Raw genomic sequence first — 72,089 nt, 5'->3', positions numbered from 1 at the left:
ATTGATATATCACGAATCATGGATTTTTTTTTATAACAGTCGTTGAACAGCTGACCCAATTTTGAGTTTATAATTACCAATGTTCAACTTCGTAGTCTTGTAATTTTGAACCCAATTCAGAAGACAAGGAATCTCCTGGACTAAGTATTAGGAGAAGTCTTCCATCGCGGAGTACTTTTTGATGGAACTAACCAGCATTTGCGTTACATGGTGAGGAAAAACACGAAAATCTCTCACGATTAGCCTTACGGCAAGGGAAATCTAACCTAGGGTTCGTCTACAACTGAGGATATTTTACGTCGGCACTGTGGTTGGAGTGAACGTGGTGCAGAATTTGTATTAACTAACCACTGCTTAGATTCGAACCTGGTTGATCTCATTGGGATGTGAACGCTCGATCATCTGAGCCACCATGACTCTTACCGAAACATATATTTTATGACCTTCGTTGAACAGCTGACCTAATTTAGGGTTTACGACTACTAATGTCAGGATTTAACGCGCTCTCACCATTTACTGCACAGGGAGTCTTTGGCAAGCTGGATTTGAACGTCAACGCCTCCTATAACCATTACGTCCTACACCAGAAAGCCTACACACAGTTTTTTTATAAGTAGTCTGCGCAGACTATTTAAAAGTGAACTAGTTGTGCGCATGAATCCAATTTCTTTTTTAAAAGTAATTGAGAGGTATGTAACGTATCTATTTGAGAATTGAATCTGTAGTGGTTAACAAGTAAATAAGACAAACCTATCATATTAAAAAATTAAACAAATTTTTAGACACATATTTTCTAATACTATCTTATTTTTACTACATTTTGTATTAAATGGTTCTTTCGTGAGCTTGTTTACCTTCATAGTGGTCTGATCGAACTATCTACAAAAAACCGTGTGAAGACTTTCAGTTATAGGAGGCGTTGCTATAACTAAAAGTCTCCACGCAGTCTTTTTTATAGGTAGTCCAATCTGACCATTATGAAGGTAAACCAATTTACGAAAGAGCCATTTAGCACGTTGAATGACACTCCAATTTTACATGGCTTGCTCGTCAGGCCACGCGGTAAATAACTACGAGCTAAATTTGCAAATATAGACAGACTTTGCTAGTTTATAAAAGGTTTAGCATGACATACGGGAAAAAAGTGTTGAATTATATATGCCTATAAATTGTTTAAAAATAGTGGTGGGTAAAAATCTACTAAATTGAATTGATTAAACCAAGAATCACAATAATTAAGCAATTTTTGAATAAATTTTCTGCAATTCCATAAAAGAGTGTAAATTTTATAGTTCTATATCATGTTATAAGCTCTCAACCAGCTGTTTTTCGCGGCGTATGTGAAAGGTCAGTGTCAGCCAGCGGTGGCAGACGTAGCCTAAATGTAATTTTAGTGTCAGCCACCGGTGGTTGACGCAGACTAAATGGAAAGCCCAGTGTCAGCTACCGATGGCTGACGCGGCGCTCAACGTGTTAAAATGGTTTTAAATTCATCATTACATTACAATAGTTCATTAGGCTACATTTTTTGTCATCCGTGGTTTTAAGTTAGCTGGCCCACGTCCTCAGAAAACTAAAAAAATTGACAGTAAAATTTCGATACAGATATTTGAAAACTAACGTCTTCACCTTTCCAATTCGATATTTTGAAAACAGAAACCCTTTGTAGAGATTTTCTAAAAAACTTTTTTAAACCCTTGCTAAAGCCGCGGTAAGTATACTTACCACCAATTTTTTTTTAAAGTCCATGTTAACTTTTCTTCCACTTTTAATTTAGGTCTCCATTTGTTAATGTCTTCAGCTTTCTTGAAGTGCGTTAGAATAAAATTGACAACCATTTTTTAGTAAAAGAAGACGTATAAAAGTCTTAAAATGCATAATCCTGCTGAAGTTTGTAGCATTTATGAAATTCATTTCATAAATAAAGAAAAATAAAAGTCAATAAGTTCCTAAAAGGTTGTGGTAAATATGCTTGCCACCAAAAAAAATGGCATTTAAATTTGAAGTAATTTTTATAAGTTCAATGCGTTTTTCTTCTCTTATACCTATTACCACTCTTATATCAATTTCAATGAATTTAAATTTTTTAATTTACCTTTACTAGAAATAAATGTCCCACTAAAGAGTTAACTAATTAAAAAGGTAAAGAGGTAAGTATTTGAATGTTTTTAGAAATTTTGCTACCAGTGTATTAGTTTTTTGAGGACGTTGATGAACTTAGTTTTAAAAGGTTGGTATATACATGAACCTTAACGGTTTTCATAAATTTGAACATTCTGGCGAAAAATAAGTTTACCAAAACTACCCTTTTGGAAAAAAAAAGTAAGAGTAGCTTTCGGAAGAAAGCTAATTTCAGATTTGAAATCATCTCAACAGATTTCGGCAAGATCAAGTGCTTGTATCAATGCTACAAAACATTATACTCAGTGCTATTAACCTTTTCGGAAAAGCAAACTTCAAACTTTGAATCAGACAGTACATTCTAATTGAAGCGACATGGGTCTTTGTTGTTTTAAAAATGCTGGATGCTGGATCTTTTAACTCGGCGTTTGGCGCGAAGCGCCACTGACCGATTCGTCTGCACTAGTATGAAATATGAGTACTGGATGCTGGATATTGGGGTTATCTCGGCGTTTGGCGCAAAGAGCCACTAACCGATTCATCGATTCTGTTTTGTCGTATTCTGGGAGGTCCTAAATATCTTTGAAGTTGTAGTATGTTGTAACGACAAATCAAGTCCTTAAAGAAGTAAATCTTTAATTTTGAGGTGAAAATCATCTTTGGAATGGGGAGATCCCCTTCAGTAGAGTTGTATGATAAAGTTAATAGTATTTTGATAGTATGCAGTCTGAGCATAAAAAGGCGGTAATTGGGCTGAAATTCGAATTATCACGGATTATATCAATATCGAACAACTTATTGAAATCTGATGTGGTGCATGTTTTTGCGTCGCTATAGAATTTTGTGGTCAATTTAGCTATAAAGCGATTGATATCATCAATGTTTAAGTCTTTTCTGATGAAATATGAGTTCGTTCGTTCGTTCGTTGTAGTGGAACTGGGTGTCTGAGGCCTTACGGCCCTTTGTCTTTTCTGATGAAATATGAGTAGGAAGTCATTATTAAAGTCATAAACTGGTTGTTTAAAAAATAGTGGTTTTTAAATGTTTAAAAGCAATTAGTTTTACATTTCTAGTGGTTTGTAAAACATTTGTTGAGTTAGTGTTCCCAGACTGGATACATTGTACCAGAAAGGGTTAATGCATATCTCAAAAGACGCTTTTGATTCGTATTTTTTCTATTAAACAATGATGAGACTATACGAACAACTATATAGGATTCATGCGCACACATAACTTGAGCTAATGTAAGGACAATTTGTGCCTCTGGAAAAAGAAAAAATTGGCAGTAAGACCAAACCTAATTTATTTCAAGGAGAAGTAAAATATTCCTGATTGCTAAGACTTGTATACAGGATTGCTTCTAAGTCAGTAAAACAGAAACAGGGGTAGATAGTCTAGACTCCTTCCACCCTAAATCAGTTATATCATTTAGCACGTTCACGCCGAGAAAAGTGAAAATACTGGTACGAGAAAAGAGAAAATACTGGTAGAAGAACTATTTCAATAATAGATAATATTCGGGAGGAGTTAATCTATTCTCAAAAATAGCAATTCACTGTAAGGAAATTTATCACGGCGAAGAAGCAATTCGATATAAAAATTGCATCTGTTAAAAACAATTGGTAGTTATGGATTTTTATTATTCCCGGAAGAAAAACTAAAAAATGAAATTTATTGTTACCAGTTTTTACTCCGGTGCGCTGCCAAGATGAGACAATCTAGCGTGACCCACCGGTGGGTCACCCCTGCGTAAACGTGCGTGAATTTTTCTCCCAAATAGTTGCTACATTTAGGTCGAAAATTTTGTCCCAAATTAGTTGCTACTTTCAAGTATGGGGAGTTATAAATAACTTCCGATGCAGTTTAGTAGATCGACACCAGTAAAATTATACTGTTAATGAATTCAAAATTCGTTAGGTAGAAGACAGTGCTATGTGATTGCTGGAGCAAGAGTCCTTACAAAATGAGACTTGGCTTAAACGCGCACATTTCTGAACTTTTAAAAACTAGTTAGTACTGATATAAGAAGGGATCTCATGGCATGTAAATATTGATCGAGAGAATAACACTCTGAAATTCTTAAAAATGTTGAAACAAAATCATAGAATCAACAGTATCAATAAATACAAAAGTATTAAAATGTAGCACTAATCTGGAACTGAGGGAGTAGTTAAAACTAAAAAAAAGTTTTCATTTTACTTTTTAAGAAATCTAAAAATTAAATAGTTTTACTACCAGTTTTTTCTTCTGGAAAAACCCTCTTAAAACCCTTTTTTTCCTGCGTGAAATATATTAAAGAGGAAAACGGTTTTTTTTTCCTTTCAGTAAAGCATTGGCAATAAATTGGTCTTTGCTTAGAATAACCAAATCTAAAAACTTCTCGGCTTATTACTGCAAAAAAACGCAATGAGAAATGATCGAGAGGATAAACGTATGACGCAAGAGTAAAAATTGCTCGCCGGTGTTGGTTTTCTTTTAGACGCCATGCAAAACCTTTACTGTTATCAGCTTTTATGCAAATAAAGTCATTCATTGGTAGTTTTTTTTGTTGTATTTTCTGAAGTTATTAGAAGATGGCTACTTAAATCATACGAGGGAAGGAGCTTCTTATCGACATTTAAAAATTAAGGAAGCTTGCGGGAAGAAATGCACTGCTTCATAGTGGATAAAGAGAATTCCCACTAGTCTTAATTGATTAAATTAACGTTAAAGCCGGAAATTCCTTTTTTTAAACCCATTCTACCACAGTGCAGACGTAAAATATTTTCAATGATTGACCGATCATAGGTTTTGTAACTTAGTATGAATAGGTTAAAAAAATGAATTGTGTAATCATAAACCGAGAAGTTTTCAGATTTGGTTATTATAAGCTAAGACCAATTCATGGCCAATGCTTTATTTAACGAAAATATTTTTAGATTGTAGCCACTTTTCCAGTAGGAAAAAAGGGTTTTAAAAGAATTTTTTCTAGAAGAAAAAACTGGTAGTGAAACTATTTAATTTTTAGATTTCTTAAAAAGAAAAATGAAAACTTTTTTTATTTTTAGCTACATCCTCTGTCCCAAATTAGTGCCACATTTTAATACTTTTGTATTTATTGATACTATTGATTCTATGATTTTGCTTCAACATTTTTTATGGATTTCAGAGTGTTATTCTCTCAATCAATATTTACATGCCATAAGATCGCTTCTTATATCAGTACCAAACCAGAGATGCCAACTTGCTCTGGACAGCAAATAAATATTTTCGACTGATAATTTATTAATGTGTGATTCTTGACATCACTATTTCTAAATAATTCGAAGGCTCATATAATTTGCCACTTTGTGACATTTAAGTCATGCTCTACCGTTTTTAAAGTAAGCAAAATAAGTCAAATGCATACCTGCCAACTCTTCCGGATTTTCCGGAAGATTTTATTTTCATATTTAAAGTGGTAGCAATATGAAGGTTATTCCAATTAACTTTTTGAATTATATAATGATAATTATATAATGATAATTATAAATGAGTTTGACCACCACTACGTATAAATAATTTCAATAAATATATGAAAGCATAATAATCCTTGAACAAGCGAATTTCAGCGGAATCAAAATATAAATATATTTTTGAGTCTGATTGTTTTTCGTTTATTGTTTTACATCCACTCTGAAAATCCATTCTCGGAAAGAGTGAAAGTTGGCAGGCATGCAAATGTTTGCAAATTTTAGTTTGAGTTGTTTACCGTTTTTCAAATTATTATGAAGCGTCCGGAGCAGTTGGTATCTCTGCTCACTGTGGTAGATGCGAGGCGGAAACATAATTCGTGCCAGGGAACGACCACTGGGATTCGAACTTGGAACCTGATTGGGAGGCAAATGTCTATCCATTGAGCCATCGCGGCTCCATTTTATTGTGGTATTATAACCGTCATTGAACAGCTGACCCAATTTTGTGTTTACTACTACCGATGTTCAACTTCGTAGCCTTGTAATTTTGAACTTAATCTAGAAAACAAAGGAAGTCCTGGATCAAGTATTAGGAGAAATTTGCCTTCGTGGAGGAATCTTTTTGAAGGAACCAACCTGGATTTGCGTTACATGGAGAGAAAAACCACGAAAAACTCCCATGGTTAACCTGATGGCAAGGGGACTCCAGCTTATGATCAGCCTACCTTTGAAGATATTTTAAGCCAGCACTGTTGTCGGGGCGAGTCGGGTGTGGTATTCGTGTCGATCAGCATTCCATGGGATTCGAGCCGGTTCACCTCATTGACAGACGAGCACTCTATCCCCCTAGCCATCACTGCTTTTTTATAATATGGTTGACAAAAATAATCTGTTTCTGCGAAATCCTCCCTGATAATAAAACACTTTGGCTACCATTTCATTCTTTTAAGATAAAAGAAGCCACTCTTTAAAAGAAATCTGGACAATGGGTTAAGACATTACTTCCTACATCAGGAAGCTTCCACACGGTTTTTTATAGGAAGTCTGCGCAGACCATTTAAAAAGTGAACCAGTTTTGCGCACGAATCCAAATTCTTTTTTAAAAGCAATTGAGAGAAATTTATCATATATATTTGAGAATTGAATCTGTAGTGGTAGACAAGTAAATAAGACAAACCAATCGTATTCAAAAATTTAAAAAATTTTTAGACATGTATTTGCTTCTATTATCGTATTTTTACTAGATTTTAATTAAATTTTGTAATATTGTTTACCTTCATAGTGGTCTGATCGGAGAACCTCTAAAAAACCGTGTGGAGACTTTCCGCTATATGAGGCCTTGGTTAAGGTGCCACTTTAACGTTTATAGGCCTGGTAAGGCACATTTCTAAGACTTATAGATTTTTCGATATTTATCAATACATTTCGTTTTTAATTCATATTATTACTGGTAAAAATATTTTTTTAGATAATATATAATGTTGGTCATAAGTGTGTTAGATGATCAAAGTTTCTTTCATTTTTATTTCGAAAACTTGTAAAAACTTGTAATAGCTGTACGAAGACTGATACTATACTTACATAGTTACCGATGTGAAAGCTGTAAATTTTTAAAATATTTCAAGTGGTAAAGCAATAACAATTAGGGTTAGCAAAGGTTTATTGTCCAAAATACAAACATTTCCCCACATTGGTTCCCTGTTCCCCATATAAGAAATACATGTCACATCCAGTGATGTCAACTTGCTCTGGACAGCGAATAAATATTATCGAATGGTAGCTTATTAATTGTGATTCTTTGTTTAGTAAATTCAATTTATTAGATTTTTACCTACCGCTATTTCTAAGTAATGCATAGGCTTCACCACTTTATTTTAGTAAGGTCATGTTAAACCTGTTAAACAGCAAGCAAAATTAGTCAAATATTTGCAAATTTTAATTTGTAGTTATTTACCGTTTTTAAAATTAATTTGGCGTGTCCTGAGCAGTTGACATCTCTGCACATATGGCGCAGAAATTTTTTAAGTGGTTTTGGTGGGAGATTATTCTTAGATATTGAAAGTGGTAGCAAAATTTATGTTTTTACCTTTAATATAATAGGACTTTGTCTATCATACTGAATTGATATTTCCCTACCACTGTGAATGTTGTCGTGAGCTGCAACTTCCAGATTGATTTCTACCAAGATAAAATACTCTCATAATTGTTTCATCACCACTTTAATTTTTTTTTTTTTTTTGCTAAAAGAAAAAAAAAAATTTACGTACGTTCCAGACCTCAAAATTCTTCTCCTCTCCGAATACATCAACAAATTAAATGCAGATTTCTACAAAAAAGTCGAAAAATGCCAAACAGCCAACTTCAACCAGATCCTATCCTATGAAAACTATGAAAAATATTGCCATCTCCGACCTATTGCAGCCTTCTATACATCTGATGCCTCATTTCATCATCAGCAACAGAAATAGAAGTAAACAGCCATAGACGAATGGATAAAGCACCCGCATACAACCACAAAGATCCCAGGTTCGACCCCAACTGATATCACTTTTTCTAAATATCATCAGAATCATCCATCCTTTCAGCATATCGTCAAATCATTAGAAACAGCATAGTGCACAGCATCATCGATCGTAGTAAAAATCATCAACTTTCCAATGCATCCGGAGCTACATCAATCTCATGTGTCATCTTGCAGTCTATTCTGAGCAGCTGAAAATAAAAATCAAAAACACAAACTCTGAACATATAACAGAACTTTAAAAAATCCATTATTATTAAAATCTAGAAACCTACTGTAAAAATTATTAAATAACATATTCCAATAGAACTGACAAATATGTAATCTACAAACAATGCCTGTAATTTCTGTTCTTTTTATATTTTCTTTTTTCTTATTTCCTGTCTTTTTAATCTTGCCACCACAATGTTGCATAATATAAAATGTTTTCAAACAATGTAAATTATTTCATGATGTATGGGTGAGGGGCCGCTGCTCGGCCCAGGCACCCAGTTTGATTTAAATAAAGACGTATGCTCCAGATAATAGTAATTTGCGATTGATATAGTTGTTGAAAATCAAATTTAACACGTTCACGCCGGGGTGACCCACCGGTGGGTCACCCCGGGTCAATCTGATTGGATTGTCTCAATCTGATTGGTGGGTCACCCCAATCAGATTGAGACAATCAGATTGAAAACTGACACTGAAATTACATTTAGGCCGAGTCAACCACCGGTGGTTGACACTGAAATTACATTTAGGCAGCTTCAACCACCGGTAGCTGACACTGAAATTACATTTAGGCTGCGTCAACCACCGGTGGCTGACACTGACCTTTCACATAGGCAGCGAAAAACAGCTGGCTGACAGCGAATAACATGGTATAGAACTACAAAATTTACACTCCTCTTTTATGGAATTGCAGAAAATTTATTCAAAATTTACTTAATTATTGTGATTCTTGGTTTAATAAATTCAATTTACTCGGTTTTCATCCACCACTATTTCTTAACAACTAGTAGGCTTATATAATTTAACACTTTTTTCAAATATGTCATGCTAAACCATTTAAAAACTAGCAAAATCCGTCTAATATTTGCAAATTTAGTTCGTAGTTATTTACCGTTGTGGCCTGACGGGCAAGACATGTAAAATTAGCGTGGCGCTCAACATGCTAAATTTTAATGTAGGAATAATTAATTGAGATATGTTGCAGAGCAAGAGGTGGCTTTCTCATAGAATTTGATATTTAATTTAGACATACGTTTGTCTATTGCATCTACTTTGAGGTCGTGGTGTATTGTATCGCTTCTTACGAGCCATTTGGCTTTTGCTATCCTTCCTAGCATTTTGTGAAAGGTTACTTTTGGCTTTTATTAACCAAAAACTGGGCACCTGGGCGCCCCTATCCCATACATCATGAAAATTAATTTAAACATTGGCAAAAGTGACACTATAAATACTTTATTTTAAAAAGTTCAGTTTTAACTTTAATTATTAAGAAAAACATATATCGACACTTTTTTATCTACATAATCTTTGATAACTATAAGTTGGGTTAAATTTAGAATCCTGATTTTAAAATATGCCGTTTATGGGCAATTTGTTCATACTTAGTCATTAGGAAACATCAACCTTAAACGCTAATTACTGAAATAAAATAATAATTTAGGTTCATAATGATATTTGAAATTTTACAATTGTTTATAGATATTTGCATTTAAGATAATACAATTTATAGATATTTAATTTTACGAGAATATAGTTCAAAAAAATCATAATTATATAGAATTACTACATTAAATAATATGTTATGAAATTCGGAGAATTTTAACTATATACTATATATTTTATTTATAATTTTTATTTACGCTTTAATTTTCTTTATTTATCCATTTTTAATTTTTTCGCCTGCCTTTCTTTTTGAATTAACGAGGCGATTCTATTTAGATGGTGAATTTTTATAAAGGTTCTTAACGATAGAATAAACGTATTGCTGTTTTATATTAACTGTGTCATTTCGTTTGCAATTCGTTGAATCCATTCTTTACACAGTTGCTCATTTACTTTAGGGAACACGTAGAAAATTATATATTTTTTTTCTTTTGTGTTTCTATAGGAATTTTTGCAAGTTGCAATCGCGCAAACTGGCATTTCATTAATAGTTTTTAATTTTTGTAAATTCGCGGAAATAAACTGAGGAAAATCATTTTATAAAACAACAAATGTTTTGGAATATGTCACACAAATGAATGCTCCAATATTAGTTAGACCGAACGCTTCGTTCTTGAAGTAAAAGTGCAAGCTTCGCTCCACAGTGACGTCACTGGAGAAAATTGGAGGTTTAGTACGGCGAGAGTTTCTTCAAACGAGTGAACCAGCCCTTCTATTCCCTTTAGCCCTGAGTAAATATAGTTAATTGTGTAATATAATTAATAACGGTCTAAAGCGTGGAGGTCGCGAGTTCGATTTCTGTTATAAACCTGGATGTATCTTTGTGATGTCATTCTCTAATTAGTCTCAGGGCTGCCAACTTTCTACGCTTTTTGTAAAAAAATTATTCCAGTGGTAGCTAAGTTACTGTTTTAATGCATTATTTTTTACCAACTTAAACTTATTTTCCACGTGACTATACATAAATGATTTAAAAGCTCATATGCAAAGTGATTTTGTTCCAGCTCGTTCATTGTAAGGCATTTAAAGTGTTGGAAAATTTCCAAAATTTTTAGATTTAGATTCTCAAAATTAGTAATTAAATGCCTACCACTTCACCACTACATATAAATAATTACAACAAAAATATAATAGTCTTTAAGATAGCAAATTTCAACCGACTCCGTTTTCCTTCTCAAACTTTATTTTTATCATGTATGCTTCTTAGTCTAATTTCAGGATGAATGGGCATACCTGCCAACTTTTAATCCTTTTTTTTAATGGCGGGCACTTGGGGGTTGTCCCATTAACCACAGAAATGCCAGAACTGTTACTCTCATCTCGTTACCCAGTGGGCACCTGTGGCGAAGCCACGACGGTGGAGTAGCGTCGCTCACGTCACACAACCACAAACCCGTTGATAGGGCGGGTCACATTCACACAATCACACACAAAGGAGAAAGGACATAGAACACAGAGAGAAAGAAACATCCATGCCCTGAGCAGGTTTCGAACCCGCGACCAGCGGCTCCGCAGTCAGGCTCGCTAACCACTCGGCCACCAGGTCGGCAACTTTTAATCCTTTCGAGGATGATTTTTCCCAGTGGAAGTAAAATGGAATTTAAATTACAATTTTAGGCAGAAGCATACGCTGTATTTTAGAGAAGCTTTTGCGGACAACTGAATCAGCAGAGATGCCAACTGCTCCGGGCACGCCAAAATAATTAAAAAAGCGGTAAAGAACTACAAAGTAAATTTTGCCAATACTTGACTATATTTGCTTGCTGTTATAAGGCATAGCATGACATAAGTACTATAAAGTGGTGAATTATATAAGCCCACTAATTATTTAGAAATAGTGGTGGATAAAATCTACTAAATTGAATTTATTAAACCAAGAATCGCAATTGATAAACTACCACTTTAAAATATATATTTGCTGTCCGGAGCAAGTTGGCATCTCTGAATCAGTATTACATATATTAATATATATGCTTAATTTTTTTAAAAATAGTGGTGGTCAAAAAGATTATAAATTAAGTTTATAAATGCAAAGAATCTCAGAGATTCCAACTTGCTCTGGACAGTAAATATATATTTTAAAGTGGTAGTTTATCAATTGCGATTCTTGGTTTAATAAGTTCAATTTAATAGATTTTTATCCACCATTATTTCTAAATAATTCGTAGGCTTAGATAATTCACCACTGTATAGTACTTATGGATATATCAAATTTGATGTCATCGTCATGCGGTCAGGAAAATTTCGAGGCAGAATATTAGATACTTCTTGATTGTTGGTCAACTGGCTTGTCTCCGAGAGCAATGAAGCCGTGCTCTCAGTCAAGGTAGTCACTTTGGAATCTTAACTTGCCAAACGGATGTCGCCCATTTGATGTTCCTGACGAAGAAAAATTTTGATGTTTTGAGTTATTGATGTTTAATCCTTTTGGTGAGTAGTTTTTAATAATTCTCTCGAAATTATGTCTGGACGTGGCAAAGTTTGAAGCTCGCAGTTTAAAGTAAAGTACAAAAATTAAGTTTATTCAATTCAATCTTTAAAGTACTGCAAAATGAGTCTTCGACGTTGCGGACGTGGTGGAAAGACAAGCACGCCTACCGGGCGTCAAAACCTCAGTGACTCTACGACGGATGAGGAATCCACAGAATTCGACATCAAAATCAAATCACGCAATATGGCTACATATCAAAATCATCCACGTGGCGGAAAATGGCAAACCGAAAAGACTTCACGAGAACCAACGGTAAATGTGGAAAGCTTGAGTCCAGGTGAACGAAAATTATATGAAGAATGGATGGAAATGATAAGGATGACCAACGAAGAAATTGAAACAACAGCGAAAGTGCTCCAAGATTGCTCGCAACTCAAAACTCAACTTATGGAAACTCAAGATGCAGGCCAAATGTTAGAACAGAAAAGCGAAATGACAACCGATACAGAAAATACAGCTAAAAATAATGCAGAGCCCCCAACGAAAAAGCGAAAAAGGAAGAAGAAAAAGCAAAACAAAGCCAAAAATATTGAGGATACGCAAATCATGATTACAGAAAGTACCTCTTTTTCACCAATAGATGCCGCCACCTCCTTGCCACTACCAGATGCAACAGTCAACTCCTACATAGCTTCACCCATAGAGGATGCGATTGAAGACGGAGCTCTGCCCACATCTTCAGAAACTGTTCAAACAGTCACGCACATAAAAGTTCTGGCACGTGGACTTCCAGAGGGTTTCCCTACAGATAATATTTACCTTGATTTGGACAAGAAAGGCATTAAATCACAGAAAGTTATCCAGTTCAAGAGAAAAGTGGGCGAGGCCTATCGGCTCCTCCCACTTTTTCTCATAATACTCATAGAATCCGAAAATAACCGACAAATCTACTCAATCACCAGCATATGCGATGTCCCGGTGAAAATAGAAAGGTTCCGTGGAGGGAACAGTCCAACTCAATGTTTCAAATGCCAAAACTTTGGTCACACTCAAAGAAATTGCTGTTCTCCTCCCAGATGTGTTAAATGTGCCGCGGGTCACCGATCCTATTTGTGCCATAAGGACATCAACATACCTCCAAAATGCTGTAACTGTGGGGAAGCACACACTGCTAACTACACGGGATGCAGCTTCCGTCCCCCTAGGAGGGGCCATCGTGTCACTCCAGCTATAGTTCCCACTTCAAAAGCAGGCAAAGCTCATAGACTGGTCTCAATTTTAAAAGAACTACAAGAACTATTAAAAGACAGAGAAGTTTTCCAACTACTGCAAACAATCATGTCCACTTCTGAACAATGTCTCCCTCTGACTTGTTTTCACTCAACATAGAACTCTATTCTACTGAACTTATGAACTGGTAAATTCAACACTAAATTTAATACTGCTTATTGCCTCGTTAGATAAGGAAACTAACTAGATAAGGAAGCTAGATAAGGAAACCACTAAGAAAATGCAAAACTTATGCTAAAACTTCATGATTTTGTTTCATTTCACATTTGTCTTACAAATCACGTAATTCTAACTCAATTCAATGCTAAAATATCAATTGTATTTGTATATAGCTTGATTCTATTCATATCTATATCACAACTTATGACTGAATCAAATTTAAACTCCATTCAATGCTAAAATTTCAATTGTACTTGTTTATATTTTAAATTAATTCACTTTTAAAACACAACTTATGATTGCATCAAATTTAATCCCATTCAATACTTCAATATCAATTGTGCTTTTTAAATTCATGAAAATTTCTGATTACTTTATAAATCATGACTCATATTAAATATCAATTCATGTTTAATTTATCAAGCAAATTTGCTTGATCTTCTGTTCTGCTACCTTAATGCTGCCTAATTCAAAATGTTTTTAATTCAACTTGTAAATACTTCATGATGGATGGGTTAGGGGCCGCTGCGCTGCCCAGGCACCCAATTTTGGATTAATAAAGTAAAGTAAAGTACTTATGTCATGCTATATCTTTTAAAATGCAAGTAAAAATAGTTAAATATTTGAAAAAATTACTTTGTAGTTATTTACCGTTTGTCTAATTATTTTGGCGTGTCCGGAGCAGTTGGCATCTCTGGAATCTATAGAAAGCATACATTTTACTACCATTTTAAATATAGAAATAAAACTGTACGCCAAATGCTTAAAAGTTGGCAGTTATGTGAATGGAAAAAGGGCCGTAAGGCCTCAGACTCCGAGTTCCACTACAACGACCGAAAGAACTAAATTTCAACCTAGTCAAAATATAAAATATATTTTTGTGTGAGAATGCTATTCGGTAATTATTTTACTACCAATTTTCAAAAAGAGTGAAAGTTGGTAGGTATGGAATTGTTAAAAGCTAATTTTATCTACAATTGCATTTCAATTATTCTTTCACTACTACTTGGGAAATACTTCCTCGCAAAGAGTAAAAGTTGCGTGTCTGGTATAGATAAGAGTCAAAGACGTAGTTTCGGCAAACTTTATTAGTCTCCAGCTGTCGGCGACAAATTAACTTGCAGAGGAATTAAAGCAATGCTAACTTTCATAATTTTCCCATTCAGTTTTACCTAGGATTCATAACCCAGGATCATTCTCAGAAAGAGTGAAAGTTGGAAGGAATGCAATAGTGAAAAGTTAATTTTATCTACAATTGCATTTCAATTAGTCTTTCACTACTACTTGAGAAATATTTCATCGGAAAGAGTAAAGAGTGTCTGGTATAGATAAGAGTTAAAGACGTAGTTTCGACAAACTTTATTAGTCTCCAGTTGTCGGGGCAAATAAACTAGTAGAGGAATTCTGGCAACGCTAAATTTCAAACTTTTCTCATTCAATTTAACCCAGGAATCGTACGGTAGTTAAAAAAAATTAAAAACTGGTGGTAAAATCAAGACAAAAAATTGTTTTTTATTATTTTCCCAGCGTGGTCAACTTTCTAAGCTTTTTGTAAAAATTTATGCTAGTGGTATCTAAGTTTATGTTTTAATGTATTATTGTTTATTCATTTAAACTTATTTTCCACAACAATTCATATAAATGATTTTAAAGTTCATATGCAAAGCCACTTTGTTTCAGCTTTCTCAGAATGAAGCTTTTATAATGTTGGCGAAATTACCAAAAATTCTGAAAGCTCTAGTTCTTAAATGTCTACCGCTCTATAAATATTTTACAAAAGAGGTAGAAGTTTTGCAGACCTGATTTTCGAAAACAGAACAATAATTTTATATTAAGTAATTATACCTAGATACGAAGTCTATGGATTTTAATTTTTTTGCATTAAATTGCAAGCTGAAACAGAGATTTGCAGCTTTTTACGAGGATAATTAATGCCAGTTTTTTTATTTTTTTAAGAAAAATGGGAACTCTGCATATTAGGCACCGAAGTTCTCATTTTAGCGATATGTTTTAATTTTCTAAAAAACAAAGATTGCTGAATTTTTCCTTCTGGTTTTCCAGGAAGATTTTATTTTTTATTCGTAAAACATTTATTTTGCATTTATATTTTATACTTCCAGTAAAATTTCGGCACTGATATTTAATTTTAGATTCAATAGATATGATTTGTAATTTTTTAACCCTCTATATATATATAAAATTTAAACATATATATCTAAGATCTATAAACTAATAATTGGAGCTTTAGGCACTGACAATTTAAAAAAAAGTTATTTTTAACAAGTACATACCTGCCAACTTAAAATACATGGAATAAATATTAAATAAGCATGAATTTTATAGCCAATTTACTATTAACCCTTTGACGCCGAATTTTTATTAAACAATCTTTTCATACTTTTTTTATTATTTTAATATCTGCCAACTTTCACTCTTTTCGAGAATGGATTTTCCAAGTGGTAGTTAAGCAATTACCGATAAACTTTCTTCCTCAAAAAAATATTTATATTTCAATTGGGTTGAAATTCGCTATCGTAAGGATTAATAAGCTTTTATATATTTGTTGTAATTATTTATATATAGTGGTGGTCAAACTGATGTAAAATTATTATTGTAATTCAAAACGTTTAGTGAAATAACATAAATTTCGCTAGCACTTTAAATATGAAAATAAAATCTTCCGGGAAAACCGGAAGAGTTGGCAGCTTTGTATTTTGTATTAATTTAGATCGGAATATGTGAAAAATATAATATTTATCTTTTTAGTATTTTACGTTTATGAGACACAGCACAGATGTTTTTTTTTTCGTGCTAAAAGAAAATCATCCAAACACGACTCATTTCCAAATAATAATTTTTCAAATTTGAATTTATCTGTAGTTATTTAGAACTAAAAAAAATAGTTATTCATCATTGAAATTTCTTAATTAATCATTGATTACTTTTGAGTACGAAGGAAAAAAAATTCAAATTACTTTTTTTGGATTTTATATTTTAGTACAAGTATGATTTGGATATTCTAAGAGATTTTTTTAGTAATCATTAGACTGTTTTGATTAAAAAATTACAAAACATGTTTTTGCTTGCAATTAGGGCAACAGAAAAAAAATATATAAAAGGGACACCGGTGGCCTATCAACGTAAAAAGGTTAACCTTTTGACGGAGAATAAAAAAAATTCAAAAAAGTGGCTTGAAGTTTTTTCTTTCTTCATTCATACTCAAAAATTCATCAATAATTGATTTTGTAAATTAAAGAAATTTCAATGATGAATTATTATTTCTCTTTGATCAAAATAACTGCAAATAAGTGCAAATTTAAAAAAAAATTTGTTTGGGAGTGAGCTGTGTGAGAAGATTATGCCTTTTACAAAAAAAAGAGACTTCAGTGTTTCTTGCTGTATTTCATAACCATAAACAATTAATTTGCAAAATATTATATTTTTCTCTAATTTTGACTTAAATTAATACAGAATAATTAAAAAAGTATGAAAAATATGATAGTTATAAATTCTGCGTCAAAGAGTTCGAGTTAAAATCTTCCAACATATCCGGTTGAATCTGCAGTTATGTATTTATCAGAGCTGTAAAACAAGAAAGAGAAAAAACTGGTAGTAAAACCATTTCATTTATAGCTATTTTTCGGGAGGAGTTAAACAAGCTATTACTAATTTTAGTTATAAACTATCCATTATGATTTACTTTCTCTTGGATTAAAAATAGTCCTATATGCATATTGTAACTGTTGTAAAAGTCTTGGTTGTAATGGTTATACATTCTTTCCAAAAGCAAGCTATAATGAAATGATTTTCTTACCATATTTTGCTCTCTTCCATCTTGATATCTGTAAAATTTCAACCCTCTCATTTATCCATTAAAAGCCATACTTTTGATATTAATTGATGGTATTGATTGATAGAATTAATAGTCGATCAATTAGCGATAACAATTTAACAGAAAAAAAAAGGAACAAAAGAATTTTTGCAGACTTTTTTTAAAAAAAGAAAAAAAAAGAGGCCATAGTACTCTCGTACTTAATAATACGCACACTTTAATACTTATTCGCGAAAAAAAACATTGATATGATACTTTGAAAAACTATTTTTAACTTTGAATAATTAAAGTAGATATAACTGTGATAAAATACATGTTTTGTTTCTGTTTCGCTAAGACAAACATTTACATAACTTTGTCATTGTTTTCCTTACATCTCAACACATTGCAACCTGTTCAATTTTCCATGAAATCAATACTCTGAGAATGCTGCAGAGTTTATTTACCAAAAGTCAGCAATATTTACCACAGACGTACATGATTCTTTCAATCTTTTCTGATCCCAGTCATTGATAATTCTTCGAAAAGATCAAATTTTGATATTTATTCTAAACGATGCTAAATTAGCAGAAATTTTAGCGACACTGTCGTCAGCATCCTGTATGATTGATTTTGTTTTGCAATCTACTTCTTTTCTGGAAGTACCTTACGTGAGCTATTCTAGGGGTTTAAATAGTGCCCTCTGAATGTTCGAAAACCAGATTCGATCAAGCTTCTCAGCAATCATGGGGCTGAGACTTCTAGCTTTAGCGTGCTTAGTGGGAGCTGCATTAGCTGGTAAGTTGTTAACATATTACCATTGGATTACGATCAAAAGGATTACTTTATCATTTCAAGGATATAAATTGAATTCATCATTTCTATCAACCGAATACAGTTGAATCAAAAGGATGATTAACTTTTAAATTATATCATTAAAATAAATTACTTATATTTAACAAAAAGTATTTCCTTAACTTTAAAATAAGTCAATATTAAATCAAAAGTATTACTTCATCATTTCACGCAAGTGAATGGAATCGGTTATTTCAGGCATTTAAATAAATTGAATCAAAAGGATGATTAACTTTTTATTTATATCATTAATATAATTTACTTATTTTTAACGAAGAGTATTTCCTTAAGGCTACAATAAGTCAATATTAAATCAAATGGATGATTATAAAATTTTAATTATATTGTTAAAATAAATTTTGTTCTCAGCAAAGAGTTTTTCCTTAATTTTAAAATAGGCCAATATTTAATCAAAAGGATTACTTTATCAATTCAAGCAATTGAATAGAATCGATTGTTTAGCAGTGGAATAAAATTAAATCAAAAGGATGATTAACTTTTTAATTATATCATTCATTAACTAATTCCTTTTATTTAAAAGCATAATTAAAGGCATAATTTTAATTCAAGCATTTATATATAATTTAATCGATTATTTTTCAATTATAAAATTAAATAATTAAATTTTTATCTAACTGTATTCCTTATGCTCTAAAATAAGGCAATGCAAATTAACATATAATTAAATATGCATTTAAAAATATATCAAGGACATTATAGGAATATATGTATAAGCTGTATTCTATAAGCTTCAAAGTAATATTTAAAAAAATGAATAGGAAGAAGAAACTTTTGGTCAATAAGTCGAAATATATAGTTTTAAATTTATCAAATTTTATTTAAAAATAAAACTAAGTCTTTGTAGGAATAGTTATATTCTAAATTGACAAATAACTCAACTTATTATCTAATGTTTCAGCTTTATAATTTAGGATATACTGAATTAGTTGTATATAGCATTTCTTCAATTTTATTAATTGTTTCACTATTATAATTGGATTTTTAATTAGATGATTAGATAGCAAGTTTCAACTACTTTTATTTATCGAAAAAACTAATAATAATTTATGTAAATAACAAATCAAAAAAATTATCACTTAATTATTTCATTACGCCATTAAATAGAAATATTAATTTTTTAAACTTAAGAAAGTCAAAGTGATTATTGTTTCTGAATTATGCATTCCCTTTATAATTGAATATATCATAACTTACATGCAAAAGATAATTGCTGAATATTTTAATCTTAATAATAAATAATTTGTAATATTAAATATACGCTCATTTAGATTAGTTATGTCAGCAATTTTAACTTGGGGTCTACAGAAAATTAAAATTTCCAAAAGCCAGGATAACTTTAGAGAAAATAGTCTTAAAATTATTCAGATTTTAGAAAAATTAGGTTACATTTTACAAAAATATTAGTCGCTACTCGGCTTTTTACTCACTTTGATGACACGCCACCTAGAATTTGTAGACCTTTGATTATAATACTGATTAAAAAACATGCTTAAAATGATACCAAGGATTATTAACTATATATAAAAACGTTATGTTTTCGATAAACTACAGATACATAATTTTTAATCTTTATGATTAATAATGTAAAATTATTTCTAAATAAATATGGACTGATGAAAAGTTCTTAATTCCTATATTTGTGAATATGTGAAAATTATTCTGCATGTGAATATGTGAAAATTATTCTGCATGTGAATACGTGATAATCATTTGTATGTGAATATGTGAAAATTATTATATATATGAATACATTTAAATTTTATTTGCAGGCCCACTCCCCCTTCAGGAGGGTCAGAGACAATGCGCTAAACAATGCTCACGAGGTAAGTATACTTTCTTACATAAATATGCAGTAATATGCATAACTTAAATATGCAGTACAATAAAAACAAAACAATTCACTTAAATCTTAAGTACAATGAAAAATATTCTTTTAAATCTAAAAGATTTTTATTGATGCTATATATTGGCCCAAACTTATATATAATAAAATAGAAATAATATAAAAATTTTTAAGAATTATTGCCCGAATGAATTTTTTATATAAAAATAAAAGATTTAAATTTTAGAGAAAATTAAGAGAGCAAATCAATTTCAATAATAAAAACTAAAAGCAAATAATAAAAATTAATGTTTCGAAATGATGATTAATGATTTGCTTCTTTTAAGTGATTAAAGAACATATGTTGGAAATAATAACTTTTCTTAAAAGTAAAAGTAATAATAATAAATAAGTAAATAAATAAACAAATAAATAAAATTAATGGGAAATTTGGCTTAAAACCAGGTATATATTTATTGAAAATTATTTGTTGCTAATAAATCCATCTTTTGAAATCTACCTAACATTACGAGATTCAGGTTTTATCTAAAACAAGTAACTATCCGCCATACTCCGTGCTTCTTCATATTTTTGTCATTATTTATATTAAGAATTTGTATATTAATTTGTGTATTGTAAACTTGTTATTCTTTCAGCATTAAACCAACCAAAATTCGGATATGAAATCGGCAAGACTTACACTTATGAATACCGAGGCGAAAATGTAGTATCTGCTACAGGAAAACCAAGGCAAAAGGCAACAATCGAAGGTTTAGCTGTTATTCACGTGGTAGACCAATGCGAGATGGTTCTCCAGGTACTTATAATTTTAACATTGTACTTATGATTTTAACATTGTACTTATAATTTTAACATTGTACTTTTAATTTCAATATTGTACTTATAATTTCAAGGTACTTATAATTTCAATAAAATTTTCATGTAAATAATAAATATAGAAACTTCATATATTTTCAAGTAACGACAAAGAATAATATTAAAAATTTATTTTATTCCTCATAAGTTAAAATTTGAAATATCTAATTTTCTTACATAAATATTATAGCTTATAACTTCATTACCATTTTGTTATTCAAATTAGGGCAATTTTAGTTTCATTGTTAGGTTATTGAATTATTTTTACTTAAAACTAAATATAATAGTAAATTATTTGTGCGCATTGCACCTTTTTAAACCTTTTTGCCCCTTTTATCATCTGTTTAATTTTTGCAATGAATACGGATCCAAATAAAGAGTTTTTTGGTTCAAAAAATTCTTATTAACAATAAGGATAAGTATTAATGCATAGCTGTAAAATTTAGAGCAAGTTACCTCATACTATTAGAAAAAATCAGAGAATAACATTTCATAAAATAACTTTTTTGGAATGTACAAAACTGCACTTACAAACAAATTTGAGATTTTGTATTATTACAATTTAATCATAAAATATAATTTCATGCTTTATTTGATCAGTCAATTAAAAAAAGAAATAATAAAATAGATAAGACATTAATGATTTAAATTTTTTAACTAGGGTACTATTTTGAATGAAATTTATATATTTTTTTTACCTACTTCATGATAATTTATATTCAAACATTTTCGATTAAATAAATTTTCCTTACCTAATAAAATACCTAATTTTGAAAAAAATTCTTTGATCATCATTGAAATCAATACCTGTAATTCCGATTACACATAGTTATGTTTAAATCCTTTGTTCCAAATTAATATCTTATTTTTAATTGCAGTTGAAAAACTTGAGAGTTTCGCAAAAACTATCACCTGAAGAAATTACTGAACTGACTCAAAAATTGGAGTTACCAGTACCATTTTCATTCAATGATGGTGCAGTTGAACAAGTATGTCCAAGCCAAGATGAAGATCTTCAATCTCTGAACATCAAAAAGGGATTGATTTCATCTTTCGTAAACACAATGTCAGAACTCAACAAACCCCAAGAAGTGAAAGAAGTGAGTTATCTTTACTTATACTTCACTTTACTTAACTGTAAATGTAAACTAGTGAGTTAAAATACTTATAAATATATAATTTTATTAATATATCTGTAAAAAATATTTTTTTAATATTCTTGTAAACAAAAATATACCCTACATAAGATGTATTCTATTCTACTAATATGCTTGCAAATATGTTCCAATCAATTAATAATCCTATAAATATATTTTTTAAAATTTAATCAGTTTTAAACCTTATTAAATTCCTCTAATATTTCTAAAACATATTTTATTTTGTTAATTTACCTATAAATATATTTTCTTTTGTTAGTTGTAACAAAGCTTGCATCGCTATACACAACGCAATAAGTAATTAGAAATTTAAACAAAATTAATAGTTTTATTCGTAGTTAATAGTTTAGTTTTATTTGTCTTTATTCATGACCTAAAATTAATACTTTACCTTCATTCCGAATTTGCTATATCAGTTTACTTGACAATTAAAAAACATAAAAAAATTAGCTTGATTTAAGATAATCTTTTTTTGATTTTAATCTTGATTTAAAGTTGCTATGATACAAAAAATAAAGTTTTTACGAACTAATTAAGTAAAATAAGTCTTTTTAAGAAATTTTGTAGCGTTTTTAAATACCTGGAAATAACATAATTACCAGATGAATTTTTTCCTTCATAATATTTTAAAAATTTGAACTCTTTAAAGACCACTAGAATATAGAATTCCATAAAAACTATAAGCAGGCATTCTATAGAATGTCATTAAAAACGGAGAAACAAAACAGACCTGATACATTGTTGGTAACATAGTATTACTAATATATAGTATTACTATACTTATAAAATTAATACTACGCTTATTATTTAACTATATAGAATATTTGTTTTTTATTTCAGTTCGACAGCTTAGGACACTGTATGACTAAATACACTGTTCAAGGATCAGAAATCCGAAAACAAAAGAGTTTGAAGTCATGTACTAACAGACATTCATCAGTCACCGCCATGATTACAAACCCATATGAAGCTTCTGACTCCGTAAGTTAGGACAATATTAACATGTTATTTAAAATTTAAACTTTAAATTAAACTCAATTAACATTAATTTAATTATTTGCTTTTTAGAAGATTCACACTCTTCCAGTATTCCCTGATGAGAAATTGGAGTGCACACAAATTGTTGAGAACAAAATTATCAAGAGTGTTCAATGCCAAGAGCATGCCCAAATCAAACCTCTGAGTCAAAAATCCAGTATCATTAAATTTGAAGGCCAAGTTGAACTTAATTTGTTAAGCACCAGTAATGACGACCAATTACGAACATGTAAGTTAAAAAAGTCATTTATTACTGTTATCATAATATGGTCATTTTAATTTTATTCATTTAGTTAAACTATTTCAGTTCTATCAGACAAACAAATTTAATGATCATTCAAAGTCAGACGAGAAAAAATTTCTTTTAATATAACTGCAAAATTGAGCAGAGCATTTAATCAAATAACAATTTCATAATAAGATAATTAAATTAAGATAATTAGATGCATTAAAAATCAATTACGCGTTAGTTTTTTTATTTTTTGTTTTTTCTTTACAGTCTGGCTTCTTTACAGAGATAATATTCAACGAAAAGAATATTTATACTGAGATTAAATGCTTACAATTATATCAAGATAGTATTTTTCATCAATTCAAGTATTGTTCCTGATTCTATACTTCAAATTAAATAAAACTTTAAGAATTAGTTTAATAATGAAATATTAGGAAACCTTTTGTTAGAAAAATGCTTTTTTTATATAAAATACTTTAAATCGAAATCAAATTTAATTTTTAATTTAATTTAAAAGTTTCTCTTGATCATTTTTAAGTTGATCAAGAGGATAAAAACTAATAAAGAATGTTGTAAAATTATTATTTTATATTCTTACATAATAAGTAAAATAAAATGCTGTTTTTTAAAAGATTAGAATGTAATTAAATTCTAACTTAAAACTATTTTCAGGGCACTCTAACTGGGCACAACAATCTCAGTCCGAATCTGAAGAAAGCCCAGAAGCTTCAAGCTCCAATTACCATGCTTCGGGGGCCAGACAATCCCAGCTCAACAATGCCCAAAACTCACAAGAATCAAGTAAAAAATGGCAACAATCAATTATGTTCAACTATGAGGAACCCAAAAGCGTCAAAAGCCAAGAAAGAGAAACTGAACAGTTATTGCGTCAAATGTGCTCCAAAAATGAACAATCAATGGACATCACCGTCAGCAAGGATTTCATCCAACTTGTCAGCCTTGTAAAGGATTTACCATACTCATCCTTGACACGAATCCACTCTTCATTGGAGTCTGGTCGATTGTGCTCATCAAGGAAAGTACAGTAAGTAAAATACCCTTAAAATTTGATCAACTTCATCGGATACAATTTCAATTGCTTAATACAATAAAGGACAATTAAGGAGCCTAAATTAAAAAAATACAAATGAAACCTTGATTATTAAAACCAACTTACTTACATTTTTAATGAATATATCTAAGTCATATAGAAGATTCCAACTTTCTTTGGTGCTAATGGTTAAGACCCACTTCTTCCAGTATAGATGAGATCGATTTATCGATGCCTGGATGAGTAGTATTCGTATATACTTAAAAAAAATAATTGCCATTGCCTAAATAAGGTGTGATTGACAGTGCCTCGATTAAATAAATTTTCCAATGTCTGGAACAGAAAAATTAAACATAATTGAATGTGAAAAGTTTGGCAGTTGGATGAAAGTTGTTATAACACATTTCGAAAAATTTGACTTCAAGAAAATTTTCTTAAGTATTTGAAAATAAAAGGTAAAGTAAATAAAATTTATTTTACAGTGACTTATTCGTGGACACCTTACCAATGGCTGGATCTGATGCTGCTATTAAACACATGGTAAAATTGTTGGAAAGCAAAGAGATAACTGGATTGAAAGCCAAGCTTTGGCCAGCATCTTTGGCTTTGATTCCAAATCCATCAAGGGAAGCTGTTTCTGAAGTTGTTGTAAGTATACTTTTGATTCAGTATGTTTTCAAACAAATCTGTATAAATGAATATTAAAAACAAATTCTCAAGGCATTTACTAAATAATAATTCAGATAATGCGAAAAACCAAAGATACACTTTTGATTAAATTTTTTATTACATTTTCAAAATTATAATAATTGGTTTAAGTTAGTTTAAATTTTTAAGAAAATATGAACTTTTCATTTTAGCCTTTGTTGCGAATGCAATCCTCAGAACAAGAATCAAGCCCACCATCTCCCGTTATATTGCTAGGAGTCTCCGCTATGGTCCACAGATTCTGTAGCGTGCATGATTGTGAAAAGGAAAGATCAGTTCAAGAAATCACTTCAATCTTAAACCAGCAAATGGGACGACAATGCTCCAACGAAAATGAAGCCCAGGTACTTAACAATTAATTATGAAATTTCAATGAAAGCTACATAATCGTTTTCAATTGTGCGATTCAATCTAATTATATAATTAAAAAGGAATATTCTCTTTTGTTATTATTTATAAGTTTTCTTTTCATTAGATTCTAGCTGCATTGAAAGCCTTTGGTAACATGGGACACCATGGAAATGCAGAACAAACCATTTTGGCATGTGCACAAGACAAGGACAAATCTGCTCGTTTGAGGTTGGCTGCCATTGATGCTTTCAGACGTATTACCCAGGTATATTTATTAGTTAATGTCAAAATAATTGTGTAAGCTTTTTGCTTTGATCTTTAAGATTCTAAACCAGTATTGTTCTTACAAATATGAAAATGCTAGGTAAATGAGGAGTAAGTTGATACTTGACAAATTTTCAACAATTTGAAATCTTCATATTTCAACGATAAGCAATATTTCTTGATTAAAACAACAATTGTTATTGTTCTATAGCTTAAAATTATTTAATTAATGACTATTGTAAAGTGAAATTTTTTAAAAAACACTTAAAATTATTAAAATTTTTCTTGTTATTGACAGAAACGACCTGAAAAGTTAGTTCAAATCTACAGAGATACTCAAGACAGTTCTGAAATCAGGATTGCTGCTTTCTCCAGTGTTATGAAGCAATGTGATGAACAGCAACTTAGAACCATCAAGCGAACTGTTGAACAAGAAAGGGATGTACAAGGTAATGTTTTAAATCCTAATTAAATTTGATACACTGTTCGAATAACTCGAACTTTTAACGAATTCAATAAAAATGAAATAACACAAAAACACTAATATTTCGAATTATTTTAGTATCTGCCTACGTTTCAAGCTACCTCAAGAACATGAAAACAACCTCATCTCCAATGAAGAAGAGTGTAAAACGGGCTTTGGAACAAGTTGAAATTAACCCACCGAAAGTCAGCTACTGGCAAAATTCCAAAAACATTGAATTCTCCTCCTTCAGTGAAACATTCAACATTGGAGGCTCTGTTGAAACTGACATTGTTCATTCACCAGAATCAAAGATTCCACAATCCGTAACCGCAAGGTTTGACGCTGATGTATTGAACAACAACATGAACATTTTTGAAGTAAGCATTGTCATGATATTGCTTGTTGAAGCAGCAAATTTATATTAGAGAACTTGCATTGAAGTTATGAACCATTTTTTTCTTTCAAGTGTAAAGCCTAATTTGAAAGGCTAATGCATGGCTTAAGCCATTAATAGTAAAAAAAAATTCCAAAAAATGAAATGTAAATAGCGAAAGCAACTTAACCATTTCAGTGGGGATCAGATATTTAACTTATTTGATAATAAGTAATATTATTAGATCAAAGACGTAATTTTCAAACTCATTCTCAAATGGGGACAAAGCCAGAATTAAATTAAACTGTAATTTTACCAATTTTCAAACCGTTAAAAACTTTTGGATAAAAACATGTTAAGCCACAATGCTTGAACAGTTAATAGTTTGTTGTAATCTAGATTGTGTGACACCATTTCTATTTTACCAGAAAAATGACACAATCATAATAATTACAACTTATGTATTGTTCATAAATCATTCGCATCTCTAATAAGATCCCGTGGGTCTGTGTCAAAAAGAGTTGTTTAAGTCATAACTTCAAGGCTTACTGAAAAATAATGAATTTTATAGGGTGATTTGCATACGTATTTGTTTTATACTATTATTATTTTAAATAAAATTATCTCGTTTTTTAACAGATTGGAGTCCGAGCTGAAGGTTTCGATGCCATCTTCAAGAACTTACTCGGGTTGAAGGATAAGATTCCAAAATCATCATCTCCTTGGGAACTCTTTAACTCAGAAAGCGTATGTTGAAATCATTTTGATGTAAATTTTCGTGCAAATTATTAGTTTATTATGACTAACAACTAAAATTTTAAATTTTATTTTAGGTTTTTGGAGGAGTTGAAGCTGAAGCATCTGCTTTCATCAGAACAATGAACACTGAAATCTTAGATATCTCTTCTTCTGATATGTCTGAAGTTGGAGAAATGATCAAAATTGCAGACCTAATGAACCAAGTAATAATTTGTTTCGTTTCAAGCTTTAATTTTGTTTATTACAGAACAAGTTACCTTTAATTCGTAAAAACCTTTCTGTAATCTAAAATCCAACTTCTAACATTTGAAAAGTTTTCTTTTTTTAACAATTTCCCATACTCAGTAAAATTCCATTTTATAATTTCTAGAAATATTTCAAAATGCATGAATTTGATAATTTTGTCTAAATTAGGTGATAAATTGAATATAAAAAATGAGCAAAATTGTAACCACAGGAAATTTCTTACATCAAAATAAGACTTTTTTTAATATTAAATATAGATTAGTTGTGAGCCATAATACTAGATAAATGCTTATTTTATTCCATCAATTATTGTAAAACAATTACAATTCTGTTCTAATATTTTCAGCTTGCTCAAGGCAAGAGTTCCGATTTCTCACAAAGCTTCCTTTTCCTGAATTCAAAGCTTATTATTCCCAGTGTAACAGGTAGATCATATTCTTTGGGAGTAACCGGAAGTGCTACTGTAGGACTTACAGCCACTACTAAATTAGATATCATGAGATTCCCACGAAACACTGATGCTCATGCACGTTTCCAACCAAGGTAAGTAATTAATCATGTGCTCCTAGTTCAACATAATATTTTCCTAAAAATGTACTCTACTTTCCATTATAACTGTTTATATAATTATTTAAATTTTAGCTTGAACGTTGAGCTGTCTACAACAGTTGGTATCCAGTCTAACCAGCATAGACCCGATATTAAATTGTCAACACGTATGCACTTGGAATCTAACTTGGAGGCTCAATTTAAAATTAGAGATGGACACTACGCTATTGCCAGTGTCACACTTCCAACTGAGAATGTTGTTCTAGCTAGAGTTAGGTAAGTTTCCACATAGAAATATCAATTTATAAAATAATTTTTGCGATATTAAGTTTTAAAAAGAAAACTGCGATGTCTCACTTACATTATGCAAGATCAATTTGCATTAGAATAGAAGCTAGCTGATCTTCCCAAAAATTATATATATTATAAACTTCATATTTATTAATAACAAAATGGCTTCTGAAATAAAAAAAACGACTCAATTTGGCAAACAAGACTGTCTATGAGCTGAGAAGATTTATTAAATCCATATGGAGAAATCTTCAGAAGAAGGCATTGGTCCACATTGGGCTGCCTGGGAAGATGTAATTTCACATTTTATGTTGCCGTTACTTTTAAAAATAGACATATCATCGATATATAATAAGGAAACACTGAATTTGCATTGTATATTAATGTCTTTTTGAGTAAAACTATTTGTTTCTTCAATAAGTGGTGAGTTTCAGTAGCATGTTGTATTTATTTCGCTTGGAGTTAATTTTTTATGAAATCTCTGTTCCAGCTCTGATATTGTTGAAGTTGATTCTCACCACCAAGAAAGACCAGTTTTTGAACAGATGCAGAAGAAGGTTGACTACTGCTTTGACAAACTGCAAAAACCATTGGGTGTTTCAATTTGCGGAATGTTGGAAGTTCCAAAACCTTTTGTGACCAGATCTTTCCCCTTTATTAACGCTGGTGTTGGAAGTATTGAATTTTCAATTAAGAAGACTGACCGTAATCTGAAATCATTTGAATTGAAATTGGAACGACCAAGACACGCCGTAAGTGCAAAATTTACAGATATAACATTTTATTTAGTTTTATAAAGATAAGCTTTTTTATTCAATAGTAATTGAGGACCATTTATTTCGAGTTCAAATAATTACATCATGTAATTCAGTACCTTTTACAAATATATATTTATAATTTAAAATATAGTAAATTTACATTGTATTATAATATTGAGAACTTTTAAAATTCGGAAGTCATTTACTTAAAAAAATATTGCCTTAAAAACTACGCAATATTAATGAACTTAAAATATGATTAGGCACCTGTTCAGAAGTTCAGAGCATCTTTTGACACTCCTGGATCCCAAGTTAATCGACGATTTGCTGCCGAGTTGGATGTAAAACGCCAAGGAGAAGATTACCAAGAATATTCTTTGCAATTGACATCTCCATTTAAGAACGCCGGTGGCTCAGGTACATTGATCTCGATTCATTTAATAACAAAAATGGTTTTAACTGAGTCAGTTGGTTAAAAAAAATGTTTGAATTTCGCAGGTTCACTCACTCTCAGACCAGAACTTCTTGATAGTGTTGTTGAAATTCACAGTGGATCATCACCATTGCTTTCATTCAAGGCTTCTTCTCAGATTTCTTCATCTCGTGCCAAGAAAGTGTTCAAGCCATCTGTACATCTCCAAATTGGAAGCAAATCACCTCTTCAAGTTGGTGGAGTCGTTTCTGTCACACACGGAAGAAAACAAGTAATTTCAATTGACATTCAAGCTAACAAGCCTAGTAGACGACCTATGTCTGTAAGAGGTACGTATTCAAGTTCAAACTAAGTAAAAGTTAATTATAACAAAATATATTTTGTAGTTAATAGAATTTCATAAAATTACTGATTTAACAAAGCACTTGATGTTCTTCAGTTAGTAATTAACTCCTTGGCACACTCAGTGACTTTTGAGGACGTTACCAAAAATGTATTTTAAAATCGTAGAAATTTGTTTATTTACATAAATTACTTTTGCATATTATTTTCTTCAAAATTTTATTTCCGTTTGTATGATATTGAAATCTTCATTATTTTCAAATTTGATTCTGCAATAGTTTATCAAAATGTCAAAAAAAAATTTTAAATTCGTTTAAATATTAGTTATTTAGTTTATTTGTTCCCAGTAATTATTTTAGTAAATAGAATTTTGATCCGCTTTTTAATCCTAATATATAAACTGGATTACTGAAAAAATTCGCACTATTCATCACTGAACTTATCAGAAACATAATAAACAATTGTGGATCATAGAAAAACTGGAATTTTAATCGAAATATCAAACTAAAAATACAAAATTATTAATTTTTTAGGTAGCATTACAAAAGAGGGAAGCATTGTTCTTTCTAAGAAATCCGAATGGAAAATAAGCTCTGATTTGTCTTTTGAAAGTAGCTTCTTTGAGAGTCAAGTCCGATCTATGCTTGAAAAACAATCAAAGCAAGCTGAAACCATATCTGCAAGCATTGAAACAGAATACAAGAGAGGATCTCAGAGGCATTCAATGTCATTTTCTGGTACTGCTCAACAGAGTTCATCTAAAATTAGTACAAACGCTCAATTCCAATCCACTCAATTCCCTTCTACAAGCTGGAGTTTGAAATGGGAAAGGCAAGGAAAACCACATCAGTCAATGAAAAATGATATTATTTTGAGGTATGGCCAAAACCAGGAACGCAGTTTCATTAGTGTTAAACAGAGTAGCCATGTTCCATCAAAAGGACAAGGAAAATGTAATGTTGTAGTTAAAGTGCCACAATTGAACATTGATAGTGAGCTGACAGTTACTCATGAATTATCATCATCAGAAAGTGCACACAAACTTCAATTGGAAGCAGATTTATGTTACAAAGAGGACAAACACATCAAGGGATTCTTACATTTTGACGCACCATCTGTTAAACCACTTAGAGCAAGCTCAGAAATCCAATTAGAATTGCCTTCTGGTAAACTGTCATATTCTAATGAAATTAGAGAAACAAGTTCTAGAAGATATGAAGGAAACACACAAATGCAATGGAAAGAAAGCAGACCAGTACAAGTTAAATACATCTATCAAGTTTTGAGTGACAGATCGAAATTGCATCATGAGCTTGACGCTTCACTTCAACTTCCTTCAAGGCAAAGTCCAATTCAAAGCAAATGCTCTTTAGAGGTTAGCAGACAGACTGTTAGGATTGATGGATCTTTGAGTTCCCGACGATCACCCGATTATACCATTCAGGCTGAACTTACTCCATCTGGAAGAAGTAGCTTGAGACTTCAAACACCAAAAGTTGATGGAGACTTGAAGATTCAAAATGAGCAACAGAAGAAAGCTTTTGATCTGGATCTTAGACTTAAGGGATCTCAATCAAGACGGGTAATTGCATCCACAAAAGTTCAGTTGGGACAGAAGAAATCTTTCGAAGTGGAAATGTCATGGGATGCTGATCGACAACCAGAAAAGAAAGTTTCTTTCACTTCAAAAGGAGAAGTTGCTAGCACCAGTTACTCTGTAAGTTCACAATTGCAAATAGCTGATTTACTAAGCTTATCTTTCACCGAATCTGGACAAAAATCTATTTTGGGTAACCACCAAGGCAGCGTAGAAGCCAGCATTAAAAACCATCAACCAATTCGTGTAGATTATAGCCATAAGTTATCCAACGGACAAAGTAAATGTCAGCTTAAATTCTCTAGGAATAATGTCGAAAAAGTTGAAGCAAAGTTGGAAATGAAGTCAATGAAATCTTCAAATGGACAAAACTTAGACATGAAAGCTTCCTTAACATCATTGGTTAATTCTTTCCAAACTAAAGAAATTGAAATTAGGCATTCGAGCCAAAAAAGTGGTTCATCAGTGGAAAGGCAAACTTCAATCCGTATCCAAAGATCTCCTAGTAAACAGTACAAAGCGGAATTAAGCTCCGAATCTCAACCCAAAGGAGTTCAAATTAGAGCACAGGTAAATACTCCTCATAAAATGTTTTCTCAACAAACTGCAGTTATGTCCTTCCAAAAATCAGACAGCTCTATTTCTTCAAGTTTAAGTATTGAGCTCCCAGAAAACAAATTGTTCTCCATCAGCTCTGAGATGCAAAAGCGAAGCCATGAAGCAAGCGCTACAGTAGTTGTCAAATCTCCATTTGAGTCAGCCCAAGAAATTAAAGTACATTTCGCAGTTGATAACCACAGAAGCATTAAAAGCTTTCTTTCTTATTTGGATGTGAACAGCGCTAGGTTAGCTGATGTGGAAGCAACCATGACCCAATCACCAAGTGAAACAAATCTGCGATGGCAACTGAAAGTTTCTCCATCTCCAAAGGTAAAATTCCAAGGATTGCGCATGTCTCTCAAGCAAACTAAATCGTCATTAGAACTTTCTGGAGAAGTTCAAATGCAAGGAGAAAAAACAATTACCATTTCTTCTCAAGTATCTAAGCAAAGATCTGGAATTTCTGCTTCTTTCAGCTTGAACACACCATTTAAAAGACTTCAAAGTATTAATACTTCTTTGATGCAATCTAAAAGTTCAGTACAGCTTGCAGGATCAGTTCGATACATGGAAGACAAAGAAATTTCAGTAAAATCTGAATTCGCAAAGGAAGCATCCAAACTTTCTGCAACATCAACTCTTTCAACTCCTTACAGTCTTAAAGATGCTAAAGCACATATTTCAATTGAAATGGAACCATCACAAAAAAGTCTCATTGCTTTCATTGATGCTAATGGACAACGAAAAGGAGATGTTGAAATCAGTTACTCTTCATCATTCAGTGGAATGGAACTGAAAAGCCGTATGAAAACAGCTCATTCTCAAGAGTTATCATCTCGCATCAAGTTGGAAAAAGATGAAAAATCATTCACCTTTCAAGCAAAGATGGTAAAAGGAGCATCGACTTTACTGTCATCCAGAAACAGACTACAATCAGAAAGCATGGAACAGACTCTATTAGATCTTCAAATCTCAAGACAACCCTCTTCCGACCCTAGAAGCAGCGATTTGTACAGCATGAGATTGTCTGGACCAGTAACACCCTTAACTCTAAGCATGTCAACATCTCGCATCCAGGGTAATGGACTATACATAGAGGCTAGTGCATGCCAAGAATCTCAAAGTAAATGTTATAAATTGAAAACAACACAAAAAACTCCAAAGAACTCTCAAAAATATCATCTTCATCAAGAACTGTCTGTAGAACTCGAAAAATTAACTGGCTCAAGAAGTGAAGTAGTTGGCACAGCCCACTTACTTGCAAGTGCAGAACAACGTGACTTCATATCAAAAATTACAGTTGAATTCCAAGGACAGACTCTTGGCTACGAAATCAGAGCTCACAAAAGAGTAAATGAAAATGACCACTGTACCATTGATGCCCACATCTTTAAACCAAGTGAAACATCTCGATTTAGAGCCAGTGTTTTGCACAGTCATGGCCGACTTTCCCTGGAAATTGAAGCTACTCCAGATTCTTCAGTTCCAAACAAAAAGTTTGCCCTGGAAATCCAAAGAGAACATAAAAACAAAAACGAATTGTCTGGATCCCTTAAATTGTCTTCCCCCAAAAGTGAAAAGGTACTTTTAAAGTTTTTCTCACTTTAAGAAAATATATATAAATTTAATAAATTTAAAAAAATATATAAATTTAAAATAAATAAAAACTGAAATAAAAAAAAATTCAACGCAGAAATAGCTGTACTTGAAATTAAAATACATAGCATTACTTCACTGAATTTAGAAAACTAATTCTTTCATACTTAATTATTCATTATCTGAAGGAAGTGTTATACGTTTTAAAAGTAACTTAATCCTCCAAATAATAGTTAATCAATCAATTAATGTCTTGAACAAATCAAAGATATTTACTATAATAATATCAAGTAATTAGTTATTGTAATATTAATTTGACAAATGTAAAAAAAGCATTAAGTATTTTATTGAAAACCTGGAATTACTTTATGCATCTTAAAATGATTAGAGATAATTGAACAGTTTCACTAATTTTTAAACTTAATTGTAGATCACAAAATCTTATGGGTTTAATAGAGTATGCAATTAAAAAATATTTTAACCTTTCAGCCAATCATTTTGACTGTCCAAATGCAGAAACAAGGTTTGATTCCAGTTCAAGGAAAATGGGTGCTCCAATACTCCTCTATCGAAGGATCAAGAACTCAACAAAAAGTTTGGACTTTAGAAGTTTCTTCTCATTTGCAACAAAGATCTCAAGGAAAGAAATTCCTTAACTACAAGCTTTACAATGCCGGTAAATAGATGTTTAATTTGTTAAATTATAATATATATTATTTGTGTTTTTAAATAGTTCATTGAACTTTCAGAATTTTAATTAGTAATTTTGCATTATAGATCGAAGTATAAGCGCTTCTCTTGAAATGAAAAAGGAGAGCTCCAGACTTCAAGATTCTTATGGATATGAATGGAGTTACCAGAAACAATCCAGTCTTAAGAAAGGAGGAGTTTCAATTAAGCTTTCTCAAAAAATGAACGGTCGACCTCAACATCTTGACATTACTGTAAGCCATACACCATGATTATTGAATTTATTTACATGAAATTGTAGTTATATTTGTTATTACAATAATTCTTCTTTTACAGTACTATACTCCAAATGTGGCTTTAGAAATTCAAGGACGAGCAACACAAGCACCACATGTTAAAATGTCACTCCGATCAACTGGACAAAAAACTAAAGAAGTTAAAATTGTATCAAACAATAACTGTGTTGAATTGCAAGTACTTGAATCAGGTATGTACATTGCAGAAAACTTTATCCTCTAAAAATACAATTACCAACTGCTCCGGATACGCCAAAATAATTAAAAAAACGGTAAATAACTACAAACTAAAATTCGCAATTTGAATAATTTAGCTAATTTTTTAAAAGGCTTAACATGACATAACTGTAATAAAGTGGTAAAATATGAGCCTACAAATTCTTTAGAAATAGTGGATAACAATCTAATAAATTGAATTTATTAAGCAAAGAATCACGATTAATAATTTACCACTCGAAAATATTTACAAACTGTTCGGAGCAAGTTGGAATCTCAGCAATTATTAATCTTCTTACTATAATTATTGCTATTATCTCTTTGCACTAATAAGTGCTTAGGCACTAATTGTATTCCTTTAAAACAGTTCTTTTCTTGACTTAAAGAAGATAAATAAAGTAATTCGTTCATGATACATATTGATTCTTACTAACAGTACCTAAAATTCTCACAGTAACAGGTCCTTATAAATAGTAATGCTCAATGATTAAAGTTAATACCATATGACAAAACATTCTTGTGCCCTATTATCATTACATTATTCAAAACTTAGCATTTATAATAGTTTTTTTTTTCAAATTTGAGGAAAGTTAAATAAGTAAAGATACACTAATGAAATATTAAAGATAATATTTGGAATATACCATACAATGATTACATATTTTGTAATTAACATCTTTTTCAGCTCCTATCTGGAAAAGCTCTCTTTGCGTCAATAAGCGAGTTGGAGAAACTTTGCAATTCGTAAGTGCTGATGCTTACTATCGTAGACACAAGAGTTTGGACTTCAGCGTTGGAATTGACCCTCAAACTGAATCTTTCATTACAATCCAAATGCAATGGGATAAAAAAGACATTGTTCGTGCTCTGGTAAGTTAGCTTATAATTTTACATCAAAAAAATAAACAATATGTTCTAAATTCTAACTATATAAACAATAGTTCATATATATTTTTAAGTGAGTTGTTTCCTTCAAGTCATTTATGAAATATTTTATATAAATAACTTGACAAATAATATGTATTCCCTATGCACTGAAATCAGCCTTCCCATTATTATTAAAAATTTTAAAAAATGATGGTGAAATTACCAACAATGTCCATTTTAATACATTTGTGACAAACACTAGACATAATTTGTTAAAGAAATTATGGCAATAATATGAAAAAATAGTTGAGAGCATAAGAGAAATGAGAGATGAGAAATATAGGAGAACATGAGAAAATATAAAGAAAATATGAGTATGAGAATTTGTCAAATTTATAAACGTTAAAGCTGTATGTAGAAAAAAACTTCTATCATTAATGAAAATTTATTACTAATGTTATAAATTTACAGGACCTGTAGAAACCCGTTAAAATGATTGTAAGATTCGAAGTTTTAGTGAAATTAGTGCAATCATAATTATTTACGAAAAATTTTATTGATATAAGTAAAACTTTTATTTTCAGGAGGAGGTTACTGGTTTAAATGAACTTCTGCAAGATCGTTCTTTGCAAGAATTAGAAGAGAAATTGAGACAGGAAATCGAAAAATTGAAAAACGATGTTATTATGCCCGTTTACAACGAAATTATGGATAAAATTAGACACTTGAAACAATTGCAGGAACAACGAGTCAGAAATCTGCTCGAACAACATCAAGAAATGTTGCAAGACCAAGTTAAACGATTCCAACAATATAAGGAGTCTATTGCTAGCTTGCTTGAATCAATCATGTAAGTATCTTGAATATGTCACGTAATTAACTGTGGAAGTGATAGCATATATCACGTAATTAACTGTGGAAGTGATTGCATATGTCACGTAATTAACTGTGGAAGTGATTGCATATGTCACGTAATTAACAATGGAAGTGATTGCATATGTCACGTAATTAACTGTGGAAGTATGGAACTATTTAATTGATGGCAATAAATTTATTAAAATCTGAAAGCAAAGAGATGAGAGTAAATCAGAGATGCCAACTTGCAGCGGGTACATATTTTCGAATGGTAGTCTTTTGATTCTCGGTTTAGTAAATTCTATTTGTGGGTATTTTACTCATCACTAATTCTAAATAACTCAAAACCTCATGTGATAATACACTTTTTACCGGTAAACCATGTTGAGTATTTTAAAAAGTAGGAAAAATTAACCGAAAATCTGAAAATTTTAGTTTGTAATTCTTTATCGTTTTTAAAAACATCTAGTCCAATCCGAAACAGTTGACATTTTTGAGTAAGCTTCAAAACTAAAATTTATCCTTAAGGTATTTATGCATAAAGTTAAAATAAAGTATCAGCTCAAAAAGTACTATCTTTAAGAATTGTTTATATAATTTCAAATCATCCTACTTTTTACTATCTTGTGATAAATGTTTCATTTATTTATTTGTAGACCCTGGGAGTACATTCACGACGAAGTACTTGTTCCTGTATATCAATCTTTGAAATGCGTAATGGATTCCTACTTGCAACTTGCAATGAAACACATCCCAGATATCTCTAGAATCATCATGGAAGCTACAAAAGAACAACTCGAATACTGTTTGAAGAAGTTCTGCGTTGCTGGAACCTTTTGCTACGATATCAGACGAGTATATGAACGTCAAGGACTGCAACAGGCTCAACAATTAACCATGCAAAAATTGATCAAAGTTCAGCAATCAATCCAGAAACAATGTTGGGAACAAATGGAGCAATGTAAGTGTAAATTAATAAATGTTTCTTAAATATATCTTGTAGGTTAAGATCTGTTATTTTCTTGAATAGTAAGTAGCAGTTTTAAAGTGACTTTAAACGTATTTCCTTTGCCTCAAATTCGATGCCGAATTTCATTCTTTTTGCACTAATTATTGATATTAATGATTTTGTTTGAACATTTTTCAAAGATTTGAAAGAGTTATGAACTCAATGAACATTTACCTACCAAGCATTACCTCATTAAATTGGTACCAAATTAGTTTTATAACTTCAAAATTCATACGCTCTTTAACCACGCCTCTTTTTCTAAGAACTCAACTGTTACACCTGTAATTGCATAAAATTATCTTCCAGCTAATGAATCGTTACTTTATTATTAGTATAATTTTACTGGTGTCGATTTACAAAACTGCATCAGGAATTACCTAAAACTCCACCTACTTAAAATGCAATAACTTATTTGGGACAAAAATAGTCCCCCTAAATGCAGCAACTAATTTGGGAAGGAGAGAGTATAATATATTATGTTGCATAAGTTTTACTAAACTGTGAAAGCGTCATTGACAAGATGGCGTCTTATTTCTTAATATGAATATGTTGTGAAAGTGTCATTGGATGATTACATCTTTCATGCCGATTTTCTAATTATTGTTCATACTTTCATACCTTTTTTTAACAGACAGACTCGTATAAGCATTCTTCTTTTGTTTTTCTTTATAGCAAAGCTGAAAAGGTTTAAAATGACAGTATAAGTTAAAATCTAATAAAAAGAATATGCTTTTTTAATTCAAAAATGTAACATGCCTTTAAAATAAAAGTATCCTTAACAATTGCTCATGAACCACGCTTATGTAAGTTTTTCTCCAACTTAGCGATATTCAATATATGTATTTTTTACAGGGATTCCTGAATACAGTCAAAAACTTGCTGAAAGCATTGAAAAGTATGCACAAAATGTCGAGGAGATTATCAAGACAATCATTGAATCTGAAGCCTTTGCAAAAGTAATTGAATACAGTAAGATAGTCAGTGAAAAAGTTTTCCACTATAGCACTGTAGCCGCTGAAAAAGTTCTTATCAAGCTGGGCAAAATTTTCCACATTATTAGCGAAGATGAAGATTTCCAAACTATTCGATCTATGACTAAGTTTATGACTGAAGGTGTTGAGAACCAGGTATTAATCACATCTTTCTGTTTTACATAGAAATATTTGCTATAGAATATCAGCTACGTAGTATTTTCGCCTAATTAATCACATTAATATTTGTATTGCATCTTTAAGCGGTTAATATCATCGATTCTTATTTATTTCAATATTTATTATTATAAATTATATTTATTTTAATCATTTTAAGTTTTTAATTATGTTAATTTATAATTAATATAGGTAAAGAGCATGTGGCAGAACAGGGAAAGCTATGTGAGACAGCTTAAAAACATTATGAGAAAAGTATGGGAACTCAAAGACGAACTGAAATCCCAACTGAAGAGCCAATGGGAAAACAGGGATGAATACAAAAGAAAAATCCGAAGCGTATGGGAAGAATGCAAAAGAAAAATTCAAAAAGTATGGGAAAACAGGGACAATTATCTCAGAAAGCTGAAAAATGCATGGGAAAACAAGGAAAAACATCTCAGAAAATTACAAAATGCATGGGAAGACAAAGAATCTTTTGTCAAGCAAGAATTGGTCCCTCTGAAGCAAAGTTTAATGAGCAAAAGCAAGGAATTGATGCAAGGTCGATTAGAAGTCCCACAATTTGATCTTCAACAAGGAAACATCAAGGTTTTAGTTCGTCACCCCCTTACACAAAGCCACATCCAAGTAGTGCAAAACGTATTGAGAGCTTGCCAACGTAAGTAAAAATTGAACTCAATTTTGTTTAGAATAGTTTTGTTTTGAACTCAATTTGTTTGTTTTGTTACTCTATTTCGTTCAATTTTGTTTCAACTTTTATCCATTTATTGCCAGTTGGTTGTTTTCATCTAGGGGGAAAATAGCGAATTCTTTAAAAAAATGTTCAATAAATTTTAAAATATAAAAAATATATATTTGTTTTTTATACGGAGTCAATTCTTTATAACATGATAGATAATATTACAAAATTAAAAGCTTTAATCGAGTTTAAGTTTCTCCAACTGAAACAATTTTTCTAAGTGAAAGAGTATTAACTAAAAAGACTTAAAAGCCTTATGAATGGTGGAATTAGAGTTGAGTAAAGTTTAATAGTCAAGTAGATTTTAATAATTATTATAATTAAAATATGTATAGGTCTGATTTTACTTGTTAGCTTAATTTCCTAATTTCATATTTTTTTCTGATGGAATTTATCACTTCATTTGAAAATAGGACTTTAAGATTTTAACTATAATTTTGCTTTTACTAATTATTCTTTTCTTTCTTTTCCAGAAAAAATGCAGCAACTTATTAGTCAACCTTGATCATAAATGGACTTTTATTTAATATATGTGTGTGTCTTATTTAATTGCCGATTTTTAAATTATTAAAATTATTTATAAAGTGTAAAAATTGAACATAGGTGTCCAATAAATGTTTCAAAGCTATAAATGTCTTTGTCTTCTTTATTACTTTTACGATGAAAAAGCTGAGAAATAAGCGAGTTTCTGAAATAGTTGTATGTTTAACCTCATCGAAACGGGCGAGTCATATATGCATACCTGCCAACTTTTACGCATTTGGCGTAAAATTTTATTTTTATATTTAAAGTGGTAGTAAATATATACTATTTTTTCTTTTATAAACTTAATTTTTCAATGATTTTGATCACCACTATTCTTAAAAAATTAAGCACATATATCAGTATGAAGTTACTATCATGGCTGTAGTACCACAGGGTAGCATTCTGGGACCGATATTATACATATTATACACTTACGATTTTCCTATAAACAAAGCCGATTATAACAGCATAACAGCCTATTACGCAGACGATACCGGTATTATTATTAAATCCAGAAACCCAAATCATGCTCTTCAAAAACTACAAGACCATATAGACGAAATAGAAGACTGGTGCTTAAAATGGAAAACTGCAGTAAATGCTGGAAAATCACAAATATTAATTATACAAAAAAGAAGAATTAAAATACTTCCACAACTTCAACCAAAAATGTTCAACATACCAATACCAATAGTTAAAAAAGCAAATTATCTTGGCCTTATAATCAATAGCAAACTCACCTGGAATGATCACATCAAAAGCACAATAGATAAAGCAAATGCAGCAATAATAGCCATACAACCATTAATATATAATCAGAATATGTCACTTAAACTAAAGAAGCTACTATATACAGCAATGATCCGCCCAATACTTACCTATGCCTCACCTGCCTGGACAACGATACCTCAACATCTACTGAAGAAATTAAACCAATGCCAAAACAAGATCCTTAGAAAAATAACCTGTGCAAGATGGTTCATCCGGAATACCAATATACATGCAGACCTCAAAATACCAACTCTATCACAGCATATATACAAGCTAAACGCAGATTTTTTCGATAAAGCCATAGAATGTAAAACAGCAAATTTTAATGAAATCTTTAAATTTGAAAATTATATCAAAGATAAAAACTACAGACCAATAGCTGCACATTTCACCTCCGACGCCTCATATCATAACTATCAAAACAAATAATTTCATCAACCTTTCTGAAAATAACGTTTACTCATGCTGATACAATTCTGAACAACTCCAAAATCAAACAAACACAGTTAAGAGCAAGCTGCTCAATTTATTTTTGATTCCTTTTTAGTTATCCAAGCAAAGAGCTTGAAACATTCATAAAAGCAACTCCAGTGCCTGCTTACCTCATTGCTCAACCAAAACTGTTCAAAAATTCCAGATGAATGGGATAGGGGTCGCTTCGCGGCCCAGGTGCCCAATAAAATCTAAACACTAGGACTAGGATCATGGCTGTCAACTTAAGTTTTTGCAAACAGAACTTATTTTTTTGTTTAAAATTGAAATTTTAATTCCATTTTAATACCAGTGGGAAAAATGATAATGGAAGGGATTAGAAGTTGGCAGGTATGTATATGCATTCTCAGGGTGTCTATAACAGAGATGCCAACTTGCTCCGGACAGCAAATATATATTTTGAAGTGGCAGTTTTTCAACTGTGATTCTTGGTTTAATAAATTCAATTTTGTAGATTTTTATCCACCACTATTTCTAAATAATTCGTAGGTTTATGTAATTCACCATTTTACACTACTTATGTCATGCTATACCTTTTAGAAAGCAAGCAAAAATCGTCAATTATTTCAAAAACTTACTGTGCTGTTATTTACCGTTTTTTTAATTATTTTGGCGTGTCCGGAGCAGTTGGCATCTCTGCTATAATCAGAGTAAAAAGAAAATAAAACTGGTAGCTAAACTATTTTTACAGCAGTTTATTTGTGGGCGGGGTAATAATAGTTTGTTTTATTTAACTTGTAACTACTTAATTCGAATTAAAAAATGTATAAATACACTTCTGACAGGATTGGATGTGTTAGATTTAAAGTAAAAGCAAAAATAAGTCTGTCAAAGTAGCTATGCCCAAACTTAAGCTACCGCTTTTTATTTTTCACTATCATGATTCTGATTCCGTACGAATGCATTCATGACTCACCCGCCTCGAAAAAGTTTAAGCTATAAAAGGATTAAGGCAAGCAACGTTAAAGAAAACAAAAATATTTATAAAATACAGACAACTGTTTCGGATGCTCAAAAGGCAACCTTCATCAGTGCAACAGTAAGAATTTAACACAAAGGTCACCCACTTGTGTATTTATAAAAGGGTTATAAAAATTTCTTCTTCAGTTCATTACCACTAGGAGATATACACCAAAGAGCCATTGCATTATGACCACCCTCTATCTATAACAATGGGCTCGCCCAGGTTTTCATGGGGCACATTAGGATCCATAATCCTCATAGGACAATCCCTGACGTTTGTAAGCTACTTGAACATAGTTGCAGACCAGGTTCCCCCATTCATGACTACAGTTTTTCCTGCAGGGATGGTGTTTACCAACAGGATAATGGACCATGTCATAAGGGTCGAATCGTCGATGAGCATTCCAGTGACTTTCAAGTCATGTCTTAGCCCCCAAATTCGCCTGACCTTAATCCAATAGAGCATTTGTGGTCCTACTTGAAAAACCAAATTCGTGCTGCCACGCTATTCCTTCGTAATGTGAGGGAATTGCAGAACCAGTTGGTGAGCGCTTGGTACCAGATACCTCAGACTACCTATCAGCACCTTGTGGAATCAATGCCAAGGCCGGTGCTAGCAGTTTTGAGGGCTAAAGGTGGTCCTACATGTTATTAGCAGGGTGGTCATAATGTAATGTCTCTTCGGTGTATTTCGCACTTGCAGCAATTGGTGGAAGCTATGCAATATATAGCAATTGGCGTTACAATTGCAAGAAGGAATAATTTTGACTATGCAAACACAATTAATAGTTTAAAAGAATTTCGTTATGAATTTATATATTTTTTCAATTATTAATATGATAGTGATAATCAAAGTCATTATGAAACAACTTTGTTAAGCCTAGATAAAAATTACTGCACATGCATTTTGGTATCACTTAAAATATAAAAAAATCACTTGCATAAATCGGGATATTCGGCTCATAATGGAAATAATTTTGCAGAAAATAACGGAATAAAATTGAGGAACTATCTTTAATAAATTTCTTCTTTTTTTTAAAAAAAATCATTGTAATTTTGCACTTATTAATGATCCGCACTCCTTAATACTTATTCATAAAAAACACTGATTTGAGGCTTAAAAACAAACTATTTTTAGCTCTGAATAATAAAACCAGATGTAACTAGATAAAAGAAATGTTTTGTTATGGTTTCGCTAAAACAAACATTTACAGATCAAATTTTGATATAAACACAAAGTGCCATTCGATTTGAAGAAATTTCCGCAACTATTTCGTCTGTGTCCTGTATGATTGATTTCGTATTGCATTCTACCTACATTAGGCTAGCTTTTCTAAGTGTTTCAATCGTTAAAATAGGCTAATTAATAAGTGCAGACGATATTTCAAGTTACGAAATCAGACAAATAAACAAACCTTCTTTTCGACGAATACGGATTTCTGACCACTAAAATATGGGGGGTAGCTTTCTATCTGAGAAATATGGTCCCAATAGTTTGGTTAGGATTTAATGTGAAAAAATAACTCTTGAAACCAAATTTCAAGAAATTCTAACAACTAATACGTTGAATGCCACTATAATTTTACATGGCTTGCTCGTCTGGCCACACGGTAAATAACTACAACTAAATTTGCAAATATAGACAGATTTTGCTAGTTTATAAAAGATTTAGCATGACATATCTGAAAAAAGTGGTGAATTATACGTGCCTACGAATTGTTTAAAAATAGTGGTGGATAAAAATCTACTAAATTGAATTTATTAAACGAAGAATCACAATAATTAAGTAAATTTTGAATAAATTTTCAGCAATTCCATGAAAGAGTGTAAATTTTATAGTTCTATATCATGTTATACGATGTCTGCCAGCTGTTTTTCGCTGCCTATGTGAAGGGTCAGTGTCAGCAAGCGGTGGCAGACGCAGCCTAAATGTAATTTCAGTGTCAGCCACCGGTGGTTGACGCGGCATAAATGTCATTTCAGTGTCAGCCACAGGTGGTTGACGCGGCCTAAATGTAATTTCAATGTCAGCCATCGGTGGTTGACGTGGACTAAATGTAATTTCAGTGTCAGCCACAGGTGGCTAACGCGGCATAAATGGAAAGTCCAGTGTCAGCCACCGATGGCTGACGCAGTGCTCAACGTGTTAAGGGGGCATACAAACACAAATGAATAATTGGCTTAAAAATAAAAGAAAAAAATTTGGCATTGGTAGAAACAGCAAAGCATTACTTAGGAATTGCACTGTCTTTAATTAATAAATGGCATAAACTTACTCTTACGTACATTGAAGTAAATGTGACCCAAATTTCAAAATAAATGAAAAGTGGTAACAGGATCTTCAACGTTATTCATTGAGTAAACTTGTCAACACACTCAGATAAATTAATCTGACCCCCGATTAATGAATTAAATAAAAAGTGGTAGCATGATATTTTAGGTTATTCATAGCATAAATCTATCAATCCACCCAATGAAGTATATCTGACCTCTGATTAATAATATAAATAAATCGTAATGTAAAGATTTCCTTTCCTCAAAGGAAAAAAAAACTATTTTACTTTCTTTCCTGGCTGTTGAATTCAAATGGGCTGAACGCTCTTGCTTTATTAAACATTCTATTCCCGAGGAGTTTCTACTTTTTTTTTGTTTTTTTTTTGTATTCATTTAAATCATTCGAATTAAAAAATAATGCTTGATAATAGGAATTTTTTTTTTCGGTCTTAAAAGAAATATGCTCTTAATGCACCGAAATTAATCTTCACAAGGTTGATCCCGCATCCATTAAATTATTAAAAAAGATAAAAAATATAAAGATAATAATAAGAGATAAAGATAATAGATAATAATTATAAATAAAAGATAAAGATAATAATTATTTCAAAATGGCTTTTTTCATATAAAATGAAGAGTATAAAATTATATATTCGGTGGTAACCTTGATACTTTACTTACTTTATTTAAAAACAGCTGGGCACCTGGGCCGCGCAGCGGCCCCTATCCCATTCATCATGAAACTTCAAAAATGAGTTAAAAACATTTTGAATATAAGCAGTCGTTGTGGTAGCTTTACAATAATATTACCATGATTAGAGAAAATACAAACTTGAACAGAGATATTTACAGTAATTGCCATGAAAAAATGTACAGAAAATATGACCTTGATTAGAAAAAGTAACCTTGATAGATAATTACAAAGGTTTACTTACTTACTTTATTTACAAAAATTGGGCACCTGGGCCACTTAGCGGCCCCTATCCCATACATCTAGAAATTTACAGAAAATTTATAGTAATAACATTTTGAATTTAGCAGTCGATGTGGTAGCTAATAGAAAAACAAGCACTTTGCTTGAGTAAATATAACATTTGAATATCTGATTCATCGAATCTAAGTTGATATATATAAATATAAACATAATTTGACATATATATACATAAGTTGACATAAATAAATAATAACATAAATTGATACATATTTCACTAATTAAATTTCTATATTTTAACTAGCACATATTTAATTGTGACATACATTGAAGTTCATTCGAATACATTGTGGTAACCATAAAAAAAATTAAGCCGTTTGCTTGTGAAATAATAAAACAATGAAATTTAATATGACAAATTGACTTAACACTAGAAATATTGATTGTAGACTTAAATTAAAAATAAAGATAAAACATGATTTGATATGTACAGTAATTGATTTTTGAAAAATGAAAGGCATAATTGATGAATATAGATAAATCATACCTTGATACATGATGAAATAACATATTTGGAGAAAATGCAGTGAATATATTTTATCAGAGAAGTATTGCTCATTAAATACAATAGAATTTTCAAAAGAATTTAACATGCAAAGTTGATATATATGTATGCATAAATTGGTTATATTATCAGAAAATAATTCTTAATGTAATTTAATTTAACTTAAGTAAAAGTCTGATGTGAAAAGTTCAGTGAATTTAACTTGAGAGTCTTGAAAATAAAAGTAGAACTCACTGGGATTGAGATGTTTCCCCGATGATCCCCCGCAGAAGACGGAGCACTTCTTCATTTTTGAGCAATTCCTGTAATTCTTTGATTAATGACACTAATCGATGAGCAAGTTTAGGCGTCGAATATGATGTTGTTCGAGGGCTCCTTCTGCTGGGACGGGTCTCGCACCCAGTATAGTTGGCTGTGTGGCTTTTGTAACAATTACAGCATTTTGGAGGTGTAGTTCTGTCTTTGTTGCATTCATGTGACCTGTGGTTTTCAGCACATTTTACACACCTTGCAGGTGCATTGCAGTGGCTTTGTGTATGTCCATAATTTTGGCAGTTGTAACATTGTATAGGTCCTCGACCTCCTCGAAATCGTTCGATTTTGATCGGGATCTGCTGTATGTTGTTGACTTCGAATATTCTTTGGTGATTCGCCGTTGATGTTAGGATTATGAGAAAAAGTGGAAGGAGCCGACAGGCCTCTCCCATTCTTTTCTTAAACTGCACAATTTTAAAGGTTTCAATACTGTTTTTCTGTAATTCTGTATTGATGGCATCTGTATCAAAGTCCACAGGCAGGCCCCGGACCAAAACCTTAATATATCTGGCTTGCAGTGTTATTTCAGGTTTGCTGGGCGGATCCCGTACTTTGTCGGTATCCTCCTTAGGTTTTGTTGTCGGCAAGATAGTGACGTCATCTGTTGAATTATGTTGGCTAGAAGAAGGACAGCTGTTTGCAGATATGAGTGTAGAATTATCTTCAATTGTTTTGATTGCATTTTGCTTTTTCTTCTTCTTTTTTCTTTTCTTTGCAGGTGGTTCTGTGCTATTGTTAATATTGATGTCCGTGTCTGTTTCTGTATTCGGTGTTGTATTCAGGTTTTCATCTTTATTTTCCATGGTTATGTCTTCAGTGCTTGGATTAATTTCAGTCATTATTGATTCGAGTTGAATGGAGTTTTTATTCATCTCCTTGTTTTCTTCCGCTTGAAAGTTTTTCCTCTTCCACCTGACGTGATAAGCTGCATTTGTCAGTTTTAGGAAGTAGGAGTATTCATAGTCTCCAGAGTAACTTGATCTTATTTGAATGAGCAGTTTGCTAAGTAATTTATCTAAACCAATCAGCTCCTCTGTATCAAACTGAGTGTAAAACTCTACGAGATCGTCAATATGTTCGTGTTCAACTGGTGGAAAGTATTTTTTTGATATCCCACAGGTAGCAATGATTTCTTCTAATGACGTGGATTCTTTGCAATGCGACGGTGAATTACGACCAGAGAGTGAGACCTTTCCACCACGAGCTGTTTTATGATACGGCATGACTTGAAAAAACAAAATGGCGGGCTCAAAATCCAGACATCAAAATGGCCAGTTGTCAGTATTGTCTCTCCCGACTCAGGAACCTGACGAGATCAAAATCTGTATCACTCACCTCGTAACGTTCAGGATAATCAGCATCAATTCAGCATAACCGGCATCGCAAGGGAGAAGAGAACGTCAGTAGAGCATGATCAGCATCAGTTATAGGCAGCGTTTTCGCATGGCATCATTTCGAAAAACTCTTCCTTAAAGTGACATCACCGCATCTAATCCGTGACACATCGCTCCACCAAATTTCGAATCATCGTTTTAGCATGAAATTTTCGACCTGACTTGATTACAAAGGTTTAATTCGGATGTATAGTTATGTGGTTATTAATTTTTAAATATTAAGTGGTAGCTTACATAAAAAAGAATTACTTAATGTACACATTAATATACTCTCATTTTTTCATATATCACTTTTTATATCATTTTAATGAAAAAATAGAGCTTTAGTATATATTTCTTGTGGATGGAAAGTTTTATTTCCAGAGTTTAACTGGCTTGTTTTTGACTCGTCATCCTTTCAGCTGCGACAGTAATTTTATTTAAGAGGTAATTAGTGATATTAATATGAGCTCATTATTTATATTTTTCTTGGTTAATATAATAAATGGTATTCCCCATAAACTACTTATAATACTAACTTTTATACATATAAGGAATTACGTGAATATTCTTCTATCATAATTTAAAGTGAAAACTAATGTTCACTGAGTTTAAATGCAATGTCACCATTTTTTACGAGACTTATGTATTGAAATTCGTGCGCTAATGGCAGAAATATAATCGGTTTTTATTTTTTTGGTATTGAAATTGATATCAGAAAAAGACTCATTCAGATTATTGGATCAAATTAATTTGAATTTCCGCGCAATTTTTTTCTAAGGTAAGCATGTTTGAAACAGCCCACTAGGTGTCATAAGAAAGTAAGGAACTTACTAACTTTCTTTTGACATATAAAATAATTTTTTACAATACTGCAAATAGCGAAAAGAATTATGTATATTGCAACTTTTCATACGTTAACTAAAACTGGCATATAGTTACCAGAGCTGCAGATAATAACAGATGGAAACCCAAATTGAAAGCTTAGCAAATCATTAAACCCACAAAGAGTGCAAAATATCTAGGAGTCACTATCACCTCTAATTTAAGTTGGAAACAACACATAAATAACATTATTAAAAAAGAGAATGGTGCCTATTGGGCCCTCAACTCCATATTAAACTCGAAGTCATCTTTAGACTTAAAATGCAAGCGCACTGTCTATCGAATGGCAATTAGGCCAATCCTAACTTATGCCTGCCCCGCCATTAACACTCTAAGTGATCATTTAAAAAATAAACTCTCTATGGCAGAAGGGAAGATTATTAGAAGACTCGTCGGCGCACCTAAATGCATTAGCAATAATAGTATAAAAAGGGATCTTAAAACTGATGACATCAACGTCTATATAAAAAATTTAAATAAAAATTTCTACGATGAAGCAAAAACCTGTACCACCAGCAATTTTAACTCATTCCTAGATATAGAACTAATTGACGACAACACTAAATTTAGCCCAATCACTGCCTTTTTCCTTAGGGATATGGTGTTGCCCTAGCACACGAAATTCACCCAGCCGACTCACACGAACCCCCTCTCGATTTTTTGGCGCTAAGCACCCCCTCTTCTTCCCATCTCCATTCCTCCTCACTACTCCTCATCATCGATTTATTACTACAGATGAATCGGTTAATACCGCTCCGCGGCAGCTCACAGAGATTTATGTGATTTCTACCAGTCTACCAAATTGAAAGCTTTAAAATAGTTTACCAAGAACTTTTAAAATTTAGATCGGCCTTAGGAAGGGTTCATTTACATAACTTGAATTTAAAAAAATATATTTAATATTTGCTTCTCTCATTTTCCTTCTAATAGTTTATTAATGTGATTTTAGTTTTCATGGTTTTAGTTTTTTTCTTTAACACGTTTATCTTTATTTTATTAACTTTGATATTATAATTTTAAATTTCTACCTGAAGAAGTTCTATCTCATAATCCTCTAGAAAAATACCAATTTTAAATTTAAACAATTCGAATATAAAATATCATTGGGTGATGATTTTTTTAGTGGAAATATTAACTCCTGATCTCAACTCCAATTCTTAAACTCCAATTCTACTAAAACAAAATATAGGCTGTTCAGCGTGCAAAAAAATGTAAGGCGTTCCCTCATGCTGATACTTTACTCTCATCTGCGACCAAAAATTAAAATTTTGAGCTAATTGCTTTCTTACTCTTACCAATATTATTTCTTCGAGCAAAGTGCATGAACCTCATCCTTATTTACAGCCAACAATCTTAAGTTTTTCAGCAAGCTGTTTCTTATTATTTTCAATTATTTTAATTTCCTCGAGCAATGTGCTTGAACTACTTATCCAGCAACAACACGGACAGCTGACCTTATGAAATTTTTTTATTCAACTTGCGTAACTTTCAATAATAAAATAAATTCCGATTGTATTTCACACATTAGCGCGCAAATTTAAAAACTTAAAAACTTTAAAAAAACTTAAGTTACGTAGAAAATTGGAAAATTCTCCCATTATAAAAGTAATTATATATTTATATATAACTACTTGTATATATATATACATATATATTAACTCCTTATATTTATACAAGATTTCATAGAAAATATGTTTTGCTTATATTATTTGTTTAACCAAGATAAATGTGAATAATGAGATCATGTTAATGCCATTAATGACTTTTTTAATAAAAGTACCGCTTGTCCCGAAAGGATGACTTAGCAACAACGGATTAGTAGAAATCTTGAAAAAAATCTTTCTATACGCAATAAATATGTACTAAAGTCCAATTACAATGGTATAGAAAGTGCTAGATGAAAGGTATGATAATTTATTAACATGTATATTAAGTAATTATTCATTATGTAAGCCACAGCTTATTCCTTAAAAATTAAGAACCACATATTTACAGATGCGAATTCTAATTTTTATTGCAATTATCTAACGTGGTGATTAGATAATACATAATTTTGCTCTCTTCGTTTCCTATTATTAAAGCAAAACATGAAATATTTAATGATACCAGTTTTTTTTTAGCTTTTATAATAATTCAACTTTAGTCGATATGGGGGCAAACGTGCAAAGGATAATTTCTGCCTTTAAAAGCATAACTCGTTCAAGACAAAAAACAAATGTAAATATTGAGTTTTGTTTTTTAATTAGTATGATTTAAAGAAAAAACGAATTGATTCAGGATTAGAATGCGAAAGTCATAGTTAAGGCAAAATCGTTCTGCAAACTTGACTTCAAACAGCCAGGAAAAAAAGAAGTAAATACTTTTTTTCCTAGTTTTTATTAGAAGACAGAAAATGTTTCCTACCACTTTTATTTATTTTATAATTCTGGGATCAGATTTGCTTCATGACGCGGATAGATTTTTTTTTTTGCAATGAATATCATAAAAATTCCTTCTGCTACTTTTTATTTATTTCTTAAATTTGGAATCACATTTATTTCATTTTACTGTAGAAAACGAACGTTTGCGCAATGAATTGCTTTAAGACAAAACGATTCCTAAGAGATGCTTTACATAAATCTGTTCCAACCAATGCCAAAAATTGGCGACGTTCATTGGTCTCTGCAGGACCCTTTTAATGGTCAGACTTTTATGAAATTAGATTCCAGAGGTTATTTTTACTCGCTGAATCGAATGCAATAAAAAACTTATATGTTTTTACAGAAAAAGAGCGTTTTTCGTCAAAATAAGTATATTCCGTTAACAGTTAAGTGTTAGATATAATTTAAAAGATTTCTTTGAGACATTGCCGTAATATTTTACAGGATGAAAATCGACCAACCCTTCAAAAGATATAAGGATGATCCTTTTTATTTTTTCAAATTTCTATTTTTATTTTTTTATTTATTTATTTATTTATTTTTTTGCTGACTGTACATTGGACCATACATAACTTGAACTAATGTAATTATTTACGTAATACTTTTTTAATCAATTTAAATGGAAAATAAAACTTTGTTGCGCTTTTATTTGAAAACATATAACTGAAGTGTTTAAGTACCAAAATATCATTCTCTTTAAGATAAAATAACAGTCTTTTAAAGAAAATAATTTATTTTTGTTAACTCCGACAAAATCGGAAAAAATGCATATTTTTGTACCTTGAACTAGATTTAATATTTTACCTTGGATCAGTAAATGTAATGTACAACAGGCCCAATAAGCACACCTTTATATCCCTAACTATGCTACTCCCAATAGTGGAAAATTTTAGGTTCTTACTAAGCTTACAATTTTTTTAAATATTCTTATTAATAGCGTTTATGATAGCTTCATTTATTTTTGCTTACGCAGGCAATAAGAGAAATAAACTTTAGTTGCATGAATATTTAAATTCAATAAATAAGTAAGTTTGAAAAAATTACTCAAAAGGGGAGTTTTTCAAGGAGTGCATGGTGGTTCAAGGTCTTTGGACAATGCATGGTGGTCCAAGAGAAAATATATGATACTCCAAGGGACAATGTAAGTCCCAGGGACAATGCATGTTGGTCCAAGAGAAAGTATATGATGCTCCAAGGGACAATGTAAGTCCCAGGGATAATATACGGTGGTTTAAGATACAATATAAGATGGTTCAAGGGACAACATCAAATTTGTCTTTAGGTTAATTTTTTTTACTTTAAAAAATGTTTTTTTTGTGTGGAAAAAGTCGAAAAATTATTGTTATAGAATTAATTATAAAGTTTACCAAGTAAAATTTATTAATTATAATGTTTCCGAAAAATTATAAGAATAAATAATCTCATTATGTATTTCCCACAAAATTTCTAAGTTATATGAATTATTATTTTCTTCATAAATATTAAAATAATTAAAATTGGTAGAAATACAAAACTCTACCCTATATATAATATTTAATTTGAGAAATAAATAACTTTTTTCTGTTGAAGTCTGTTGAAGTACAAGTCGAATTTGAATGAGTCGTTTTCAAATCAATCGCAACTTTCTAAAATATTCTTCACAATCCTTCGGAATTGTGAACATTTCACGAAATTTGAAACTATCTATTTTTCGCTTAAATACAGATTTATGGAAATTATAGGAAAAAATTACTTTAATGGATGATGAAATAAGTTTATCGATAAATAATATTCTATAGCCAGAGATAACTTTAATAATTTACATTAAAGTCAAGTACCCATTCAAAACAACACTTGAAACTCATTTTTAAAGTTTTAATATCATGAATGTCATTTAACCTTTTAAAAAATTGTAAATGGTTTATAAATAATTGTCATTGATCTTCATGGTTTTATAAATAGGTTACATTTTAACTTTCCAGAAGAAATCCAAGGACGAAGTTTTCATTCATAGATATTGATTCTAACTTCATATTTAGAGCACTTACATAAAATAAGTTCACAGAGAAAATTATCTTTTTAAACATAGATAAACATATAGATTGAGGGAGATATGTCAATTTATGCTAGGTGGCATCTTTTAAAAAAGGTCAAGAACTTCTGTCATCGTAACTTTAGATATATATTATTCTATATCTTTCTTCTCTTGCAACAAACGTAATGAGAACTAAAAAATAAATGGTTAAATCAGCAAAAATAAAAGAAAAAGATTATTTTCTTATAAAAAGAGGTGATCTTCTAGATGAAACTTTTGAAGGAATTTGGGGAAAATAAAAGATTTCAAAATCAGCTTAATTTTCGATGCCAAGATTGAATATAATTGGGAGAAATTTTCATTATGCCCCATTAGGGATCAGCATTACCATGACCTTTATTAAAAATATAAAGACTTTAAATTCAATTATGTATAGATATGTGTGTGCATGTATATGTACTACGTATATTATTTATTTTTCAGGCTGATTTACGACTTTTCTTTTAACCCTTAACGGTGGAAAGAAAGAAATTTTAAATTTTATCCACATGTGTATTTTACGGGCAGATATTAGCCAAACAAAGTACATTATTGAAGTGATTTACTTACGGACATAATACTTCTTAATTTTGTGCTTTCTTCTAATATTTTAAGCTTTTTTTTCTTTTCTTTTTAAATTCTGGAAATATTCAGATTTTTTTTTAAATGTGAAAATGTAGTTATTATAATATTACTCAACAAGCTTTCCTTGCAGGGTGTACCAGAATAGATGTCCCCAATTCTCACTAGTTTTTTTTTCAACATGAAAAAACTTTTAAAGTTTATTTTAAAGTAAGAACTTACTTGAATCATGATCAAAACAACTTCAAGATAAAGTGACTGATGATAGAGAGGTGAAAGGCCCCCATGGAGCCTAAAGGCCTCGAACAACCATATGGCTATGACCATAATTTTCTTGTGGCTCTACTTGCAGTCTAAATTCGCATAGTCAAAACGGATGAACAAAACTAAATTCATTCAGTCAAAGTTTATGGATAACTTTTATTCGAAAAAGTTAAGATCTTGTGAAATTTTCGAGAGAGTTCAAGAGTTTGGCGTGAGTTAAAAAACTTTTCTAGCACTCTAAAAGTAAGCAGAAGCACTGGTGATTATTTAATTCATTATAGTGGCAGGGCTACCAACTTTCTACACGTTTTGGGAAAAGTATGTAAATTTCCTTACAGGGAATTGTTATTGTTGAGAATAGATCAACTCCTCCCGAATATTATCTGATATTGAAATAGTTTTTCTACCAGTATTTGCTCTCTTCCCGTACCAGTATTTTCACTTTTCCCGGCGTGAACGTGTTAAAGTGAAAACAGAGTAAGTCAGTCAAATTAGCAACGCCTACATTTAAGCTACCGTTTTTTATTTATTTGCATCCTGATTCTGATTTTGTACGAAAGCTTTTATGAATCACCCGTCCCCAAGGGGTAAACGGAACACTCAAAGATTTATATCTGAAACCATACAAAAAGCAATAAATTGATGTCCTACCAAAGCAAGCTAAAGTTAAGAAGAGGAAGATGTTTCTACGAGAATCTGCACGTGGATTGTAGCTTTTTACCCTAAAGGACAATCGCAACTAGTAAAACAGTTTTGTATCAGTAGCAATTCTTGCGAACTTACCCAAAGATACGTTAGCAGAAGAACGATAACTAATCCGAAGGAAGACATGAATTCAATTTCCCAATAAAAAAGTTCCTAGTTATCTTTATTGATATAGGTGTTAAAATCAACGCTATCTTGAAACAAAGTCTTGAAGAAGCATTTGATTTATTCTGCTTTATTCAGAGGGTAATCATATTGCTTCCAACAAAACTCAGTGACAGTCCACCTATCAAAAACGGTCCAGACAAGAAGCAATTTTCTCGACTTCATCTGTACGTAAGAGTGCAGATTTAAATTTACTTTATTATTTTATGTGGTAGTATATATGTTCTCAAAGATAAAATCCACGAAAAAACTATTGAAAAATTAAAAAAAAATTAATATTAAAAACATTTGACACAAATTTGGTATCAGCCTCTAGAAAGAGCAGTATATGGTAGCTGAAAAGAAATTTTTTAATCGCTTGCATAAATTTATGAATGAAAATGGGGAAAATATTTGAGCTTTCATGTAACAAATTGTCGCATAAATATGTTTAAAAATATTTTGGAATATTTAATTCTATATTAGACATTAGAGACATTTATTCTGGTACACTTAGTATTTTTCTTTTTAAAAGAATTTGAGTTTACTAAGTAATCATTTTATATAACAAAGACATTGATAAAGAAGGATATTTCATTGCTTAGAAACTTTGTTACTACTAAATATTGTTGACATTACTAATTTATGAATTAAACTTTCATCAAACAAATAGTCGCATTATTATGTAAAAATTACCAAAACAAATATTTTGGAATATTTTAATTTTATATTAGACTTTAAGGATACTTATTCTGGTATATCTGGTATTTTTCTTTTTAAAAGATTTCGTTTTGCAAAATAGTCTTTTTACATAATAAAGTCATTAATAAAGAAGGATATTTTTCTATGCTTAGAAACTTTGCTATCACTAAATATTGTTGATATTACTAATTTATGAATTAAAGTGGGGAAAACATTTGATCAAATAAATTGTCGTCAAGCAAATTGTCGCATAAATATGTAAAAATAATCAAAACAAATATTTTGGAATATTTTAATTTTATATTACACTTTAAAGGACACTTATTCTGGTATACCCAGTATTTTTCTTTTTAAAAGATTTCGATTTACTAAATAATCTTTTTACATAACAATGTAATTGATAAATAAGGAAATTTCTTTGCTTAAAAATTTTGTTATCGCTAAATATTCCAAAAGAAATTGTTGACATTACTAATTTAACTATTCATATGCAAACAACTGTGGAAACTTCTTCCAGTGTAAACATACAAGATAGCTTAATGGTGATTTCAGATGAAACCTTAGAATTATCTTGATATAACATACAATGAATATAAGAAAATTCCTTACCTTTGTTCGTGGGTCATACGGCAAAAGCATGACACGTTTATGAGGAGAATAATTTTTAATTTCACTTTTCTTATTTTCTGTACTTTGAACTAAAATGAAAATAGAACAATGGATGTTTTTCGAGCGTTTTTTCTACAAAAATATTATGTCAGGGAGTTTTTATTTAGGATATCGCTCAAAATACGTTCGTCGTTATAAAAAAATTTACATAGTTTGAAAAGCATATTTGAAAAAAAAAATATAGAGCGTGTTGTTTTTCTTTTTTTACAAACGGCGCTACACAGCCGACCTAATTCTGAATTTACAACTAACAATTTTCCACTTCACAGCATTGTAATTTTGAAACCAACCCAGAAGACAAGGGAAATCCTGGATCAAGTTTTGAGAAAAAAAGCTTTCGGGGAGGACTTTTTGGTGGAAATAATTCACATTTGCGTTACATGGAAGGGAAAATCATGAAAATCTCCCTAGGTTATCAAGTCGATAAAGGGATTCGAACCCATAATCCATATATCTCAAGGGATATTTTAGGTCAGCAGAGTGGTCGGTGAGAGTCGGGAGCAAATTCAAATCAACCAACACTGTTATTCGAACCTGGTGGTATCCGAACCTCATTGGTAGTAAGCGCTCTATCACCTGAGCCACCACGACCCTAGCTTATTTGCCTGCGAAGAAAAATAATGTATTAAATTTTCGTTTGGAAGTAATCATTGTTATTGTTACTGAATGAATTATTTATTTAGCCAACATCCACGAGGACAGTTAAAGGGATGGCACCTGCTCCGCTTTCTGCCTAAGGTTTGATAAATTGGTAGCAAATTTAATAGGAAAACTAGAAGAATAAGGATACTTACGACCACTTACGACTCAAATGTCACCACGGGAAAATTGTAATAAACTTACATTTCACATGCTACTTTGAGTTTTTTATATGAAGTGGTGAAAAAATATTTCTAATGAAAAATACTGAACTAAAATTAATTAAATTTCGTTACCACTAGACAGTTTTTTTTTCACTAAGTGGAGCAAGTTAGCACATCTGTTGTTATATTTAGGAATTAAGTATATAAGATCATAACATGCCATGTGCACACTTGATGGGTTGGTACACCGTTCAGCTGCGTCACTTTAGCTGAGCGAAGTGCAGCAGCAAAGGGGTTAAATGGAAGTTTTCTTTAGTTAGTTACCAATTTCGGTACAGAGCATAACTGCTTGATTTCAGAACAAGATATTAATCATAAGTTATATAATTTAATATTGATGCTATATTCCGGTGGATAGGAATATCCAGCTTATAATGAAAGATTTGAGTTATTTGTCTTTAACATTTTGAAAAAAGAGACATGCTCCAAAAATTGAACCTTGGAACATTATTGATAATCATTCAACGCCTCCTATAACTGAAAGCCTCTACACGGTTTCTTAAAAGTACATACCTGCCAACTTTTAATTCCTTCCATTACGATTTTCCCCAGTGGTAGTAAAACGGAATTAATATTTCTATTTTATGCAACGAAATACGTTGTATTAGAAAAATCTTAACAACCATGAATGTACACATATTAATATATATGCTTAATTTTTTTAAGAATAGTGGTGATCAAAGTCATTTAAAAATTAAGTTCATAAAAGAAAAAGTAGTATATATTTACTACCACTTTAAATATAAAAATAAAATTTTACGCCAAATGCGTAAAAGTTGGCAGGTATGTAAGTAGTCAGATCTGAGCACTATGAAGGTAAACCAATGTATGAAAGAGCCCTTTAATACAAAATATAATAAAGATAAGAAAGTGGTAGCAAATATATGTCTAAAAATTAGCTTAATTTATGAATATGATTGGTTTGTCTTATTTGATTGTCAACCACTACAGATTCAATTCTCAAATATATATGATAATTTTCTCTTAAGTACTTTTAAAATTATGTTCCTTTGGGATATTTCATGATGAATGGGATAAGGGCCATTGAGTCCTCAGATGCCCAGTTCTACAACAAACGAACGAACTTCTAAAATTAAATTTTGGTTCATGCGCATAACTGGTTAACTTTTTAAGTAGTCTGCTCAGACTACTAATAAAAAACCGTGTGGAGGCTTTCTGGTGTATTGTATAGCTCGTTCAGCAAGAGTTGACACTTGACTCCACCCTCTTGGACGAAGAGTTCATTTCAGCGAGGGAGAAAAAGGAGCAACGCAAACAGGGAATTATTTTTCAGTTAGTTACTTCGCTTTATCAACTGCTGTTATACCTTTCCTTACTCTGAATAATTAAATACATTGCAGCAAAATGTCTCAAAAAGGACAAACTATTCACTCAAATAAGAGAAATATCAAATTTCTGAAATATTTAATGTTAAAAAAATTTATATAAAGATTTTGAAATAAATATTTTTGTCATAATATCACCACAAAACAGTCTTGTTCAGGATTGTTCACATTCTTCTCCCAAAAACAACGAAATTGTATGATCGGATACCACGTGATGAAGGCGGAGCCAAGTGCCAACTCCTGGTGAACGAACTATAGGAGGTGATGTACCATCTTAGTACACCACTAGAATAGGATCAATTTCATCTTAGTATCTTGACGATATATCTTGATGATATAGTATCTTGATGATGATGATATCTTAAAAAGTTACAGATTTCTAACTTTCACAGGTCATAAAATAATTACCTTCGCACACAACAGCTACATCAGTCAAAATTACATGGCTTATACAGTGAGATTCATTACAGTATTATTAAACTTGGAAGAGAGATAAAACACATAAGAAAGAAAGCAAAATTTGGCTGGAAAGCTTCATCGTGTTACATTAGGCACGCTCCTCTGTTATGAACTGGCTGTTCGTGCGAGTTCAACTAGCACTTTTATTTATCTTAATTATTTAATTTAAGATTTTCTAATAATTATGGTCGAAATTTTCATTCAAACAGTCTTTGAGTTATCTGTTTTATTGTATATTCTTGGTCTGGCTCTTCACCTGAATATCTCGGTTGCCAAATCAGTACAAATAGTTCTAGAGAGCCGTGATGGCTCAGGGTATAGAGCATTCGCATTCCAATGAGGTGAACCGGGTTCGAATCGCGGCAATGGCAGGTCGATACGAATCCGCATTCGGCTTGCACTGACCACAGTGCTGACATAAAATATCCTCAGCGGTAGACGGATCATGAGTTAGAGTCCCCTTGTCATCAGGGGCTAACCGTGGAAGCTTCTCGTGGTATTCTTCTCCATGTAAAGCAGATGCGGATTAGTGCAAAAAAGTCCTCCACGAAGGCAAATTTCTCCCAATACTTGATAAGGGAGTTCCCTTGTCTTCTGGATTGGGTTCAAAATTACAAGGCTACGAAGTTGAACATTAGAAGTCATAAACCCGAAAAATTGGGTTAGCTTTTCAACGACGGTAATAAAATAAAAATGAAGTATAGTTCTAGAGAATTAATTGTAATTTTTAATTGAGAATCTCATTTATCAAGATGTTATATTTTTGAATTTTTATTTTTAGGTGAACTATTCACACCGATTTATAAAAAATTAATTTTATACGCAGTTATTAAAAATTATAATCATGAGGATTGCTGTTTTATTATTCAAAAACTTTTGAACATTATGAAATTAAATAGTAAATAAAAAAAAACGTACTACAATTTCTTTTTGCAAGAAGTTGTGTCTGAATAAATGACTTTCTTCATGCGGTGAAAAACGTAGAAAGTATAATTTACAATAATAGTACTAGCATTTTGACGATGCTAAATAATTTAAATCATCATATTTTGCTAAAGCTTCACTACTTCTGATGAAGGTCAAAAAACGGTATGCGTCGGAAAATGATATTTTTAAAAAGAGAGGAAAAAACCATTTTTGCATCTTACTTTATGACTTAATTGGCTACTTTATGACTAGCAGGTCTTTGAACTAAGATTGCATCTTGGTACACAATTACACGAAAATCTGATCATTAGACTAAAATTTAATCAGTTTGATGCATGTTTAGCGTTCTTTTCACTTTTATCAATAGTAATTACATTCAAAAATACTTATGGCTAATTTCATCTTAATTAAAGCAGTTATAAAAATCAACCATTCTGAGCACAGATCTTTCGCATATATATTTCGTAATGACAGTTTTTCTATATATTTTAAGAATCCTTCGTAAAAAATTAGGTAAAAAAGTCTACAATTTACAGGTTGAAAATAAATATTTAATCAAGAGACAAAAAAGAAAAGCCATTAAAAGTAAACAAACCGCTACTGAGGAAAGTGAGACTGAAACTATTAAAATCAATTTAATTGTTCAATGAAACTTGGAGACATTTCTTTAAATCACCTGTTAATTTCTTCTTATTTTTTTCTTCAGATTTCAAACAGGTTTCGGTTTTTCCAGTCCCACTTTTTTATCTATTAGATTGTGATTACTAGATAATTTTTCCTTGTCTAAATATAATAGCAGCACCTTATTTGCATAAGTTTGCTATATTTTTTAAATAGAGAAATTATTTTTATATTTTATTTTAAGACAAATGTTTACAAATTCATTATTATTTTTATATAGTTCAAATGTTTTTTAACATGTTCAGTTAAAAATAAAATGCTTGAGGAAAAAATGGCATTAATTTTATATTTATAAAAAAAAACATGATGTTTTTAATGTCGAACCTTCTCTATGACGAATAAACTCATTAAACTTAAAATATTCTTATCAGGAAATCAGTTATTTAAGAATGTGTATCAGTGGCGTAAATGTTTAGTTATCTAATGAATCAGATTGATAAGAGAATACTCTAGAGATTTTTTTCTGCTGTAAATATTGTTTAATAAAATATTTTTCTTGTTTTTGATTTCTGATGATTTCTCAATGGACATTTTTGTAATTTTTCATGTACTACTTAAATTTAGAATTAACCATTCAGTCTTCAGTTTCTTCTAAATGAAACTTTTACGGATTTCTGTAAAATTAATATATCTAAATTGTGTTAGTATTAATATAATAAGTGTATATATATATATATATATATATATATACAGGGTGTCTCAGTTAAGCGTTTCAGAACTTCTAAGAGGGGTAGGGGGCATCCTGACGACTCGAAATCATATAGCAATGTGGGGTCGGAAATGCTTTCCTGAAGCGGTGACGTACACAGAAGCACCATAAAGAAAAGAGACCGTAAGTGAAAAATCGCTATAATAATACATTGAAAAAATTATATGGTACATGGGCCAAAGTAAGTGTTCGAAGTTTCTGCCACCGGCTACAATGTACACCTCACATCTCCGGCGCATGGACATTCGAACATTCTGCAATACTCCAGGCATATCTCGCAGGCAGCTACTGCGATTCTTGTATCCAGCATTATCAACAGGGGTGTCATAAACCAGTGTTTCATATGACTCCAGAAATCAAGACATGATAGGTCGGGTGACCGAGGAGGCCATATATGATTTTTCACTTACGGTCTCATTTCTTTATGGTGCTTCTGTGTACGTCACCGCTTCAGGAACGCATTTCCGACCCCACATTGCTATATGATTTTGAGTCGTCAGGATGCCCCCTACCCCTCTTAGAAGTTCTGAAACGCTTAACTGAGACACCCTGTATATACGAAAGATTAAAAGAAATCTATTTACATTCAGCAATATGGGATTTGCGATAGAGCGAAAATAGAGCTTGACCTTTCACGCAAAGAATTATTGTAAGACAGTGATAAGCAATGAGCATAAATGCTTTAATTAACCCCTTGGGAACGGGTGATTCAGAAGTGCATTCGTACAAAATCAGAATCAGAATGTAATTAAATAAAAAACGGTAACTTAAATGTAGTCGTTTCTAATTTGACAGACTTACTTGGCTTTTACTTTAATTATTGTTAGTTTAATCATATATATAATCAATGTTAATTCAAAGTATAACTAAATAGTTTTATTCTGAACAAAGTAATAGTGAATTAAATAAATCAAACAATTATAACTCCTCCCACAAATAAACTGCTAAAGAATTACTTTGATTACCAGTTTTATATTTTTACCCTGAATGATACGGTTTTATGCTGGCACGTATTTGTTACAGTCGGCCCAAAAGGGTTAAATGTTATTAGCATTAACACAAACACGTCGGTTAACAAGTGACACTCGTTATGCATTTATTTCAAATTAATAAGAAGTGGTGGCCAAAATATTTTGCTCTCAGTCTATTTCTGAAAGAGATAATGCATTGATAAGTACAACATCTTAAAAATGGCTCAGTAAGGGATAGGCATCAGATTAGATTTGGTAACTAATGAACTAAAATAAAATTCCTACCATTCTTTAATTAAAAACTTACTACCACTTTTTAATTTGGATTTATAATTAATTTTCATTTCAATTCGAAATCTAAATAAATCGGAATTCAAAGGGTCAAAAAAGCACCATAACAAATATATATGAAATAGTGAGCTATTTTTTGTGTTGAAAATATAAATGTATCAACTCGTAAATAAATTTATCAAGAGTTCAATTAAATGTAACTAACAGGCATTTTAAATTTATATTTATTTGTTACGGGCGCCGTGTTATCACTGTATTTGGTGCAAGTTAGAAACAGTTATGTACATGTGCTTGGTGCCATACCATCACCTCCTACATCAAGAAGCCTCCACACGGTCTTTTATAAGAAGTTCGCGCAGACAGTTTAAAAAGTGAACCAGTTGTGCGCATGAAGCCAAAACATTTTATAAAAGTAATTGAGAGAAATTTATCTTATATATTTGAGAATTGAATCTGTAATGGTTGACAAGTGAATAAGGCAAACCAATCATATTCATAAATCAAAAAAAAATTTAGTCTTATATTCGCTACCACTTTCTTATTTTAACTAGATTTTGTATTAAGTGATTCGTTCGGAAAGTGGATATCCTTCACAGTGGTCTGATCGGACTATCCATAAAAAACCGTGTGGAGGCGTTGGCTATACCGGGTAGATGTGCCAGAAGTGCACTGAAGAAAGTTGATACTAAAAATTCACGAAGTTGCTTTTCGTTTATGGTGAAAATTTCTCCTGGGAAGTGCTCCGAGCACAAATTTCGTCAAATTAAAAAAAAACTGTCTTCATTTGCTTGAGAAAACTGATTTCATTCAAAGCATTCGTTTTAATGACATACCTATGAATGAACACAACTGATTGAGTTATACAACATAGAATAAATTGAGCATGAAATAGTAAGTACGAGGTCATGGCCAGCAATTGAACAAGATAAATATGAGGAAGTACTAACTCGTGTACCCTTCTGTCAGTCAATGCAATTTTGTCAATTCCTTAAGAAATTACGCTTCAGTTGATTTTGTAAAACAGATTGTAAAAAGACGAAACTTAGATAAGGATTGTTAAATCATCGAATATGAAAGTTTTATTTCTTAGAGAGCAAGCTCCCTTTCAAAAGAGTATTTTTATAATTAATTAAATTATATCTTTTGTACCACCCTATCTGTCGGGGTGATTTCGTCAATTATTTTAAGAGATAACTCTTCAATTTAATTTGTGAAGAAATGCTTGTCAAAATATCAAAACTTATAAGAATCGTTAAATCATCGATTATTAGAGTTTTAATTCTAAGAGTGCGAGTTCTCTTTCAAAAGAATATTTTTATTATTATTTGAATTATATCACTTGTTTTATTTTCGTTAAAAAGTTATTCTAAACTACAAATAAATTACTTTTTTTAAAATCCAAATTAAATTGAAATACTTTTTGAATGTATACAATAATACTATACAGAAACATTTTATTGGTTGCAAGTTTCAAGAATTACAATAAAACAGTCTCGAACTTTCTTTTTTAAAGTAGAAATTCACGATATTAGAACCCTAAGGCAGTTTTTAAGAAAGATACATGCCAACGAATTTTGCATGCAGTTTGCGACATAAAGTAGAAAGGAAAATCACTTTGAATCATTCTCAAAATATTCGTTAATTTTCAAGAAAACTTTAAGTTATGCTTTTTGAATATTTATGCAGGGATGCCAACTGCTCCGCTTTCTGGAATAGTTTTAATAAAGTAGTAGCAAAATAGTAATATTAGTTATAAAAGTACAGTTACGACTACTTTTTACTTGAGTGACCAGTAGTTTGAAGCTTTAACGTTGCATTTTCTATGATACTTATAAGTTTTGATGTTCAGTGGTGAAAAAATTACTTAAAAGGAAAAATACTAAACTAAAAGTAACTTGCATTTCGATACCATTAGAAAATACTACTTTACAAAGAGGAGCAAGTTGGCATCTCTGTTTATGACACAACAGAAATTGTAAACAAAAATAAAAGATAAAAAATATCATTTATAGTTATTAATGTTAACTATAGATAGAAAAATATACTGGGAACTGTTAAATAAGTAATCTTAAGAAACTAAAGCGGTAAGATATTAGTTGATTAAGTACTTTATTCGCTTCAAAAATATACAAATTGGAAATAACAGTCGACGTGTTGAAAGTGTTCAAAATTAGTCGCGAATTAAAAGAAGCTAAGTTATTTGAAATAAACGGAAATTAACCCCTTAACATACGAAGACGTCTGGGAAACGTCATTTGTTTCTTATGTCAAAACAATAATTGACGTGTCCCAGACATCGTCAACACAAAAATGCCAGCTTGCTCCCGACAGCAAATAAATATTTTAAAGTGGCAGTTCATCAATTGTGATTCTTGATTTAATAAATTCAATTTAGAAGATTTTTATCCACCACTATTTTCAAATAATTCGTAGGCTTATATAATTCACCATTTTATAGTAATTATGTCATGCTATACCTTTAACCCCTTGGGGACGGGTGATTCAGAAAAGCATTCGTACAAAATCAGAATCAAGTTGCAATTAAATAAAAAACGGTAACTTAAATGTAGTCGTTGCTAATTTGACAGACTTACTTTGCTTTTATTTTAATTATTGTTAGTTTAATCATATATATAATCAATGTTAATTCAAAGCATAACTAAATAGTTTTATTTTGAACAAAGTAATGGTGAATTAAATAAATCAAAAAAGTTATAACTCCGCCCACAAATAAACTGCTAAAGAAATACTTTGATTACCAGTTTTATCTTCTTACCCTGATTGATACGGTTTTTTGCTGTCACATATTTGTGACAGTCGGCGCGAAAGGGTTAAAGAAGCAAGTAAAAATAGTAAAATATTTGCGAAACTTAGAATGTAGTTATTGACCACTTTTTTAAATTATTTTGGCATGCCCGGAGCAGTTGGCATCTCTGTCAACATTCCGTTGAGAGTTGTTGTTTACAGTGCAATCAAAGATCATTTCTATATCAAGAAATTTAATGATATTTCAAGGGGTTAATTTAACATTGGTCACAAAATTAAAAAAATGAAAATATTTGATAGATTTCAAAACACTTATGTTTCTTCGTATTCACATATCTGCCAACTTTTACGCATTTGGCGTAAAATTTTATATCTATATTTAAAGCGGTAGTAAAATGCATGCTTTCTATATATTCCTCGCATTTATAAACTTAATTTATAATCTTTTTGACCACCACTATTATTAAAAATATTAAACAGATATATTAATATGTAATACTGTCTTAATTGTCCACACTTTCGAAATACAACGCATTTTTCTGCCTAACCTTGTAATTTATCTACCACTTGTAATTTATCTACCTTGTAATTTATCTTCCATTTTACTACCACTGGGAAGAATCATCCTCGCTGGGCTTAAGAGTTGGCAGGTATGTTTTCACGTCTTGCAAGTTGTGGAAATGTGTGCCATATTTGTGAGCTTGAAACATGTCTACCGTTATTCTTAAGGCGTATGACGTTTTTAATCAAGTAATATTCTAGTCCTAGTGTTTTGATCTTATTGGGCACCTGGGCCGCGAAGCGGCCCCTATCTTATTCATCTGGAATTTTAGAACAGTTTTGGTTGAGCAATGAGGTAAGCAGGCAATGGAGTTGCTTTTATGAATGTTTCAAGCTCTTTGCTTGAATAACTAAAAAGGAATCAAAAATAAATTGAGCAGCTTGCTCTAAACTGTGTTTGTTTGACTTTGGAGTTGTTCAGAATTGTATCAGCATGAGTAAACGTTATTTTCAGAAAGGTTGATGAAATTATTTGTTTTGATAGTCATGATATGAGGCGTCGGAGGTGAAATGTGCAGCTATTGGTCTGTAGTTTTTATCTTTGATATAATTTTCAAATTTAAAGATTTCATTAAAATTTGCTGTTTTACATTCTATGTCTTTATCGAAAAAATCTGCGTTTAGCTTGTATATATGCTGTGATAGAGTTGGTATTTTGAGGTCTGCATGTATATTGGTATTCCGGATGAACCATCTTGCACAGGTTATTTTTCTAAGGATCTTGCTTTGGCGGATAATCAAGTAACAATAGAAATTAATCAGGATTCATATGCAACTAGAAATGATTAAAAAGTGGTAGTAATAATAATATAATTTTTAATATTTTTATGTTTGTAGCAATCAGAATATTTTACTTTCTCAAAGTAAATACATATAGATTAGCAGATATGAAATTTTATTTCAATAGTGAAAGCTAATGATAAGAAGTTAATATTTTCCAGATGGTACAAACCCTGCCGATTAACTTTTATGAAAGAAGGGAGCAATTATATAGCTTTTAAGCAAAAACTTTTTTTTCGCAAACAGCTACATATTTTTTTTTTGTCTTTCAGAATTGAAAAAAAAATTTAACAAATTTGTTTTTTTACTTTGCTCTGAATTTCCAGACTTCAATTATCTTCATAACTGAATTAACTTGAGTGTTTGAATGTCTAATTTTAACCCTTTCGTTACTAGAGTTGTATTTAACGATCATCAACGTAATCCCCTGTGTGTAAGAGCACCATAAATTGTCGGCGTCAATATCAAACCGTTTGGTAACTACCCCAATTTGTCACTGGCTAATATTCCCCTTACCTACATACATTGATGGAGAAAAAAAAAATCCCAACGCCGAAAAAAAAAATTATGGTAGAGTAATAAATTTTCGGCAATTCATTTGTCTGAGTAGAATATTTAATTGTTTAAAGTTTCAAGATCACAGGTTAATGCAAATAAGAGAAAAACTATTTCAAATGTGAAATACTGGTATAATAACAACCGTTTTAACCACCAGAATTCTGAATGCAAGCATGCAAACGGGTATGCATTGTGCCATACAGACGCTGTATGTCATTTTGAGGTTGATTGACATACGTTAATGACATACCCGTATGTCATTAACTCCCTACGCTCATCTTGGACAAAAGAGTTAGCATAGGCCAGGATATCCTGGTTAGTAGGGCACTGGACCCATGTCCAAGAATTCGTGGGTTCCATCCCAGCCGGCGGAAGACTCCCTGCGTAGTAAATGGTGACTGATGTATATTAAATCCGACTGGTCACAAAGTCCTCCATGTTTCCGTAACAAATCATACCTCTAAGAGTACAGATCCAGGAGTTTCCTTGTCTTCTGGATTGGGTTCAAAATTACAAGGCTATGGAGTTGAACATTACTAGTCGTAAACCCAAATTTGGGTCGGCTGTTTAATGACGGTCATAATGACGGTCAAAAAGAGTTAGCATAGAGCTGTGGTGGCTCACGGGATAGAGCGCTCGTCTCCCAATAAGTTGATACGGGTTCGAATCCCATCAATGGTTGGTCGATACGCATTCCACACCTGACTCACAACGACCATAAAACTGACATAAAATATCCTCATCAGTAGACAGATGATGGGTTAGAGTACCCTTGCCGTCAAGCTAACCGTGTGCAGTTTTCGTGGTTTCCATCTCCATCTAAGGCAAATGCTGATTAGTTCCTCCACGAAAAAGTCCTCCACGAAGACGCATTTCTCCCAATACTTGATTCAGGAGTTCCCTCGTCTTCTGCATTGGGTTCATAATTACTATACTACGAAGTTGAACATTGATAGTCGTAAACTCAAAACTCGTTGGGCTTTACAATGGCTGTTATAAAATAAAATAGAGTTAGTATAAAAGTGTTTTTATATTTTTGTGCAGCCCCTGTATACTTTAATAATAAAAGACTCAACATTACTTTGAAATAGCATATAATTCGATTTTTGCAGTAAAGTAAAATAAATTCGAATAATTCAAAGTTACGTTAAATTTAAATCTTAACGCAAAGTTCATTAATATGAATGGTAGAAATAAAATAAATTTAAATCTTTATGTAAATATGTATGTTTTCATTTCCAAGATTTATTCGTATTTGAGTTTTCCGGGTTGAATCCAATGTAGTTTTCCGGGATCTGAATTTAATAATTTATTCGATGTTATCAATATTTACACTGTAAAAAGTAAAATCAAATTTATAAACAAATTCCTTTCCCCAAAAAAATATGTGGGTCATACTCTATCACTCACTTAGAAAACCATCGATAACATTATTTAATCGTTCACTTAAAAAAATCAATCTAAAACATTAAGTGATTGCTATGTTTACAACAATTTACATACAAAATTGTGTCACTAGTGTGGATAACTATTCTCACTTTTAATCGATAATTATTTCTGACGATTAATCGATATGGTTTTTGTGTAAGAATATCCAATGAGGATGAAGAGGTCAAAGGACGAGTAGTTTCCCTAAGGTCAGGGAGGCCGAGTATATAAAGGAAGAAATAAGCAACAAAGTCCTATCTCATTAAAGATGGTCCTGAGATTAGGGATTCTACTGTGGTTAGGAGCTATTGTATATGCAGGTAAGCCGCAATATTCTTTTAAAGATATTGATGGTGAAAACTAAAGTGAAATTACATAAAAGAATTTTTTTAAATAAATAAATTTACCCAAAACAGCTTTGAAACATAAATATTTTAAATTTATGACATAAGTATTAAAACCTTTGAATAGTTTTTGCCAAAAAAAAATATATGTATGCTATTCTAGTGAAATAAGTTAATAATAAAACTTTATTCTATTCAAATTGAAATTTTAATATACTATTTGCAAGAAAAATATAGATATATATGTGATGGTTAAAATTTAGGTGAAATTAGATTACAAAATTATGCCATAAAAGAATTGTAAAAAGTTAAATAAATATACTTTGAGCTGTTCTAAAATATAAATATTTTAAAAATATGACATTAGTATTAAAATTATCGAAATAATTTTTACCAAAGAAAATTATATGTAAGCTATGCTGATGAAATACGCTAAGAAAAAAATTTGATTCTATTTAACACGTTTACGTCGGGAAAAGTGGAAATACTTGTAGAAGAATAGATATAGAATTTCAATATTAGATAATATTCGGGAAGAGTTAATCTATTCTCAACAATAACAATTCACTGTAAGGAAATTTATCACGGTGAAGAAGCAATTCAATATAAAAATTGCATCCGTTAAAAACAATTGGTAGTTATGGATTTTTATTATTCCCGGAAAAAAACTAAAAAATGAAATTTATTGTTACCAGTTTTTACTCCGGTGCGCTGCCAAGATGAGACAATCTAGCGTGACCCAACAGTGGGTCACCCCGGCGTGAACGTGTTAAATTGAAATTTTTATATTAAAAAATACATGATTTTAAAACATGAAGGGGAAAATATATTATATACTTATGCCCTTTAAAAAATAATAAATGTATTTAATACTATTTTGAAGTACAAATGTCTTATATTAACGAAATATATTTTAATACATAAGCAACAAAGAGCTATCTCTTAAACCGTTTAACTGTCGTATTTTCGTTTTGTACTAATGGAATAGGTGCCTTTAGCATAGCTGCCAACAACAAAGGATTTTCTGTAGTATTTCATTTTCATATTTAAAGTATCTTCTTAATTCTTGGATTTATAAGTTTAGATTTAGACCATCACTAAATGCAAATGAACCAATAAAAAAGGTAAAAAATAGGGAGAAATTAGATAAGAAAATTTTGTCTTCTAAAAAATAAACAAATTTACTTAAAACTATTTTAAAAGGCAAATACTTTAAAATAATAGAATTTATTATTATAAATAAGCAACTAAGTTCTATCTTTTTAACCATTTACCTGCCGGACTCTTATTTTGCACTAATGGAAAAAGTGCCTTAGCATAGCATAGCCGCCAACAACTACGGATTTTCGTAGTATTTAATTTTTATATTTAATAAATTTTAATGAATCTTATAAATTTCTTTTTAATTCTTGGATTTACACAAGTTTAATTCAATCTGATTTTGACTACCACTGAATGCAAATAAATCAATTTTATATATAACAGCATGCTAAAGAAACGAAAAGGAGTGTAAGCACTTGTGAAAAATTAAATTTATCTTCATTTTCATTTCAATTAGACTTTCGTTTCTTTTCGAGAAATATTTTTCTTGGAGAAAATAAAAGATGGCAGGTCTGCATTTTGAGAAACGTGGTAGCAGTATATCATACAAATTAAATGGAACATTCCTCCATTTTTCTACTAATTTTATTAAAAATTGCGACAGCTGTTTGATTTTAGAACAAGATATTTGTCACAAGAGGTGAAATGTTTTCTAATTAATAGATTTTGGTTGCTGGGGATATTTAGTTTTTCCAAATGTAAGTGCAAAGACGAAATATTTGAACGAAATTAACGAAAGATTTAATCTACCAGTTTTTAACATTTTAGAAATGATACATATTCCAAAAATTCCTTACTGGTTAAAGACACTGAGACTATGAAGTTTACTATGGATATGAGCTTTTGAACCTGTAGTTAAGCCGCAATAACGTTTTAAAGAGATTTTCTTTAAAAATTAAGTTAAAATTTCCTTAGAAAAGTAAATGCCTTTCGAAAAAGTAAAGCAAATTCGTTTCTTGAAAACTATTTCAAAGCCGAAATATATTTAACATAAATATTAAAATATTTTTAATAAGTTTTAAAAATATTTTACATGCATGTCATCGTGCTGAACTAAGTTGAGAAAAATACTTAATTCTAATAACATATAAATCGCAATATTAGCACAGCGCTTCACGTAGAAATACGTTTTGGAAATTTCGTCGATCCATACAAAAGTTTAAAAAGCGGGAACATAACTTCGTTTCCGCTCTGTTTTTTCAAAGAAATTATCCCCTCGTGAGTTCCACATACATAAATGATTCAGTGCGTATGTTATCAATACTACAATCATTCATCGTAATTTTTTTTAAATAGAAGTTGCAGTTAAGGAGACAAGAATGCTCCAACTTTTAGGAAATCTTGCAAACTACTTTTTTTTTAAGTTTTAATGTATAACAGAAGTAATACACTTTTGGAAAAGTTGCCTACATGCAATGCGTTAACTTATTAATTACATAAATTGTATGACAGGAAATGTTAAGGTTAAATTACAGTAAAAAATAATGCTTTTTTTAAATTAAAAACATAATTTATAAAAAACAATTACAAATTTAAATATTTTAAAAATATGGCATTGATATTATAATTTTCGGAAAAGATTTTGCAATAGAAAGTTTCAGATTTGTTATTGTGTTGAAATAAGTCAAGAAAAAAATGATTCCATTTGCTTATTAATTATAAAAAAATATTATAATATGACTAAGAGAATTCAATTTCCTTTTAATTAATGACAGTAATTTTAAGATTTTTTGCGTTATTTTTTTCAGAAGAAAATTACACTTATGTGAAATGAGTTAAGAAAAAACTTCATTCTATTCAAATGTAAATAAAAATGTAAACTTATTTATTACAAGAACTTTATTGGTGATATTTATTTAAAAAAATAAATAATTAGCACTTTCTAAATAATTTTAGAAAATTAAATTATTTGCATACCCTTCTATGAATTTATAAATAATAACTTCAGACAAGAGTTATTTAAAATTTTAACGTATCAGTTGCTTAAGTATATGTTATTATAAATATTTGAAAAATCCCACAGCGAGAATACTTTTTTTA

At 31.0% G+C, this 72,089-nt stretch overlaps 2 protein-coding genes across 2 annotated transcripts in view; both read left to right on the top strand.

The window, feature by feature from the left end:
- The first annotated feature begins 17,866 nt into the window (after positions 1-17,866).
- Positions 17,867-40,263, top strand: LOC107450574 (apolipophorins-like). The gene is made up of 29 exons (XM_016066401.3): positions 17,867-18,221; positions 20,069-20,122; positions 20,778-20,938; positions 21,876-22,097; positions 22,995-23,135; positions 23,223-23,421; positions 24,097-24,469; positions 24,958-25,123; positions 25,336-25,527; positions 25,659-25,799; positions 26,097-26,247; positions 26,361-26,641; positions 27,277-27,384; positions 27,471-27,599; positions 27,989-28,185; positions 28,285-28,467; positions 28,973-29,234; positions 29,504-29,657; positions 29,739-30,002; positions 30,549-33,793; positions 34,298-34,484; positions 34,586-34,752; positions 34,835-34,985; positions 35,696-35,880; positions 36,462-36,727; positions 37,389-37,693; positions 38,594-38,868; positions 39,082-39,550; positions 40,105-40,263. The coding sequence occupies exons 1-29, from the start codon at positions 18,131-18,133 to the stop codon at positions 40,134-40,136; spliced, it is 8,751 nt and encodes a 2,916-aa protein (XP_015921887.1). The 5' UTR covers positions 17,867-18,130; the 3' UTR covers positions 40,137-40,263.
- A 28,559-nt stretch (positions 40,264-68,822) lies between these two features.
- Positions 68,823-72,089, top strand: part of LOC107450568 (apolipophorins) — a 78,969-nt gene continuing 75,702 nt past the window's right edge. Inside the window, 1 exon segment of the mRNA XM_071188093.1 lies at positions 68,823-68,924. Coding sequence (XP_071044194.1) covers positions 68,873-68,924 — 52 coding nt within the window. The 5' untranslated portion in view covers positions 68,823-68,872.

Source organism: Parasteatoda tepidariorum, chromosome X2, assembly GCF_043381705.1.
Source record: "Parasteatoda tepidariorum isolate YZ-2023 chromosome X2, CAS_Ptep_4.0, whole genome shotgun sequence".
NCBI classification, from domain to species: Eukaryota; Metazoa; Arthropoda; class Arachnida; order Araneae; family Theridiidae; genus Parasteatoda; species Parasteatoda tepidariorum.
Note: the sequence above shows the minus strand (reverse complement) of the source record. Positions and strands in the feature narration are given on the sequence as shown.

What these genes read in the sequence shown, in the direction of transcription:
- LOC107450574 (XM_016066401.3), top strand. Translation starts at nt 18,131, where the DNA reads ATGTTCGAAAACCAGATTCGATCAAGCTTCTCAGCAATCATGGGGCTG. An exon ending in CTTTCAGACGTATTACCCAG is followed by an intron (nt 25,800 to 26,096) that starts GTATATTTATTA and finishes TGTTATTGACAG; the next exon opens with AAACGACCTGAAAAGTTAGT. An exon ending in TTGGGAACAAATGGAGCAAT is followed by an intron (nt 37,694 to 38,593) that starts GTAAGTGTAAAT and finishes TATTTTTTACAG; the next exon opens with GGATTCCTGAATACAGTCAA.